We start from the raw sequence: 72,089 nt of genomic DNA, 5'->3' as shown, positions 1-72,089 counted from the left end.
AATGTGGGCCTTACAATTTACAAGTACTTACTCTTTTTGGCAAAAATATTGCAATGTGATTTGAGATTTAATGAAGTGTTTTCCCCTTTTTCAGTCCATTGCGGATCTGTGGGTTGATTTTCTTCTCAAGAAAACCGAAGAACGAGAAAAAAGGGAATCATCAACAGCAAATACTGCTGACGCTATTGAGGATTCACCAGATAAAGGTCCAAATACTGTTCCTGCTGCTCCACCAATATATATATATATATTTGCAAACTTCTTATATAGTTTGTATTTGATTTACTTTGTAATATTCAGAAATGCAACTTAGATACTAATTTGTTTACAATATGTAGACAACTTTGCAATTATTACAAAGAATTTTTAAGATGTCTCCTCTGAATTTGCCTTCAAAATGTTATGCCCTCATTATCTAAAGCAATCCTTTTGATATAGAAACCAGGTGCCTTCAAAATGTTATGCCCTCATTATCTAAAGCAATCCTTTTGATATAGAAACCAGGTGGAATCATTGCTCTTCTTGATGAAGCTTGCTATGAAAAAGTTATCTCTCTCTCTCTCTCTCTCTCTCTCTCTCTCTCTCTCTCTCTCTCTCTCTCTCTCATGTGAATTCATGTAACTCTTGTGTACTACACATAAATGCACTGCATTCTTGTTTTTTGTTTACAAATGCAAATAAAGTGTATATAGATTCACTTACAGGTGGACCAATATGCTGTTACAAATGCAAATAGAGTACATAATTAATTCCTCCCGTTATTCAATTTTTTTATAAGCCCAGGTATGAAATTGAGACAGTTCAAAACTGTCTCATTTTTTTAAAAAAATTCTACATAGATTTGTGGCGGTTTTAAACCGCCGCAATGCTTTTTTTAAATCTGCTAACAGAATAGCGGCAGTTTTGTAACCGTCGCAAAATCAATTATCTGATTTGCTGCGGTTGTGCTAGCGGTTTTTCAAAACCGCCGCAAAATCAAATCTCCACCCCTAATAGGCAACGCTTGTGGAACCGCTGCAATTTCGTTTCGCGGCGGTTAAAAACCACCGCAAATCGCTAAAAGAACCGCCGCTATTCGACGTGTCTCTTGTTATATATGATTCAATGTTATCATGGGCATTAGATGTTGCCCAAAAATTTGGCATAGTTGGTGTTTCTTACTTCACTCAAAATATGGCTGTGAATAGCATATATTATCATGTTAAGTTGAGAAAGATTAGGGTTCCTCTAGGCTCTAATTGAGAGTGAAATTTCAGTTCCTTCTATGCCTAAACTTCAACTTTGTGTCATGCCTTCTTTCTGCCTCACATGTGAATATGAAGATGCAGTTGTGCTTCACATTTTGTTGGTGGGTCAATTTTCCAACATTGACAAAGCTGATTGGGTTCTTTGCAACACAGTCTATGAGCTGGACAAACAGGTATGAAGTCTTAAATATACATACAAATATATATAGTATTAAGTACGTACTTAAATTTTAGGGGGTAAAGGATTAAAGAAAATTATTGGAAATTAACATTTTTTGTGTTTAATTTTTTCTTCACAGTAACAATGCAACTGAAATATTTATTCTTTTTTATTAACTTTTTTTTACTAATTATTAATCAAAAGAAAGTCGATTTCCTAGTAAAATCAAATTATTAAATGGCTATGCTTTCACTTATAAGAATATATACTAGGTGATGATATAATATCTCTTGATTTGTAATTATTTTTATATTTCTTATATTGATGTTCTTGGCTGTTACTTATAAAGGAAATCAGTATTACATTATGTAAAATTCAAGAATATTTAATGCCAGATAATAATTTAAAGAGTAAATATTTAAATTAATTTTTAAATTGAACACTTTGTTTTTTTAACTAGTTTTGAATATATTCACAAATAGGTCTTAAGGAATTTCGTTTCGTTTCTAAGAAATTTTATTACATATCAAGTATCTGAATTTTACAAAAATAAAATATATAAGTATTTCTGTCACATTTTTTAAAATTTTTTGTCCAATTGAAAACAATGAGTTTGACTAAAATAGTTCCAATTATTGTGGTTGGAACTCTACATTGGAAGCTTTAAGCTTAGGAGTTCCAATTATTGCAATGCCACAATGGTCAGATCAAGCCATAAAATGCAAAGTACATTGTTGATGTTTGGAACGTTGGAATTAGAGTTCCAATTGATGAGAAAAATATTGTGAGAAAACAAGTATTGAAGTGTTGCATAAAGGAAATGATGGAGAGTGAGAAACGGAAAGAGATAATGAAGAATGCCATAGAATGCAAGGCTTTGGTTACAAGAGCTGTTAGTGATGATATTGATGATGGAAATGGAAGTTCTCGTAAAAATATTATAGAATTTGTTAATGCTTTGTTTTTTGCCTCAAAAAGTTGTAAGCCCTAAATTAAAGTAGCATTTACTACTCTTCTTAATCATCAATAATACTACTTGTTACTTTCATATTTTGTGTTAATAATGTAATTGGTTTTAATATAATAATATTATTATTATGCATAAATTTGGAGAATCATCCAATAGTTTGCCAATATGAATCTTGAATATGTAATATTTATTTAAACTTTCAATGTGCAATTTTGTTTGGTTGATTTTAATTATCTTCAAACAAGATTGTATTATTGTATGCTAATGTCATTCTAAAACATTTTATAAGTAATATTTCTTTTCTCAGAAAAAGAAAAGTATTAAAGAAGAAAGTTACACGCCTAATAAATTGGAGGTAACTTGATCACAATTTGTTCCTCCCGGCCTTTATAACTGCATGATCTGGTTGTTCGCAATATTGTTTTTTTGTGTGTTAGTTGTTGTTCGTAATCTTATAATGAATAAATATTTAAATTGGCCCTAAAAAATTTTTAGATTAAATATTTTAATCTCTACACTATAAGAAATTATTAGAATAAAGATCAATTTTAGTCGTTGTTAAAATCTTAATCACTAAATAATTATAAATTTGTATTGTTTAAAAGTTCTCAAAAATTAATTTTATTGGACAAATTAGTCTTTCTATTATTTTGAAGAGGGGAATAATTCATCTTATAGAAATATTTTTAAAATTATTACAAGAAAATCGTCGTATTTACCGGTGAATTTACCAAAAAAATTTGACGTAATATATTTACTGTCAAATTTAGCACCAGAATAAATCCAAAGGTATAAATTTTACCAGTAGATTTTTTTTGCCGTCACTAATTACCGACAAATTTAGCGGTGGATATAAATTTTTATTTGGCAAAATTTTTGAATTTGTTGCTGTCAGATTAATCTCCCAATAAATTCGACTGTAAATTTAAAGTTTAAATTTAAAAAAAAAATTGAATGATAATATTTCTTTATTAGATGATAGCATTTTTTTTGCAATCTTAACACCTAAATAAGATCATTAAATTACACTTGTATTCTAATATAAAAAACAAAAGAAAAAAACTTTCATTTTATTTCTCTCAAACTAAACAAAGCTTCATTTCTCTCATTAGCTCATTCTCTATTAAATATTAGTATAAACTATATGTAAGAGGGTTAAAATAAAACATCATGTATTTTTTATTTAATTCTTTATCCTATATCTAATTTATTAACTTTGTGATATTATATTATTACTCATAGGCAATTGGTCTTCTACAAATGAGGGAGTTACTAATTAAGTAGTGTTTCAAAATCCAATGGTGACCACCTGCAAATGTGGAACAAATTGATGCTCAATGTTAATCACTATAGCAATAACAGTAACTTATGTCATTTAAAAAAAAGGTAACAAGCTCATATTTGTCGATTCATTTAATTTATTGATCTGAATTGGATGAATTTTCATTTTTTGAATTCCAAACTAAAATAACTTAAACCTTTCTCAAAATAGTATGAATAAAAATAAATGATCAATAATTTATTTAACTCCATCAGCAAAATAATATCAATTTAATTTTTTCACATAAATGACATAATTCAATAGCAATAAGAAATCATTCATATATCTTTTCATGTCCAAAACTTCAATTGTCAATTCAACTAAAAAAAATAACATATTCAATATTATTACATACATATGAACATATCACAACCCACCAATATCTTCATCTTCAACATATAGTTCAATATTTAATTCAACAATACTTAGACGACATTTAAAAACAAACCAAAAGAACTTAACAAAAAGCTAAATTAAAATAATCTAATAAGCAAATAGTTAATATTACAATGATGAGCTGCCCAAAAAATCACATCACACAAACAGCTTACTTAAAATAATTTTTTGCTAATGAATAAGAACACTAATGTGAAACCAACTTGAGTTGGTCGAGTGGTCAGCTCACTCGTCCGCTTAAGCAAGTGTCGGGGGTTCGAATCCCACCTTGTGCATGCAACAACCCATTGGCCAGCGGCAGACTTTTAAATGGAGCTCTGATCCGCGATGGATTAGTCCTTGGCCTGTCGGGTTGAGGGATACCGTGGGCAACCAAAAAAAGAACACTAATGTGAAATTTATTATGAGAGTTAGGTCAGTCCAAAAAGGAGTTAGGATTTTTTTATTTATAATGAAGTAAAACGACGATGAAATAGGAAGAAGAATGAGGGCAACTGATACGGAATTTTACAATCTCGCATAACTACCGGCAAGTGCATCGAGTCGTACCAAGTAATAAATTCACGATGAGTGAGTATCGATCCCACGAGGATTAAAGAATTAAACAAGCAATGGTTGATTGAATAATCTAGTCAGGCAATTCATATTGGGATGATGAGCAAAAATTATAAAGTGGAGCTTTAATAACTTGAATTAAAAAAAACAATAAAGTGATAGGAATGTAAATGACAGGAACGTAAATAACTTGGAATTTAAATTGCAAAAAAGTAAGTACTGAAAAAGTAAATTACAAAAAAAGTAAAATGCAAGAATGTAAAGAAAGCAATGTAAATGAGCATTAATTGAAAGTAATTAATAAAGAAAGGGAATAAAATAATAAGAAAAGATCATTGGGGTGCAGAGATATTGAATATTTTGGATCAAATAGCTTTCATCTCCTTTTCAATTATGCAGCCATTGATTTCTTGGCAAATCATAAGTGATTAAATTTCAATGTCTTGGTAATTCAATCTCTCTTAACTTGATCAATTATTACCAATGTCTTGATCTAATTGCTCATGAATAGAGATGAAAATTAGCCTCTGATTTAGAGCCACACAATTTCATGAATCAAGTTATAGGTTGATTACATGTCACATATCAATCCCAAATTCAAATTCATCAAATTGGGATAAAAATCTTCAAGCTCAATTCTATTATCCCTCTTTCAAGTTTTCATAGAATTCAAGTGAGATTCAAACTATCTTTCAATATATTTTGAATTTTTGTAATAAAAACGAAGATTCTTTCTAAAGAAGCAAATAAAAGATGAATTGAAGATAAAGAGTAAATCACAATTGATCCATTAAATTTAATAGTGCTCTTTTCTCCCAATGAAAAGGGAGTTAGCCACTCATGACTTTACAAAATATGAAAGATAAGAAGAGGAGAAGAGTGGAGGAAGAGATCCGAGAGTGAGATGTGTGGGAATAAAGTCCCTCTCTTTGCTCTCAGATTAATCCTTTACTATAACCTATCTAAATCACAAATTCAAATGAAATTGAATTTTTGGGTTTGATCCACTATTTTGATCCTTGGAGAATTGAGGAATGAATGAGAAAAAAATTGAAGTGTTGGAAGTCGGGCTAAGGATGAGCAATTAAGTAGCACGAAATCAAGTTGAATGGCCCTCTGTTTACTTGTCGTGGCACGCCAAGTAAGGGGCGTGGAACGCCTACAACATTGATTTAACTCATGGCCCAAATTGTGCTTCGGATTTGCTTCATGGTGTGGGGCGTCACAAAATTAGCGTGGGACGTGAAACGGGGATCATGCATACACATGACTTTGCAAAACTCACCACTTGTGCGTACGCATGAGAGCATGCGTACGCACGTTTTCGCTTATTTGGACAATTGTGCGTACGCATGAGGCATGCGTACGCACGATTGCCGTGGACACCAGCACTTCTACGTTGGACGGCAAAGCTTCTAGTATTGATTTTGGTCTTTTGACCAAAATGTGTCCTTGACTTTCAAAGTATGTCCTTTCTTCTAAAGTGTGTCTTTAACTTCCTCCTTTGTTCTTTTAATTTTTGTTTTATTTTCTGCACTTATCAAAGCACAAAACAACTCCAAAGAGCATTGATCAAGGCACCAAAAGTCTATCAATTAAAGCAATAAAAGTATCTACTTGAATTTAAGGAAAGAAATGTTAAGAACATAGATTAAAAATATGAAATTCCTAATAAAAACACTAAATAACTACTACTATTTAAAGAAATAACAACTAAAAACTACTAAAGATGCGCATACATCAGCAACCTAACTAGAGGAGGGAGGAGAGACGCAACTCCGACAACAGCAGTAGCAGCGGTGGCACCAACTAACAGTGGCGGAGACAGAGGGAGAAGTTCCATTTCAGGCAACGAAATAGGATCAAGGCGAGTCCGTAAAGTTTTTGGAGAAGAATGTAGGTAGCCGACGGTGGTGGAGAGTGGTTGGAGGGGCTGTCGGCGGTAGAGAGAAAAGAGAGAAAGAGAGAGGAGAAGGTTAGAGAGAGAGAGTGTGTGTTTTGAAAATAAGGGTAGAAGGTTCACATTTTGAATTTAGGGCAAGTTTACCGTCAGATTTACCGGTGGATAAATCCGACGGTAACGCATTGTGGGTCACTAAAATGCAGCGTTCCACTAATTGGGTTTATTGGCGGAAAAATCCGTTGGTAAATTCCACATTAAATTCCGCACCTATTTTTCTCGTTTTTCTTCCAATTATTATCGGCAAATTTGTCGTCGAAAACAGAAATCCACCAGTAATCATTTGACCTGGCGAATTTGACACCTGAACTATCAATAAAACCGACGCTAAATCTGATGATATTCAATGTTTTTCTTGTAGTGAATCTAATTGTCTTATAATAAAATTTAGGGTAAAGTATATTTTTTGTCCCTGAAGTTTGATAAAAGTTTCAAAAATATCCCTAAGTTTTATTTTGTTTCAATTTTGTCCCAAAAGTTTTCGATTTGCATCAAATATATCCCTTATAGCTAATTTTTCAAAAAATTTATGACCAATTCAACAACAATTTCATAAGAACAACCTTCAACACAAATAAATCAAGCATAATTTTCATACATTATTGTTAAATTGGTCTTAAATTTTTTGAAAATTTAGCCGTCGAGAGTATATTTGATGCAAATCGAAAACTTTTGGGACAAAATTGAAATAAAATAAAACTTAGGGGTATTTTTGAAACTTTTGTCAAACTTTAGGGACAAAAAATATACTTTACCCTAAAATTTATTAGAGACATATATCTAACACATATATTAAAAATTTAGTTAAAAATAATAAAAATATTTATTTTATCTCAAGAATAATTTTGAAAGACTTTTAATTTTAAATATAAATTTATTTAAAACTAAAATATCTTATCTAAAATTTTTTGTAAATCAATTTGAATATTTCCTTCGTTATATAGCACTATTACTATGTAAGCAAAATATACTTTTTCAGTTTTTTGGTTTCTCAATTTCTTAATTGATTTGTGACAATTCTTTATTCTACACAATTAGTAAAGTGGAGTTGTCTTTTAATAGAAATTAAATATTAGCATATATAAAATGTAAAAATGTAAATTAAAGCCTTTAATTTCTCCTTGAACTTTTATCCTTTTTATTTGTTTTTCCATTATTCCATTAATTATATACTATCCTAAATTTTATAACCATTACACACGGCTAAAATTTTTATATATGAATAATTTTAATGTAAAATACAAAAATATTTGATTATTTTAATGTTTTACATCGTTATAGTAGTAGCACAAAATATCACTAATATTTTACAATAAAAAAATTTTTTTAATCATAAAAAGTTGACGTTTTATTAAAAAATATTATTTTAATAAAAAAACACAAAACGTCACTGACATTTTATACATAATACCATAATAATATTTAACACAGTTTAATTCATAATAAAAAATTTCACCTCTAATAATACAATATTAAAAAAAAAAGTTCCATTACACACTTGCTTTCAGAAAGATATATTAAAAGCAATTATCTACAAAGAGAAACACTGAAAGGACATGATGGCTTGTGAGCTGTATCATATTATTGTCCTGTTTAAGGAGAAATTAGATTCGGAAAATCCCTCATGCTGTGTGGTCAAAATTCAAAACCCAAAAGCACGTGAACTGTATCACTGTCTTCATTGAAGACGTAAGCACTGACGCCCGGAATATTCTTAGTATATTTTGTTTTATTTTTTTCGTTCTTATCTCACTAGAATACAAGATTTTTTTTTTTATATTAGGTTGATAATAATTTTTTAAAATTATAGAATATTTACAATTAATTTCAAATACGATACCTTTTAATTTAAAATGTAGATCTTTAATCCTGCTATTTATAAAAAAAATACTTAAAATGCAAAAATTAAATCTTTTGATTTTTGGGATATTAGATATAAAAATTAAATTTTTTTATTTTTAAAATCAAACTCTAATTTCTATTTTAAAAAATTTAAAATATAAAAATTAAATTTTTTAATTTTAATTTTTTTATAATTTTAATATATATAAAAAATTATAATATTAAAATATATTACTCACTCCCAATTTCATAAAAAAAAATTAACCGGCTGCAGTAAACAATTAATAATTTTCTTGGCTCAGATTTTCAAAAGAAAATGGTCGCGGGTAGTCGTTTCTTGACAAAAATACAAACAGAATAAAAGAGATAAAAATGAGGATAATTTACATAAATAAATTGTTTGTCTCTCAAATTTATGTAATTGTATTGTTTCAAATATAAAGACATAAATACATTGTTTTATATATTTATAGAAACTATTACTGTCAGTAGCGGTTTACCGAAACACATAATTCGCTATAACCAGCAGCGAATTATATGTGAATCGGAAAACACAAAAACTGCTAGAAGCTGTCGCGGTTTTTGTTTGTTGATGCGCTTGGCCATAAACCGCTACTGGATGTGTATTGAGACACGTGCGTAAACCGCTGCTGCTTCCAGCGATTTACGCATATGTCCCAATACACATAAATCGTTACTGCTAGTAGCGGTTTATGACCAAACATAAATAAACAGAAACCGTGACAGCTTCTAGCGGTTTCTGTGTTTTCCCATTCACATGTAATCTGTTGTTGGCTATAACGGATTATGTGTTTTGGTAAACCGCTACTGACAGTAGCAATTTCTATAAATATATGAAATAATGTATTGCGTTTTCATATTTAAAACAATGTAATTATGTAAATTTGAGTAGGAAACAATTTATTTATGTAAATTATCCTAAAAATGAAAAGAATGTTTTTTTGGAAAAACAAAAATATATAATTTTTTATTCCAAAATCAGACGCCGCAACAAACAAAAAGACTCAGAGAATTTTAACATGTATTCTAGAGATACGCACTAACTACATCCAATTAAAAAAAGTAACAAATATAAAACAATCATATAATTAAGTTTTTAAAGGAATCATCTCTCGATAAATGTAAAAGAGAATCATGATTGAAGTGATCTATCATCAGCTGCCCCACAGTAACTTTAATATCAACAACTCTTGGATGTATGCGTAAAAAAAACTTTTTTTTATATGGAAGTAAAAGTTATAATATCTCTTAATATGATAATTTTTAATGTCTTTTAAAATGATAGAAAGTACACAAATAAGAGAATTCAATTTTTATATTTTAATTTTTTTAATTTTTTAATATAAATTAGATGATTTAATTTTTATACTTTTTATAAATTAGACAATCTAATTTTTGTATTTCTATAAATCGGACGGTCTGATTTTTGTAATATCTACAAATCGGACGATCTAATTTCTGTACTTTTAATAAATTGGATGATCTAATTTCTACTTCTCTAATTAAATAATTTCATATTTAAAAATAACAAACTAACAATCCACATTTTAAAAAAATACCATTGCCATTCTAATATCAAAAACAAATAATTTGTAAAAAAATGTTTGATCAAAATTTATTATTTTTATTATTTTTATTATTATTATTCAATTATTAACTCAATTTTTTTAATTTAATAATTTAATTATATGTTTTATCTTATATTATTAAACATTAATAATTAATTAATAACTAAAAATAATAAATGGCAACAAGTTATAACTCAAATGACATAGTCTTTTCATACTCACTTAGAGATCGTAAATTTAAGTCTCACTTCTAACTTTAAAAAAAATAAAAATAATAAATTTAAATAGACATCTATCATTTTTAAACCGACGAAGGTTTCAGGCCACAAAATTAACCACAATAGACATACAATGAATATTGTTGTGACAGGGACTATTACGTGGATGTCCATTTTTAAAAGAGAAAGAATTTAATAAAATTGAAAATGTTACTTTTCGTACACATATAAATAGGAGATTAAGCCTTAGACAAAAATTACACTATAATAATATATAAAATTTTTTCTCTTTTTATATCTCTATGTGAATTTTAAGTTGCAATATATATAATACTAGTAAATATATGAGTTACTTCTATTATTATAGTGAGATAATTATATTAGTGAATATCAATACTAGAGTCTTCTATTTATATTTTTTTATTTTATATTTATTATATCTTTTTTATTTATTTATTTATTTTACAACACGTTATCAACACGAGACTCTGATCAAAATTTAGGAAGACTCAGGTAATAAATTTTTCATTATGTCAAAACTCTCTTATCTTGAATACAATTCAGCAATGTTTCGAATTACCTCACAAATAAAATTATGTGGAGAAAAGATAACTAATAATGACATGTTAGAAAAAGTTTTCTCAACCTTTCATCCTTCGAATGTGCTCCTGTAGTAGTAGTAGTATCGAGAAAAAGAATTAAAAAAATATTTTGAGCTAATTTTTTGCCTTCTTGTTGCTGAACGCAACAATGGGTTGCTTTTAAAAAATCATGAAACGCACCTAGCTGACGCTGCCCCATTTTCTGAAACAAATACGGAAAATCATTACCCCATAAAAGGTAAATGACAAGATTTTGGTAACAAGAAAAATTATGTTCATAAGAAAGAATCTCACTAGAAGTGGGATAAAGAAAGAAACAATGGATAAAATAAATCAACAGAGGACAAATATTTTCGTTGTGGTGGAAAGTATCATTGGTCGTGTACCTGTCGTACCCCAAGGCACATAATTGATATTTATCAAGTATCTTTGAAAAAGGACGACAAAGGAAAGGAGACAAATTTCGTTTCAAATGATTTTGCTGAAAATTACACCACTCATTATGAAATATCTGATTTTTTTGAAAATTTTGAAAGAAATATTAGTCATTTAATCAATGATGGAATAATTTAATATGTGGGATTGTTAAGTACTCATGTAAATAAATAATGTAAAAAAATTATTAAATTTATTCCCTATGTATTTGAATTTCAAATATGATGTATATAAATAATATTTAATAAAATATTTATGTTTATGAATTTTAAAATTATTAAATATGCCAAGTTCTAAAATAATAATAATAAAATTTTTTAGTATATGATATTATGTACAGTACTTCTTAAAAGAACGATTTCAATCAAGAAAATAATTTTAATGTGCATATATTTTTACTCATTTTATTATTATTATTTGTCTTTGAAGAAAATAGTAAGGATATATAGTGAAAATGTTTGTCTTGCGAATACTACAAGTTCACGTACCATTCTTAAAAATAATATATATTTTACACATCTTGTACCAAAAGAATATGTTAAATATTAATATTGGCTCAAGCAATATGATAGAAGGCTCCAGAAGAGCTATAATTTTGTTTCTCGGAGGATCAAAATTCATAATAAATAAAGCACTATTGTCTATTAAGTCTCTAAGAAACTTGTTAAGTTTTAAAAATATTCGCCAAAATAGATATCATATTGAAACAATGAATGAGAAAAATCATGAGTACTTATATATCACGACTCATAATTCAAATAAAAATGTTATATTATAAAAGTTACCCTCACTTTCATCTGAATTATATTATACTAAAATTAGTGCAATTGAATCACATGCCATTGTAAACCATAAGTTTACTAGCATAAATGAATTTATAACTTGACATGATCGACTGGGTCATCCTGGAACAACAATGATGTAAAAAATTATTGAAAACTCTCATGGACATTCACTAAAGAATCAAAAGATTCTTAAATCTATTGAATTTTGTTGTGCTGTATGTTTTCAAGGAAAGATAATTTTAAGGCTATCACCAGTAAAGGTTGGATTTGAGTCACTTGAATTCTTATAAAGGATTCAAGGCGATATATGTGGACCTATTCATCCACCATGTGAATCTTTTAGATATTTTATGATCCTGATAGATGCATCTTCGAGATGGTCACATGTGTGCTTATTGTTTTCTCGCAACTTGGCATTTGCGAGATTACTTGCTCAAATTATCCGATTAAAAACACAATTTTCAGAAAATTCAATCAAAGCAATTCGTCTTGATAATGTTGGTGAATTTACTTCCCAAGCCTTTGATGCTTATTGTATAGCTAATGGAATAAGCGTTGAACATCCAGTAGCTCATGTTCACACACAAAATGAATTAGCATAATCACTTATTAAATGCCTCCAATTAATTGCTAGACCTTTACTTATGAGAACAAATCTCCCAACCTCGATTTGGAGGCATGCTATTTTATATGCCGCAGCACTTATGCGTTTGAGGCCAACAAGTTACTATCAGTTCTCTCCTATACAATTAGCTTTTGGCCAGTAGCCAAATATTTTTCATTTAAAAATATTCGGATGTGCGATATATGTTCCCATTGCACCAGCTTCTCGCACCAAAATAGAACCCAAAAAAAAAATTGGGGATATATGTTGGATATGATTCACTCTCTAGTGAGGTATCTTGAGATACAAACTGGAGATGTATTTAAAGTCCGATTTGCAGATTGATATTTTGATGAATCAAAATTTCCAACATTAGGGGGAGAGAATAAGCTTCCTAAAAAGGAATTTAATTAGAATGCATCATCCTTGATGCATTTAGATCCTCTATAAGAGCAATGTGAACTAGAAGTTCAAAAGATTGTACATTTGCAAAGAATAACAAATGCATTGCCTAATGCATTTTCTGATACAAAGAGAATAACCAAATCTTATATACCAGCTGAAAATGTCTCAATTCGAATTGATGTCCCAGTTAGACAAGTGGCCACTAAAACAAATTTATGTAGAAACGTGATACACCTATCGGTTCCAAGGATAAAAATTCTCGAAAAAGAAAAGAGTTAAATACTATTCCTGTTGAAAAAGATAAAGACATAGTAAAGACACTTGCAGTTGTCCAAAATTCTGATATAGTTTTGATGCCAAAAGATGTTCAGGTACCTGAAATTTGTGAAAATGACGAGACCTCAATAAATTATGTCTTTACAGGAGAAAAATGAGACCGAAATAAGACAATTGTCGATAAAATATTTGCATATAATATGACATTAAATATCATGCATGAAATTAAGGATATTGAGCCAAGAACAGTCAAAGAATGTGGACAAATGAATGATTGGCCAAAAGGGGAGGAAGTTATGAAGACTGAGTTAGACTCACTTGCAAAACGGAAGTTTTTGGACCTGTAGTCCGTACACCAAAAGATGTAAAACATGTTGGATACAGATGGGTATTTGTGAGAAAATGAAATGAGAAAAATGAAGTTGTACGTTATAAAGCTCGACTTGTGGCACAAGGTTTTTCACAAAGGCTCGGTATAAATTATGAAGAAACATATTCTCCTGTAGTGGATGCAATAATATTGTGTTATTTGGTCAGTTTATCTGCATACCATAAATAACATATGCGTTTAATGGATGTGGTAACAACCTATTCATACGGATCATTAGATCGTGATATCTATATGAAAGTCCCTAAATGACTAAAGATATCTAAATCATGCCATGAATATTCGCAGGGGTTATACTTAGTAAAATTGCAAAGATCTTTATATGATCTAAAACAATCTTGACAAATGTAGTATAATCGTCTTACTGAGTATTTGGCCAAAAACGGATTTAAGAATGATGATATCTGCCCATGTGTTTTCATAAAGAAATTTGCATCTAGATTCATTATAATTGTTGTGTACGTTAATGATCTAAATATCATTAGAACCCTCTAAAGAGATTCCAACAATTATACAAGCTCTAAAAGAAGAATTTAAAATGAAAGATCTTGAAAAGACTAAATTTTGTCTTAACCTACAGATCGAGCATACAAAAAATAAAATCTTTATTCATCAAATAACATACAGAGAAAAGATCTTGTAGAGATTTTATATGGATAAGTCACATCATTAAGTACCCCAATGATCGTAAGATCTTTGGATGTGAAAAAATATCAATTCCGTCTTAAAGAAGAAAATGAAGATATCCTTGGTTTTGAAGTACCATATCTTAATTTCATTGGAGTACTAATGTATTTTGCTAATAATACACGACCCGATATATCATTTGCTGTGAACTTACTAGCAAGGTATAATTCCTCTCTAACTAGAAGACATTGGAATGAAATCAAACAAATCTTTCGATATCTTTATGGAACAGTTGACATGTGCTTGTTTTATCTATATGGATCCAAGTCATAACTAATTGGCTATGCAGATGCATGATATTTGTCTGACCCACACAAAGGGAGATCTCAAACAGGATACCTGTTCACATATGGTGATACAGCTATATCATGGAGATCCACAAAACAGACGATAGTAGCAACATCTTTTAATTATGCTGAAATAGTAGCGATTCATGAAGCAAGTCGCAAGTATTTTTAGCTCAGGAGTTTGATCCAATATATTCTGTTATCATGTGGACTAATTGATCATAAGATAGCTCAAACTATCCTGCTTGAAGATAATACAACATGCATTGCTCAACTTAAGGATAGATACATCAAAGGTGATAGGACGAAACATATTTCTCCCAAATTCTTCTTTACTCATGATCTTCAAAATCAAGGAACAATTGATGTCCAACAGATCCGCTCAAGCGATAATCTAGCAGATTTATTTACAAAGTCACTTCCAAAATCTTCCTTTAAAAGATTGGTACATCAGATTGGGATGCGCCGATTTCGAAATATTAAATAATGGTGATAAGAATGGGAGGCTGTACTCTTTTTTTCTTGATAAGTTTTTTTCTCATCGGAATTTTCTTGACAAGGTTTATAATAAGGCAATCCCAATTGCAAAGAATTTTGTACTCTTTTCCCTTCACTAAATTTTTTTTTCATTGGATTTTTCTTTAATAAGGTTTTAACGAGGCATAATCCTAAATGGACATCTATAAAGAAGTGTTGTGATAAGGATCATTACGTGGATATCCATTCTCAAAAGAGAATTACTTTAATAAAGTTAAAAATATTACTTTCTGTACGCATATAAATAGAAGGCTATGTCTCAGACAAAAACTACACTAGAATAATATATCAAATTTTCTCACTCTCTGTGAATCTTAAGTTGCAATATATATAATATTAGTAAATATATGAATTACTTCTATTATTATAATGAGATAATTATATTAATAAATATAAAAATATTAGAGTCTTCTATTTATATTTTTTTATTTTATATTTATTATATCTTTTTTATTTATTTATTTTACAACAAATATTACCACTATTTTAATCGAAGATGAGCTACATTGCTAATAATATTAAATTACGAATAATGTTAGAAAAATAATAACATAAAATTATTTTATTTAATTTAATGTTTTTAATTTTATAACTCCGCCTATGTTACACTTGCGGTACATAGCCGGTCCCAAGCCCGGATAAAGGAGGAGGGTTGTGTTAGGTCTTCGGCAACCAACATAAAAATATAGCCGAACCCCCATGACATGAATCAAAGACATTATTGCGCTAAAGCTAGGTCGTTGCCTGGAAGCAACGCGCCGTATGGCTCGAGTACGGTGTCGAAGCAAGAGCCGCTGCATCGGTGCCCGGATGTAGTGTTAAATGAGCAAGGGTTCTCGCGTTTTCGTGAACGGACGAGGGTAAATAAGCTAGTTCACAAAGGAAAAGGTAAAGGTCGAAGCGACAGAAGGTTGAGATTTGGGACATGGAACATAGGCACTCTAACAGGAAAGTCCATGGAGGTGGTGGACACCATGACAAGGAGGAAGATTAACATTATGTGCCTACAAGAAACGAAATGGGTTGGTGCAAAGGCTAGGGAGTTGGATACTTCTGGTTTCAAACTTTGGTATACAGGAAAGGTGAAGAATAGGAATGGGGTTGGAATAATTGTGGATAAGCAGTGGAAGAAAGACGTAGTGGATGTCAAGAGGGTGGGAGATCGGATCATCTCTATCAAACTTGTGGTGGAGGGAGGTGCTTTCCATGTGATTAGCGCCTATGCACCACAAGTGGGTTCGGACGAACAACACAAGGTAAGGTTTTGGGAGGATCTAGAGAGTTTGGTTCAAGGCATACCTTTGGGAGATAAGATTTTCTTAGGAGGAGATTTAAATGGCCATGTTGGGAGAGAAGTGACTGGATATGGGAGTACTCACGGAGGCCATGGTTTCGGGGTGATCAATGCCGAGGGTAAAACTATTTTGGACTTTTCCTCAACTTTTGATCTTCTCATCGCAAATACATGTTTTAAAAAGAGAGACGAACATCTTATAACCTATAAGAGTGGCATGACAAGCTCTCAAATCGACTTCTTCTTGTTGAGGAGAGTCGACCGGAAATTTTGCATTAATTGTAAAATTATCCCGGGAGAGAGTTTGACAACACAACATAGGGTGCTCGTCATGGATTTTCGCGTTGAGCAAAAGTTGAGGAAAAGACATCATACGAAGAACCCAAGGACGAGGTGGTGGCGGATGAAAGGGGAGGAACAAAGAAGCTTCCTAAGACGGGTAGGAGAAGAGGCAAAGTGGGATGGGAATGGAAGTGCGGAAGAGATGTGGAGGGAGATGGCAGAAGTTATTAGAAGAACAGCAAAAGAAAGTTTTGGTGAATCTAAAGGAATAGGACCAAGAGACAAGGAGTCCTGGTGGTGGAATGCGAGTATACAAGAAAAGATAAAGATAAAAAGGGAATGCTTTAAAGAGTGGTCTTTATGCCGCAATGCAGATAACTGGGAAAAATATAAGGCGGCTAAGAAAGAGACAAAAGTGGCTGTAAGTGAAGCAAGAACAAGAGCATATGAGGGTCTCTACCAGTCTTTGGGCACGAAAGAAGGAGAAAAAGGTATATATAGAATCGCAAAGAGTCGGGAAAGAAGAACGAGAGATTTGGATCAGGTTAAGTGCATAAAGGATAAGGATGGAGAGGTGTTGGCTCAAGAGGAGAAGATTAATGAAAGGTGGAAGAGCTACTTCTACGAGTTATTTAATGAGGGACAGAAGACTCTTCCGAGCCTTGGTCGATTATGCACAAGGGAAGAAGATCAAAACTTTAACTACTATCGAAGGATTCGAGACTTCGAGGTAAAAGAGGCTCTAAAGCAGATGAAAAATGGCAGGGCAGTAGGACCTGATAATATCCCGATTGAGGTTTGGAAGGGTCTTGGAGGAAAAGGCATCAACTGGTTAACCAAGCTTTTTAATGAGATTTTAAGGTCAAAGAAGATGCCTGATGAGTGGAGAAAGAGCACCTTGGTACCTATCTACAAGAATAAGGGGGATATACAAAGTTGCGGAAACTATAGAGGGATTAAGCTTATGAGTCATACTATGAAGTTATGGGAAAGGGTGATAGAACGGAGGTTGAGAAAAGAGACACAAGTAACAGAGAACCAATTTGGATTTATGCCAGGCAGATCTACCACTGAAGCGATATACCTATTAAGAAGGATGATGGAGAGGTATCGTAGTAATAAAAGGGATCTACACATGGTGTTTATTGATTTGGAAAAAGCGTATGATAGGATACCAAGGGAGGTCTTATGGAAGGTTTTAGAAAAGAGGAGAGTAAGGATCGCATATATTCGGGTAATTAAAGACATGTATGATGGGGCCACAACTAGTGTGAAGACTCAAGGTGGTGTGACAGAGGAATTCCCTATTGGTATAGGATTACACCAGGGATCATCCTTAAGTCCATACCTTTTCACATTAGTCTTGGAAGTACTCACAGAGCACATCCAAGAGCCTGTGCCATGGTGCATGCTTTTTGCCGATGATATCGTCCTTATGGGAGAGTCAAGGGAAGACCTAAATAAGAAGTTGGAGTTATGGAGAGAAGCTCTAGAAGGGTATGGTCTGCGCATAAGCCGTAGCAAGACGGAATATATGGAATGTAAGTTCAGTCTGAGAAGGGAAAACTCCAATATAGAGGTGAAGATTGGAGAAAACATCCTGCGAAAAGTTAAAAGTTTTAAGTATCTTGGGTGCATCATACAGGATAATGGAGAGATTGAACAGGATGTAAATCATAGGATCCAAGCAGGTTGGTCAAAATGGCGGAGCGCATCTGGTTTTATATGCGACAAAAAAGTGCCTTTAAAACTTAAAGGTAAATTCTATCGCACCGCTATAAGACCGGCTATGCTGTATGGTACGGAGTGTTGGGCGGCTAAAGGGGAGCACGAACATAAGTTGAGTGTGGCAGAGATGAAGATGTTGAGATGGATGAGTGGTCATACGCGATTGGATAAAATAAGGAATGAAGATATAAGGGAGAAAGTTGGAGTAGCACCCATTGTGGAAAAGATGGTTGAATCGCGTCTCAGGTGGTTTGGACATGTGGGAAGAAGACCGATAGAACATCCAGTCAGGAGGGTGGATGAGATGGAAGATGGACAAAGGGCGAAAGGCAGAGGAAGACCTAAGAAGACCATCCATGAGGTGGTCAAACGAGATCTACATGTAAACGGTCTTTCTGTAGACATGATACATGACAGAGCACAATGGCGTCGTTTGATTCATGTAGCCGACCCCACTTAGTGGGATAAGGCTTTGTTGTTGTTGTTGTTGTTGTTAATGTTTTTAATTTTATATATATATATATATATATATATATATATATATATATATATAATCAATAATTTATTTTAATAATAATTAAAAAATATAAAATAAATATATTAAAAAATTATAAAAAGCAGGTTATGCCTTCTTTTAATTCCTCGTTCCCAAACATTTTGTAAATTAATTACGATATCACTGCTTGAATCATATTGTCATGCAAATATATAAACTAATAAAAGCAGAAACCGGACCAGCGTTATTATAAAGTGATGGAAATTAAAGAATATAATGGTGATCAAGGACTAATTTCTAATCCGGGGCATGTGGTCGTAATTTTTTTAGATATAGACCAAACTTTAATATAATACTCAATTATTAGATTTTAGAATATTTTTTAAAATTTTAAAGAGAAAACAATACATAATTTGTATATTATATATTTAAATATTAAAAATATAATACACCTCCAAAATTTTAAAAAATATTATAAAACTTAATAATTAACTATTACATTAAAATTTGGTCAATATTTAAAAATTTAGCCGCATGTTGTACCTTGCAAACTATTGACAAATTCTAAAATGTTTCGATGAGAACTTCCCCCAACACTAGCAGCTTCCAAAATCAATTTCTTCAACTGGGTTGCATTTTTCTTTATCTCTTTACCCTGTTCACCATCCACCATTTCCATGATGCACTTTTTCAATGCTTCTCTTCTCACAATTTTCTTCTTATCATCATCAAATGGAGCTCTAATTCCAACTTTCCAAACATCAACAATGTACTTTGCATTTGTGGCTTGATCTGACCACTGTGGCATCGCAATAGTTGGAACTCCTAAACTCAATGTTTCTAATGTAGAGTTCCAACCACAATGTGTTACAAAACATGCTATAGCTTCATGTTGTAGAACTTTTAGTTGAGAACACCATGTTACTATCAAACCCTTTTCCGATATTTTTTCAAAATCTTTTGGTAGTTTATTCTCTTCAGAAGCTCTAACCACCCACAAAAAATAATGATTACTATCTCTCAAAGCATAAGCAATTTCTCCCATTTGTTCCTCGTTAAGGGGAACCATACTTCCAAATGAAACATAAATAACTGACCCCTTTGGCTTGTTGTCTAGCCATTCTATGCAATCTTCACGCTTGAATTGTGCAACTTCATAATCTTGGTCATCTTTAATCCGGTTATCTAAGATCATAGATGGTATGTTTGGACCTACAGATCTAAATTTTGGCCAAATCTTTGTTGTCCATTCAGCAATCTGAAAACAAATATTATTGAACAAATATTAGATGCAAAACTAAAAGGGTCATTCTAGTATGTCTATGCTACACTGACTACAATAATTATGATATTTTAAAAAATATTACTAAAATAATTATTATAAAAAATATAACTTTAATTTTAACAATACTTATATAGCTAACTCAATTACCATAAATATAGACATATTAGAATCTATTAAACTAAAATTTATATTTTATAAGATATATTTATACATTAATAAAATTTTTTCAATTTTCATTTTTTTATATTATAAAATTATGTATACCATAATGTTTAACGTCTTTATTATAATAAAATACAATTTAGTTTTACTATCATAATGAAAATGCACTAAAAAAAGGGGTTCAGAGAGCGGCTGTTCTTAACTGCCGCTACAAGAAATGCAGTGGCGGTTGCGCAGCAAACTATGAAAATGCTGCCATATTGACGGCATTTGTCGTTGGTTTGGGCTTAATTGATTCAAAAATAATGGACTCGTCATTTTCTAATTATTTTATCAATCATATATATTGATGTGAATATAATAATCTTGATGAAAGTACATAGTTATATTTATAAGAGTAAAGTTCTGTTTTATTTTTTCACATATCATCTCTATGGTTTGAAATATATTCTATATATTTTTATCCCAAATATCTTATATTATTTCATCTTATTTTAGTTCTCGAGTGAAAATTAAAATTTTTCGTCCTATTTCAATAATGTTAATCATTTAAACATACTTAAAGGTATTCAGATCATACATTTCTTTTATCAATAAAAAATATTTGATAATAAAAAAGATCAATTTTGTCTATTATGAACGTATAACTAGAGTTGAAAGTGAGTCGAACTGAACTGAGCTAGACCAAATTAAAACTTGGCTCACTAAAATTAAGTTTGGCTCGCAGCTCACTTTATTAATAATCGAGCATATTTCTTAAGTTCAAACTCTTTGAGCTCATGAGCTAGCTCAAATAATAGAAACATAATCTATAATTCTATATCAACAAATTATAACTTATATATTTTAAAAAAATTTAAAAAAATTAATTTTATATATTGTCTATCTATTAATAAATTATAAATTTTTTATTTATGTCTTACATCAAAATTATATATAATCGAATTAGTTTACGAATTAATGAACCGAGATTATCAAAGCTCAAACTTGACTCATTTAATTTATGAGCTTAATTTTAAGTTCAATCTAGATTTATCAGCTCACGAATTCAACTTATCAAATTGTTAACAAGTCAAGATCAAACTGAATCATGAGCTAACTTAATTTCCTTCCCGCACTACATATAAGTGAATACTAAGATCCATGGATACATCCCTAACCTTTTAATTAGGCGTTCACAAAATATATATTGAAATAAACAAAAAATAAAGTTGGTACCTCTTTGTCCAGCTCATAGATTGAATTGCACAAAACCCAATCAGCATTTTGAATGTTGGAGAACTGATCCACAAGAAACTTAAACTGAGCGGGTTCTTCCTCATATGTGAAGAAGAAAGAAGGCAAGTCCCACTTTTGAAGTTTGGGCATAGAAGGAAGCAAAATCTCATCCACATCACTAATAGGAACCTTAATCTTACCCAATTGAACATGATAGTATATACTGTTCACACCCATATTTTGAGTAAGATAAGAAGCCCCAATTATACCATGTTTTTTTGCAACATCAAGAGCCCAAGGCATGAATGAATCATAGATTATGCAATCCACAGGGTACCCTAATTGAGCATGATTCTCAAGAAGCTCAATAAGGGTTTGTTGGCCCACTTGCAAAAACTTGGATATATAAATCCGGGGGGGTATACCTTCAAAACCATCGTCAAATCCATCAGAAATGGATTCAAGGGACATGGAAGGTGGCAAGTTTTGCAACTTCTTGATAAAGGAGCGGGCTGTGCATAGTGTTACTTTCACTCCTTCATGTACCAAAAGCTTTGAGAATTGAATCATAGGATTTATGTGACCTTGTGCTGGGAATGCTAGGACCAAACAATGTGGTCTATTAGCTATGGTTGTGTTCTCGGTAACTACTTTGTGATTAATCTCCATCTTCTTGTTCTTGTTCTGTGTGTGTGTGTTTTTTTTTTTTTCATTTATACATGGAAAAACGCTATTAATAAAGCATGGCATTAAGATAAGAATGCTCCCCAATAATTCATTTTTAGTGGTGGGGCGTGGGGGTGCTCCAAAGCCCAAGAAATTGCACACTTATTTATAATTATTTTATTTATTTTAATATTTATAATTATATATATAGTTATAATAAAAAAAATCAATAAAACTCTACGTTCAAATAAAATACTTAACTAAATTTAACAAAGTTATTATAATAATTTTTCAAATCACACGTTTCTTTTTTCTTTTCCTCTTCTTCCGTTTTCTTCTCCTTCTCTATTTCTTTCTCTTCCTCTTCCTCTTTTTTCTTCTTTTGTTTCTTTCTCCTTCTATTCCTCTTTTTTTTCTTTTTCTTTTAAATTCACGCATGCAAGTTTTTCTTCTTTCCTTCTTCTCCTCTTCTTTCCTTTTCTTTTTCTTCCAAATTCACGCACGTAGATTTTTCGTTATTGTCATCACCAATAACACCAATATTTCTTCTTCTTCCCAATAACACTAATATTTTACAAATATCTTTATTAGTTCTGATTTTCTCTGCTATCATCGTTAAATAATTTCAGTTTATTTCTTAATTTATTTTCAGTTTATTTATGTGTTAATTGTGGTTCACTTGATACTGTTGATAAGTATTGACCAAACTTTTTATTCTTTAAGTAATGTCGGTTAATTTCTTAGTTTAATTGAGGTTCATTCGAGAAAAAACAGAAAAGAAAACATATATGATAGCACATAAGAGAGTTGGTGGGCAGTAAACCAAAAATGAAAATTTCTGGAACTTTTTCGTCAATACACTATATCTCTCTTACTCTTCTAGTGTATCTATGTATGTATGAATAATGTGAGCCTAATGAGAAGTCTAATTTATAGAGGAAATTGAAGGTCAAATGAGAACCGAACAATTGAATTTTAATTTGTTCTGTTTGGTTTGGATTTGCATTTTTTTTTGTGTGTATTCGAACCAAACCAAACCGATTAAAAACGGATTGGTTTAGTTCAGGTAATTGGATACCGATGAAAAAATTCATAAAAAAAAATTATCTTAAAAATTTTGTAAGTACAATAAACATGTTAAAAGGCATATATATATATATATATATATATATATATATATATATTAAAATTTTATTTATTTATTTATTTATTATTTATTTATTTATTTAATATCTGGTCAGGTCTACGAGTTGGTTCGAGTTTCGTACTCAGGGGCGGAGCTAGGCTAACTATTTAGGGGGACGGTGTTATATTTTATATTACTATTTCTATTGATAAAATTAAAAAAAAATAAATATATAATCTCAATCAAAGTAAGACAATAATATATAAAAATTACTACTTACAGTTTTGTATCATGAAAAGGCTATTCGACGTTTTTTTTCTATTTTCAAAATCATCTATAATTGAATTTGTGTCGAAAATAGCTGCTAATTCTTTTTCTATATAGATGACCAAATTGTCTACAAGAAATTCATCAGCCATCTTACTTCGGAGTCTTGTCTTAACAATTTTCATTGCTAAAAAAGCTCTTTCTGTTGTTGCTGTAGACACTGGTAGAGTCAAAACAAGACGTATTAATCTATCAACCATGTGATAAGTTCTTGATTTTTTCGTTTCTTGCAACTTATTGCACAATTCAGAAAGTGTACCAATGCCTTTCAAATGATTTGGTATATCATGTTGATAATGTTGCAACTGAGATTTCAAAATATTTAGCTCATTAGAAGGAAAGTCAAGGGGATAAAACTTCTCTGCTAACTTGCTAATTTCTTCAATATTAAATGATTGGAAATTGTCCTTAGGATCCAAAGCACAACTCAAAGTTAAAAGCTCTATTGTTTGCTCATTAAATCTACTATTCAACTCTTGTATTTGAGAGTCAATTGTTGCCAAGAATACATCTATTCGATAATGATGCTCAACTGTCACACTTGGTTGACGAGATCGACCTCTTCCAAAAACATATTGTGCATTCATATTAGGGACTTCAATTTCATATTTTTCACAAAAATCTTTAACATTTGCAAGAAAATTGCACCATCCACCATCTCTTAATTGTTGAAGAAGTAACTTTGATGTAGAAATAATATGCATTGTATTAAGAATATCTTGAGATTGTTGTTGCAGTGCTTGGCAAAGAACATTAGTGATTCCCATAATCTCTTTCATCAAATGCAAAGTGAAAACAAATTCAAATGACAATAATATTTTACTAACACCATAAGCCTCACGTTTTTTGTGCATAAGTTGTCCCGTCTTCAATGATATTATTGAGAACAATATTGGTAACAGTAAACATTTTTACCAAACTGCAAATAGAATTAAAGTGAGAGCTCCATCGAGTATCCCCACTCTTTGTAAAGTGCTTATTTGATTCGCACCTTTGCCTGTTTCTAATTCATTTTGAGCAACCAAGTTTGCATTTTCAATTGCTTGAGCTTCTTGTAATTGATCATGTCTTTTTGAAGAAGCACTAACAATAATGACAATAGAGTTTAATTGAGTAAAAAATTCATGAATTTGAAGTATCTCTCTTGAAGCTGCCACCAATGCTAATTGTAACCTATGAGTAAAACAATGCACATAGTATGCTTGTGGAGAATCTTTAAGAAACAAAGCTTGCAAACCATTCCACTCACCCCGCATGTTGCTAGCACCATCATACCATTGACCCCTAATATTTTCAACTTGGAGATTATAATGAGAAAGGACAGAAATCAATTCTTTCTTTAAAGTTGTTGCACAAGTATTAGTGACATGCACAAGATCAAAAAATCTCTCTTTAACAAAACCATCTAGAGTAACTGGTGCACAAATTGTGAATCACACTTTTCACAACTCGTACCACTTACCAGCAAGTGCACTGGGTCGTCCAAGTAATACCTTACGTGAGTAAGGGTCGAATCCCACGGAGATTGTTGGTTTGAAGCAATCTATGGTTATCTTGTAAATCTTAGTCAGGAAGTCAATTATGTTTATCAGTTGAATTGCGAATAACCAAGAGAGCATAAATTAAAGGTTACTTGTTATGCAGTAATGGAGAATATGTTGGAGTTTTGGAGATGCTTTGTCTTCTGAATCTCTGCTTTTCTCTGTCTTCTGATTCACGCATGCACGTCCTCCCATGGCAAGCTGTATGTAGGGGGTCACCGTCGTCAATGGCTACATCCCATCCTCTCAGTGAAGAATATGCTCACATGCTCTGTCACAGCACGGCTAATCATCTGTCGGTTCTCGATCATACTGGAATAGGATTCTTTATCCTTTTGCGTCTGTCACTAACGCCTAGCACTCGTGAGTTTGAAGCTCGTCACAGTCATTCGATCATTGAATCCTACTCGGAATACCACAGACAAGGTTTAGACTTTCCGGATTCTCATGAATGCCGCCATCAGTTCTAGCTTATACCACGAAGATTCTAATTAAGAGATCTAAGAGATACTCATTCAATCTGATATAGAACGGAGGTGGTTGTCAGGCACACGTTCATGGGTTGAGGAAGGTGATGAGTGTCACGAATCATCACCTTTATCACAGTTAAGCGCGAATGAACATCTTAGGTAGGAACAAGCGTGTTTGAATGGAAAACAGAAATACTTGCATTAATTCATCGAGACACAGCAGAACTCCTCACCCCCAACAATGGGGTTTAGACTTTAAGCCGTCAAAGAGTACAAAGTTTTGATCTAAAATGTCATGAGATGCAAAATAAGTCTCTAAAAGTTGTTTAAATACTAAACTAGTAGCCTAGGTTTACAAAAAATGAGTAAACTATGATGGATGATGCAGAGATCCACTTCTGGGGCCCACTTGGTGTGTGCTGGGGTTGAGATTTAAGCAATTCACGTGCAGAGGCCATTTGTGGAGTTGAACGCCAGTTTTTGTGCCAGTTTGGGCGTTCAACTCCAGCTTTTGATCCTTTTCTGGCGCTGGACGCCAGAATTGGGCAGAGAACTGGCGTTGAACGCCAGTTTACGTCGTATATCCTTATGCAAAGTATGGACCATTATATATTGCTGGAAAGCCCAGGATGTCTACTTTCCAACGCAATTGGAAGCATGCCATTTCGAGTTATGTAGCTCCAGAAAATCCACTTTGAGTGCAGGGAGGTCAGAATCCAACAGCATCAATAGTCCTTTTTCAGCCTGAATCAGATTTTTGCTCAGCTCCCTCAATTTCAACCAGAAAAATACCTGAAATTATAGAAAAACACACAACTCATAGTAAAGTCCAGAAATATGAATTTTTCCTAAAAACTAACGAAAATAAACTAAAAACTAACTAAAACATACTAAAAACTATATGAAATTAACCCCAAAAAGCGTATAAAATATTCGCTCATCACAACACCAAACTTAAACTGTTGCTTGTCCTCAAGCAACTAGACAAATAAAATAGAAGACTAATAGGTTGAGAAGCAATAATATCTCAGAGTTTTTGAGTGAAGCTCAGATTCCAATTAGATGAGCGGGGCTAGTAGCTTTTTGCTTCCGAACAGTTTTGGCATCTCACTTTATCCATTGAAGCTCAGAGTGATTGGCATCTATAAGAACTTAGAATTCAGATAGTGTTATTGATTCTCCTATTTTAGTATGATGATTCTTGAACACAGCTATTTCATGAGTCTTGGCTGTGGCCCTAAGCACTTTGTTTTCCAGTATTACCACTGGATACATAAATGCCACAGACACATAATTGGGTGAACCCTTTGGATTGTGACTCAGCTTTGCTAAAGTCCCCAATTAGAGGTGTCCAGGGTTCTTAAGCACACTCTTCTTTTTGCTTTGGACCTTGACTTTAACCGCTCAGTCTCAAGTTCTCACTTGACACCTACACGCCACAAGCACATGGTTAGGGACAGCTTGGTTTAGCCGCTTAGACCAGGATTTTATTCCTTTAGGCCCTCCTATCCACTGATGCTCAAAGCCTTGGGATCCTTTTTATTTGCCCTTGCCTTTTGGTTTTAAGGGTTATTGGCTTTTTGCTCTTGCCTCTTGGTTTTAAGAGCTTTTGGCTTTTTCTGCTTGCTTTTTCTTTTTCTTTCTATTTTTTTTTCGCCTATTTTATTATATATATATATATTCTGCAAGCTTTGTTCTTTGCTGCTTTTTCTTGCTTCAAGAATCATTTTTATGATTTTTCAGATTATCAATAACATGTCTCATGTTCATCATTCTTTCAAGAGCCAACATATTTAACAGTCTTAAACAACAAATTCAAAAGACATATGCACTGTTCAAACATTCATTCAGAAGACAGAAAGCATTGCCACCACATGTTACTAATTAGAATTTTTCTTATTAAAAACTCGAAATTTTATTGCCTCTTATTCAAAAGATCTACTATTTTATTCATGTTTGCTGATGATGAGAAAAATAGACTATAACTTAATTGGGGATAAAATCAAAATAGACACTAATTACTACTAATGATCATGTAATGAAGACACAAACATAGATAAGCACTTAACATAGAGAAAACGAAAAACAGAGAAAGTAAGAACAAGGAACGAGTTCACCTTAGTGATGATGGCATTTACTTCTTGAGGAACCAATGATATTCTTGAGCTCTTTTATGTCTCTTCCTTGCTTTTGTGGCTTGATTCCTAGTGATTTTTGGTATTTCTATCCTCAGTTGCATCCCTTGAGGTATCTCAGGGATCTCTTGATTTGCAGCCACATGTTCTACCACTGAGCTATAGATCCTTCACATAACTGTTTTACCACACCAAACTTAGAATGTTGCTCGCCCTCGAGTAAAAGAAGAAGGAATAGATGAAGAAGAAGATGTGGAAAAAAAAACTAGGATTATGAGGAGGGAAGGTGGGGATCCTGTGGGGTCCACAGATCTTGAGGTGTCAAGGCATTTACATCCCTGCACCAATTTAGGCATGTAAAATGCCCTTGCACACAACTCTGGGCGTTCAGCGCCAGGTTGGTGCCCATTTTGGGCGTTCAACGCCCATTTACTAGCCATTTCTGGCGTTGAACGCCAGAACCATGCTTGTTCTGGGCGTTCAGCGCCAGGATGTTGCCCATTTTGGGCGTTCAGCGCCAGAACCATGCTCTGTTCTGGCGTTGAACGCCAGACAGGTGCTTCCTCCAGGGTGTGATTTTTCTTCTGCTGTTTTTGATTCTGTTTTCAATTTTTAATATTTATTTTATGACTCCACATGATCATGAACCTAATAAAACATGAAAAACCATGAAAATAAATAAAAATTGGGTTGCCTCCCAACAAGCGCTTCTTTAATGTCCTTAGCTGGACCTTGCTGAGCTTTTAATCTAGCTTCAACCTTGAGCACTCTTGCTCAACATTGTCTTCAAGATAGTGCTTGATTCTCTGTCCATTAACAATGAACTTCTTGTCAGAGTCAATATCTTTAAGCTCTACATAACCATATGGTGATACGCTTGTAATCACGTATGGTCCCCTCCACCAGAATTTCAATTTCCCGGGGAATAGCCTGAGTCTAGAGTTGAACAGCAGAACCTTCTGTCCTGGTTCAAAGATTCTGGATGACAGCTTTCTGTCATGCCACTTTTTTTATTTCTCTTTATAAAGCTTGGCATTTTCGAAAGCTGTGAATCTGAACTCCTCTAGCTCATTTAGCTGGAGCAATCTTTTTTCTCCTGCTAATTTGGCATCAAAGTTTAGGAATCTGGTTGCCCAGTAGGCCTTATGTTCCAGTTCCACGGGCAGGTGACATGCCTTACCATACACCAGTTGGTATGGAGAGGTCCCTATAGGGGTCTTGAATGCTGTTCTGTAAGCCCACAGAGCATCATCCAAGCTCCGTGCCCAATCCTTTCTACGGGTATTTACTGTCCGTTCTAGGATTCTCTTTAATTCTCTGTTAGAGACTTCAGCTTGCCCATTAGTTTGTGGATGATATGGAGTAGCCACCTTGTGGCGAATTCCATACCGAACCATGGCAGAGTAAAGCTGTTTATTGCAGAAGTGAGTGCCCCCATCACTGATTAGTACTCTAGGGACACCAAATCTGCTAAAGATATGTTTCTGGAGGAACTTCAGCACTGTCTTAGTATCATTGGTGGGTGTGCCAATGGCCTCAACCCATTTTGATACATAATCAACTGCCACCAGAATATAAGTGTTTGAGTATGATGGTGGGAAAGGTCCCATGAAGTCAATTCCCCATACGTCAAACAACTCAATCTCCAAGATTCCTTGTTGAGGCATGGCGTAACCATGAGGTAGATTGCCAGCTCTTTGGCAACTGTCACAGTTACGTACAAACTCTCGGAAATCTTTATAGAGTGTGGACCAATAGAAGCCACATTGGAGGACCTTGGTGGCTGTTCGCTCACCTCCGAAATGGCCTCCATATTGTGATCCATGGCAATGCCATAGGATCCTCTGTGCTTCTTCTCTAGGCACACACCTACGGATTATTCCGTCTGCACATCTCTTAAAGAGATAGGGTTCATCCCACAAGTAGTACTTTGCATCAGTGATTAATTTCTTCTTTTGTATCTTGTTATACTCTTTGGGTATGAACCTTGCAGCTTTATAGTTTGCAATATCGGCAAACCATGGTGTTTCCTGAATGACAAATAAATGCTCATCCGGAAAAGTCTCAGAGATCTCAAGAGAAGGGAGGGGCGTCCCTTCTACTGGCTCTATCCGGGACAGATGATCAGCCACTTGGTTCTCTGTCCCTTTTCTGTCTCTTATTTCTATATCAAACTCTTGCAGAAGCAACACCCATCTGATGAGCCTGGGTTTTGAATCCTGCTTTGTGAGTAGATATTTAAGAGCAGCATGATCAGTATACACAATCACTTTTGATCCTACTAAGTATGATCTGAACTTGTCAATGGCGTAAACCACTGCAAGTAATTCTTTTTCTGTGGTTGTGTAATTTTTATGAGCATCATTTAAAACGTGACTAGCATAATAAATGACATGCAGAAGCTTGTCATGCCTCTGTCCCAATACTGCACCAATGGCGTGATCACTGGCATCACACATTAGCTCAAATGGTAACGTCCAGTCTGGTGCAGAAATGACTGGTGCTGTGACCAGCTTAGCTTTCAGCGTTTCAAACGCCTGCAGGCACTCTGTGTCAAACACAAATGGCGTGTCAGCAGCTAGCAGATTGCTCAGAGGTTTTGAGATTTTTGAAAAATCCTTTATAAACCTCCTATAGAATCCTGCATGCCCCAGAAAGCTTCTGATTGCCTTAACATTGGCAGGTGGTGGTAATTTTTCAATTACCTCTATTTTTGCTTGATCTACCTCTATTCCCTTGTTTGAGATTTTATGTCCAAGGACAATCCCCTCAGTCACCATGAAGTGACATTTTTCCCAGTTTAAAACTAGGTTAGTCTCTTGGCATCTTTTCAGAACAAGTTTCAGGTGATCAAGACAGGAGCTGAATGAGTCTCCATATACTGAGAAGTCATCCATGAAGACTTCCAGAAATTTTTCCACCATATCAGAGAAAATAGAGAGCATGCATCTCTGGAAGGTTGCAGGCGCATTACATAGCCCAAATGGCATCCTTCTATAAGCAAACACTCCAGATGGACATGTGAATGCTGTTTTCTCTTGATCCTGGGGATCTACTGCAATCTGGTTATAGCCTGAGTAGCCATCTAAAAAGCAGTAATAATCATGACCTGCTAGTCTTTCTAGCATCTGGTCTATGAATGGTAAAGGAAAATGATCCTTTCTGGTGGCTGTATTGAGCCTTCTGTAGTCAATACACATGTGCCACCCTGTAACTGTTCTTGTAGAACCAGTTCATTTTTTTCATTATGAATCACTATCATGCCTCCCTTTTTTGGGACGACTTGGATAGGGCTCACCCAAGGGCTATCAGAAATAGGATAAATAATCCCAGCCTCTAGTAATTTGGTGACCTCTTTCTGCACCACTTCTTTCATGGCTGGATTTAGCCGCCTCTGTGGTTGAACCACTGGTTTGGCATTATCCTCCAATAAGATTTTGTGCATGCATCTAGCTGGGCTTATGCCCTTAAGGTCACCTATGGACCACCCAAGAGCTGTTTTGTGTGTCCTTAGCACTTGAATAAGTGCCTCCTCTTCCTGTGAATTTAAAGCAGAGCTTATGATCACTGGAAAAGTGTCACCTTCTCCCAAAAACGCATATTTCAAGGATGGTGGTAATGGCTTGAGCTCGGGTTTAGGAGGTTTTTCCTCTTCCAGAAGAAATTTCAAAGGCTCTTTCATGTCCTCTGAATCCTCTAAATCAGGCTGAACATCTTTAAAGATGTTTTCCAACTCTGATTCAAGACTCTCAGCCATGTTGATCTCTTCTACCAAAGAGTCAATAAGATCAACTTTCATGCAGTCTTTTGATGTGTCTGGATGCTGCATGGCTTTGACAGCGTTCAACTTGAATTCATCATCATTGACTCTCAGGGTTATTTCCCCCTGTTGGACGTCAATGAGGGATCGTCCAGTTTCTAGGAAGGGTCTTCCTAGAATGAGAGTAGCACTCTTGTGCTCCTCCATTTCCAGCACAACAAAGTCAGTGGGAAAGGCGAATGGCCCAACTCTGACAATCATGTCTTCAATCACGCCTGATGGATATTTAGTGGAACCATCAGCAAGTTGGAGACATATCCGGGTTGGTTTAACTTCTTCAGTTAAGCTGTCTTGGTGCAATTACCTTCTAATATGCATGGTATCAGAAAACTCCCAGGGTCTTTAAGCTTTTCAGGAAAGCTCTTTAGAATGACTGCACTGCATTCTTCAGTGAGGAGAACTCTTTCTGTTTCTCTCCAATCCTTTTTATGACTCAAGATCTCTTTCATGAACTTGGCATAAGAAGGTATTTGCTCAAGTGCTTCTACAAATGGAATCTTTATTTCAAGAGTCCTGAGATAATCTGCAAAGCGAGCAAATTGCTTATCCTGCTCCTCTTTCTGGAGTTTTTGAGGATAAGGTATCTTGGCTTTATATTCTTCAACCTTAGTTGCTGTAGGTTTATTGCCTACAGAAGTGGTTGGAGAAGCCTTTTTAGAGGGGTTGTTATCAGCATTTGTGTGTGTCTGATCCCTCACTGGCAATTGAGTGCCAGAGTTAGAAGCTGGAGTGAAACTGGACGCCAGCTCCTTGTCTGCTCCTGGCATTTGAACGCCAGAATTGTGCCCATTTTGGGCGTTCAGCGCCAGATCTTGCCCAGTTTGGGCGTTCAACGCCAGATCCTTGCCCATTTCTGGCGTTGAACGCCAGTTTTGCCTTGTTTCTGGCATTGAACGCCAGTTTTGGGCATGGTCTGGGCGTTCAGCGCCAGCCTTCCACCAATTTTCTGGCGTTTTAGTGCCAGAATTATTTTTTCCTGGGCTCTTATTGTCCTCAGGTGAATTTTGGGTGGTTTGCTCATTCCTTAGCTTTTTGCTGCCTTGAGGTGGGGTATTTAATGTTTTCCCACTTCTTAATTGAACTGCTTGGCATTCTTCTGTTATTTGTCTTGACAGCTGCTGCTTTGTTTGCTTAAACTGTTCTTCCATATGTATATTAGCCATCCTTGTCTCTTGTAGTCTATCTTTGAATTCGGCTAATTGCTTTGTTAGGAAGTCCAATTGCTGATTGAATTCAGCAGCTTGTTTCACAGGACTGAGTTCAGCAGTTGCTGTTTTAACCTCTTCTTTCATGGAAGGGTCACTGCTTAGGTACAGATGCTGATTCCTGGCAACTGTATCAATGAGCTCTTGAGCCCCTTCAATTGTCTTTCTCATGTGGATAGATCCACCAGCTAAGTAATCTAGAGACGTCTGAGCTCCTTCTGCAAGCCCATAGTAGAAGATGTCTAACTGAACCCACTCTGAAAACATTTCAGAGGGGCATTTTCTTAGCATCTCTCTGTATCTCTCCCAGGCATCATAAAGAGATTCATTATCTCCTTGTTTAAAGCCTTGGATATCCAGCCTTAGCTGTGTCATCCGTTTTGGGAAAAAGTATTGATTCAGGAATTTTTCTGTCAGCTGTTTCCATGTCCTTATGCTGGCCTTAGGTTGGTTATTTAACCACCTCTTAGCTTGATCTTTTACAGTAAATGGAAACAGTAATAGTCTGTAGACATCCTGATCTATTTCTTTATCATGTACTGTGTCAGCAATTTGTAAAAATTGTGCCAGAAACTCTGTAGGTTCTTCCTGTGGAAGACCGGAATACTGACAACTTTGCTGCACCATGATAATGAGCTGAGGATTCAACTCAAAGCTACTGACTCCAATGGAGGGTATGCAGATACTACTCCCATATGAAGCAGTAGAGGGGTTAGAATATGACCCCAGAGTCCTCCTGGACTGTTCATTTCCGCTTAGGTCCATGATGGAGAAAGGGAGATGATGTAAAATAGAGAAAATATTTTTATTTATTTATTTATTAATTTATTTCGAAAATAAAATAAAAATAAATAAAAGTGGGTGAAGATTTTCGAAAAATTGAGGAGAGAGAAAGTGGTTAGGAAGTTTAAAAAAAATCTGAATTTTAAAAATTGATTTTCGAAAAAGATGCTTTAAAATAGAGAGAAAAGATATTTTTAAATTTTAAGAAGAGAGAGAAAAACAATAAAATAGCACAAGATTTAAAATTTTTAGATCTAATGCTCCTTGTTTTCGAAAATTTTTGGGGGAAAAACACCAAGGAACACCAAACTTAAAAATTTTAAGATCAAGACACAAGGAAAACTCAAGAACACTTTGAAGACTCACAAGAACACAAGAACACAAAGGAAGAACACCAAAATAAATTTTTGAAAAAAAAAATTTTTTTTGAAAAATCAACAAGAAAACACCAAACTTAAAGTTTGGTACAGGATTTAATAGAAAAAAATATTTTTGAAAAAGATTTTAAAAATATGATAGCCAATTAACCATGAACATAAACACCACGTTCTAACTAATTGAGCTATAAATTTAAAGTGTTTTAACAAGGGATAAATAATAAAAGACTCTAAACCAAAAAAGAAAATTTTTTCCTAATCTAAGCAACAAAATAAACCGTTAGTTATCCAAACACGAACAATCCCCAGCAACGGCGCCAAAAACTTGGTGCACAAATTGTGAATCACACTTTTCACAACTCGTACCACTTACCAGCAAGTGCACTGGGTCGTCCAAGTAATACCTTACGTGAGTAAGGGTCGAATCCCACGGAGATTGTTGGTTTGAAGCAATCTATGGTTATCTTGTAAATCTTAGTCAGGAAGTCAGTTATGTTTATCATTTGAATTGCGAATAACCAAGAGAGCATAAATTAAAGGTTACTTGTTATGCAGTAATGGAGAATATGTTGGAGTTTTGGAGATGCTTTGTCTTCTGAATCTCTGCTTTCCTCTATCTTCTGATTCACGCATGAACGTCCTCCCATGGAAAGCTGTATGTAGGGGGTCATCATCGTCAATGGCTACATCCCATCCTCTCAGTGAAGAATATGCTCACATGCTCTGTCACAGCACGGCTAATCATCTGTCGGTTCTCGATCATACTGGAATAGGATTCTTTATCCTTTTGCGTCTGTCACTAACGCCCAGCACTCGCGAGTTTGAAGCTCGTCACAGTCATTCGATCATTGAATCCTACTCGGAATACCACAGACAAGGTTTAGACTTTCTGGATTCTCATGAATGCCGCCATCAGTTCTAGCTTATACCACGAAGATTCTAATTAAGAGATCTAAGAGATACTCATTCAATCTGATATAGAACAGAGGTGGTTGTCAGGCACACGTTCATGGGTTGAAGAAGGTGATGAGTGTCACGAATCATCACCTTCATCACAGTTAAGCGCGAATGAACATCTTAGGTAGGAACAAGCGTGTTTGAATGGAAAACAGAAATACTTGCATTAATTCATCGAGACACAGCAGAGCTCCTCACCCCCCAACAATGGGATTTAGAGACTCATGCCGTCAAAGAGTACAAAGTTTTGATCTAAAATGTCATGAGATGCAAAATAAGTCTCTAAAAGTTGTTTAAATACTAAACTAGTAGCCTAGGTTTACAAAAAATGAGTAAACTATGATGGATGATGCAGAGATCCACTTCTGGGGCCCACTTGGTGTGTGCTGGGGCTGAGATTTAAGCAATTCACGTGCAGAGGCCATTTGTGGAGTTGAACGCCAGTTTTTGTGCCAGTTTGGGCGTTCAACTCCAGCTTTTGATCCTTTTCTGGCGCTGGACGCCAGAATTTGGCAGAGAACTGGCGTTGAAAGCCAGTTTACGTCATCTATCCTTGTGCAAAGCATGAACTATTATATATTGCTGGAAAGCCCTAGATGTCTACTTTCCAACGCAATTGGAAGCATGCCATTTCGAGTTCTGTAGCTCCAGAAAATCCACTTTGAGTGCAGGGAGGTCAGAATTCAACAGCATCAGTAGTCCTTTTTCAGCCTGAATCAGATTTTTGCTCAGCTCCCTCAATTTCAGCCAGAAAAATACCTGAAATTACAAAAAAATATACAACTCATAGTAAAGTCCAGAAATATGAATTTTTCCTAAAAACTAACGAAAATAAACTAAAAACTAACTAAAATATACTAAAAACTATATGAAATTAACCCCAAAAAGCGTATAAAATATCCGCTCATCAGTAACAAATCTCAAAACAATGGCCATTTACTCCTTTTTAGATTCATCTCTAGCTTCATCAACAATAATACAAAATTTGTCATCTCCAATCTCTTTTCTAATTGAATTTCTCACCTTAGTAGCAAGAATATGTAGAATTTCTTTTTGGACATCATTTGAAGTATACTTAGCATTTTTTGGAGCATTTTCCAAAACATTCTTTTCCACTCTTTCATTGTAAGATCCCAAAAATTTTAACATTTCCAAAAAGTTACCTCTGTTGCTTGAACTTTGGCTTTCATCATGTCCTCTGTATGCACAACCTTGAAATGTCAACCATCTAATGCAATCTATAGATGCTCCTAGTCGAATTCGATTCTTTTCAATCTCTTCTGATGTTTGCTTATGAAGAAGTCTGTCAATATGTTGTGATTGTTTCATCAAATCTCACATGATTTCAGCGCCTTATGATGGAATGAGTTAGGACCTTTGCCAATGTGATTCAAAAGAGCACATTTTTTCCATTATTTACTTTCTTCCAATTCCTGAAACCATTCTCAATAAAAGCATTTGAACCCGTATTGATTGAAGGTTCCTTAGCAAAAAGAAAGCACGGAAAACAATATATAGCATCATCTTCTATAGAATATTCTAACCAAGATGGGAACAATTTAAACCATGAAGCTTGAAAGCGACGATGACTTTTATCACCAGAAAATGGATAATTATCAAGAATTGGTTGATTTGGCCCAACTTTAATATAAGCTCGACGGATTTCATCTCTTTTATTTGGAGGAAACTTTCAAATCATTGGTCGCATTCCAAGATCTCTTTCCAAACGAAAAACATCCAGTTGATTTGGAAGAAGTCATGGACGCTTTGAGCTATTCAATGAAGAACCTGAAGTAATGAAATTTGATGACCCCTCAAGTATTGGAGTAGTAATAGTAGAAGCATCTTCATTCTCTTGATCTTTTCTTTTAAAAAATGTATCAATGGTTTTGAACTTACTCATAATTCAAATGGCCAAATAAGTTCCTCTAAAAATATATTTAGCAAAAAGTGTAAATTACAGTCTAAATCTTTATAAAATATAAAAATTATATTTCAATTTAAAATAAAATATTAAAATTCAGAACAATAATACTAACATCCTAGTATAAATAATATAAAATTGTAATTAAATAGATAACTAATAAAAAAAATTAAATATACAAACTAACATATAATAACATAAACTTAATTAACAAATAATAATAAATTAACTAATTAAGTAAATAACTAAATATATAAAAAATAAATAACTAAATATATAAAAAAGAATAAAAATAGAACCTTTTTTGAGAAAGAGGAGTGAAAAATCACTTGTTAAACTATTATCTTTTTTTTTTTTAATCTGCAAAAAACAAAAAAAAAAGAGTCAAAGAGATAAAATTGTAAAAGATAAGAAGATTAAAGAGATAAAGAAGAAGAAGAATAGAAAAAATTGTTACCTAAAATTTTGGAAAGCCAAAGCGAGAAGGGAAAAAGAGAGAGACTGGTTGTTTGCTGGGAAATAAAAAAAGAGGATGGGGAAAACTGATTGTACGTTGGGAAATAAAAAAAGGGATAGGGGTTGAAAAATAGAAAAAGGGATAAGAAATGGGCTATTAGGCTGGGTTTTTTTTAGGAATTAAAGGGGGAGGGTTGGAAAAGATAGAACAAAAAGAGAGGGGGCTGGAAAATAAAGAAAGGGGGGACTAGACTAATTTTTTTTTTAAATAAAAACTAAAATTTTGGGGGGCCATTGCCCCCCTTTACTTATATGTACCTGCGCCCCTGTTCGTACTCCCAGAACCGTTACCCCAACCAATTACTAGATATAGTCATTGGTTTGCTTCGAGTTGGCCCAATTATCCATTGGTTCCATAACCAATTTAATTTGTTCTGACGGGTAATCGGGTACCCGCAACCCGTGCTCACTCCTACACGTATGGCAAGTGCTTCATAATATTAGTGATTAATGATATATAATAATTATCAGTAGTATCAGATGAATTTCAATTGACACACAAATGAACCAAAATTAATTCACAAATAAACTGAAATAAACTAAAAAATAAACCGAAATTATTTAATGATGACACCAGAAAAAATCAGAAACACTAAAGATGTTAGCAAAATGTTGGTGATGACAATAACGAAAGAACCTACATGCGCAAATTTTGCTAATGAAAGGGAAGAAGAAGAAGGGAAGAAGAAGAACCTGCATGCGCTAATTTGAAAGAAGAAGAAGAGGAAGGAGGAGGAGGAGAAAACAGAGAAGGAGAAGACGAAGACGAAAAAAGATATGTTTTGCGTTATTAAAATACGCGTGTGATATACGTTGATGTGATGATGGTAATTTTTGTTGAGTTTAGACCAACTTGGTTGGACTTGATTGTCAAAAATACTTGAATGTGTAGCTGAACTATAAAAAAATATTATAAAAATTTTGTTATAATAAAAGATTAATATAAATATAAATGAAGCGATAACTTATTCATGTATTTTATGATGAATATCATTAACTATTTGCACAAATATTTTCGGATTTTTTTTATCCAAATTGTTGAATTTGAAAAAACAAAAAAATAATTTAATGATGACCAACATTATAATTATGGGTTAAAAGCCAAAAAATGTAGTTCATATATATGTTTATTATGCAGAAAATAAAATGTTTAAAAACAGGCTCAAAATTTCTTTTACAGTACTAATTCTCTTCTCAAACCTATAACTAATATAATATGACCAACTTTCTAACCAAGTATTCTCTTTTCTCTTCTATCCATAACCTACATGACTAACCCTAAATTAAAAAATAAAGAGAAATTTTACAAATAAAAAGGGACGCTCAGAATGGGTTCAAACTTTGAGAAAAAGTGAATTACTGAGTCTTGACATTGAAAAGAAAAGAGAGAGAAAAATCAAGATTTCGAGCTAAAAAGTAAAATCAAATCTGATTTGATTTAGAGGCAAATCAAAGAAGAAAGCTACCATCTTTATGCAATATCTCTAATTTGTTGAAGCTGTCATCTTTCTGCTACCCATTCTTGGCTAAGAAGAAAAGGAAAATGAAGGTTTCTCTTCTCTGCTGTAAATCAAAGATCAAAAATAAAATTTGGAGCCAAACAATGGATCAATGGTTCAAATCTTTGAAGTCAAAAGAAAAAGAAAGAAAGAAAAGTTGCTAAGTAAAGATTCATGCCAACTCTAATCATTGTTGCTGTCCTATTTCTCCTCTACGTCTCTGCTCTGATTTTAGAGAAGAAGAACAAAGTCAAAGATGTTCAACCAAACTCAAGTTTTAGAAGCTTTACTCTTCTTTAAAAAAGTAAATGGCCATAATTTGAAGCAAGGAGAGAGAGCACACTATTTGGGTCTTCATAGCTCTTAAGCTATACCTTCTTCTCCTTTATGGTTTTATATTGAATTTTCTATTCTTCAGTTTTATCTCTCTTTATTTCTTATCAATGAAAAAAGACATTATGTGAGGTATCAGTAAAAGTCATTGAGAGAAAAGGCAAAAAGAGTAATCTTAGAGAAAAGCCATAAAATTATGCCAAACTCTTTTGTATGTATTTCTGTTTTAATTTGTATTCATGATCCTGAAAAGATTCTCTTACTAAGTTGGGTGAACATTTAGTGGTTGAAAGTTTAGAAAGTGAACCTAGCCAAATCAAGCTTGGATAGAAGTTTGATTTGTCCCTGATAGGATTGGTAGAATCCTTGGGAATTGGTGTTTGTGATCTTTGAGAAAGATGGTGAAAATTCCACCACAATTGTGGTAGAGGCTGAATGTAGGCCACATTACATAAGGTGGTTGAATCAGTGTATATGACTGTGTCATTTTCTTTTCTCTGTGCTGTTTCTGTTTTCATTTGATATGAGACAAAATGAAAATGTCTCCTACATATTCCATCTCATAAAAGTCACAGCAACTCAGAATATTCAAAAGTAACTGGTTTGTTCTGTTACTGATCAATCATTGAGACAAAACAAAATTGTCTCCTGCATAATCAACATTGCAGACTCAAAAGCAACTCTAATTTAAATTTGTTTTAAAGTTAAAATATACAAATTTAAAAAAAATCATAGATTTAACCTTCTTTCTTTAGAACATTAAGAACCTTCACAAATAAAATAAAAATACTCTATTATCATAATTAACTTTTATTATAAATTATTAGGGTATAAAATTTTAAGATTTTCACATGATATCCTACCACTTATAACAATTTAGAGCTAATATGGAATGCTCAACTAATCCGTGACACCATACTAAGATCTAGTAGGAATTATTTTGAAACTACAAAATTCTTTGTCCTATCACGATTTAGCATAAAATTTAATATCCAAGAAGATGCCTTGTGAAATTTGCTTGAATAAAATGATGTAATTCTTAATCCATGCTGACTTACCATTAGTATAAACGACTTGCAAAAGCACCCACTTGAATATTAAGTCACATGCTAATTATGGTAAGAAGAGAATTACTGTGACTGTATTTTAGGATGACTCCAACTAAATCTTTTCATGATGTCACAATTTGTTTGTTTTTTTTTTTTTTTTTGTAACAAGGAAGGGGGTCGAAGAACCCAAAGAGATAAAAAAAACTAACTAAATCCCTTTATAAGGGGAATACCAAACATATCTCTAACAATAAAGAAAGTAGTATCTTAGGGAATAACGTCAAAAAGGTGAAGGCCAAAGTGAAGATTTTAACCTTTTTTATTAGGTTATCAGCATCGAAGTTTGCCTCTTTAAGAGAGTGTGACCAAGTAATAATGTTCTACACTTGACTAGCTAGTATAGCAATGTCATCAAGGAGAAGAGTAAAGGAGTGAGAAGAGTTATGTCCCTTCTTGATAAAATTGAAGGCTGAAGCAGAATCATATTCGGCCTCTAAATAAGCGATATTATTAACAATTACAATCTAAAGACCACGAATAATGTCTTAGAGCTCAACGTACATAATCGAACAGCTTCCAAAGTTGCAAGTAAATCCTTTTATAAAATGACTCAAGTGATTCCTGAGAATACCACCACAGACTGCGGTGTTCGATTAATAAAAAAAAGATCCATCCACATTCAGTTTAGTAACATTCTCTAATGGTGGTTTTCAAGTAATGAGAATCTCTTCAAAGTTTCTTAGCATATCTTGAAGCAAAGTAGCTCTCGTTATTTTGTTAATCTCTTCAAAGCGAGCTTTGATCTATTCTCATCTAGGCCGAATAGGGGTGTTGTCTCCCTCAAAGATGAATCTATTCTGGAAGTACTAAATGAAAAAGATCGAGACGCCAAAGAGGCAAGACCACTCACCCTTTGAAGTCAGATTCTGGAAAAGCCAATCATGCAGATTAAGATGGAAGAAATTATTTAGTCCCGGAAAAGCCAGATACATATAGCAAAGGGACAATCACGAAGAACATGAAGAGTAGTTTTGTCATAGGCAAAACATCTTCGGGCAGGTTGCATCAAGATTCATGTGTCTTCTTTTCCTTTCAAAATTTGTGAGGATAGCGTTATGTGATATAAGCTAAAGAAAGGTCCGAATGCGTTCAGGACCCTTCCATTGCCATATCAACTTGTGAACTCTGCTGCTGCTGCCTTCTTCACCATTTATCTTTTGGTAAGCCATTCTGAGCTTGAAGGAACCATGAGATGAGGGATTTCAAGCAATGTGATAATCCTTTTTCCACGGGAAAGGAGGGGATATAGCCAAAATTCTTTGGATCAGCTTGTCCGGCAGTCAAGTAGTGAGTTTGTTGTGATCCCAACTTCCTGAAATAGTTAAAAAATTATTTAGATTATCTTCCAAATTAATTGACATACTCACCTGGTTAGCATACATCAAAAGAGAACCCATGTTATGCACCCAATTTTCCTTCCAAAATTTAGTTTTGGAACCATTCCCTATGCGCCATATATGATTTTGCTGAACATTAACCCAAGACTTGCGGACACTCTTCCAAAGGTTAGACTCATTCTTTCTTCTTTCAACAACCGGAATAATGTCAGACCCACAACCATATTTAGCCCTAAGATTTTTTTTTCCAAAGAGAATCCCTCCTATCAATGGGATTCCATCCGACTTTTGTCATAAAGGCATAATTTATTTTATTGATATGGCGAATGTCAAGCCCTCCTAACTTCTTAGAGGTACAAACTTTGTTCGAGTTGAGAAGGTGAATTTTTCTTGAATAGTCTGTGTCTCCCCAAAGGAAAATCATGTATTTATGATCAATCAAATTACAAGTAGATGACAGAAGTAAAGCTAATTGCATGGTATAATAAGGAATAGAGGAAAGAACATATTTCACCAAAGTACATCGCCCCGCAAAGAAAAGGGAAGCTGCTTTCCAAGAGTTCAGTCTAGAATTTATCTTATTAATGATGTTACCATAGGTATGTCTCGAGACTTGGAGTGGAGCAGGGAAACACCCAAATACTTCCCTAGGTCATCTGTTCTTGAAAAATGTAAGGTGTTGCTAATTTTGGTTCTGACATTGTGACTTACATTCTTTGAGAAGAAAATTCGGGTCTTATCTTGACTGACTTTCTGATCGGAGCTAACACAAAAGGCATCCGTACATTTTTTAATAATATCAGCTTGCTCTAAGTTAACTTTTGCGAAAAGAATAAGGTCATCATCGAAGCATAAATGGGAGAGATCAGGGGCACTCCTTTTAAGATGGATAGGTTTCCAAAAACCATGGTGGACCGCAACATTGATGAATGCGATAGACACTCAATGCATGAAATAAAGATGTACGGAGAGATAGAATCTCCTTGACGAACGCCTCTAGAAGGGGAGAATTTATCAAGCTCTTCTCCATTCCAAATGACTCTCATTTTAGCAAAGGTGATGCAGCAGTGGATCAAATAAATGATGTGAGGAGGAATCCCTACGTCTAAGAGAGTGTCGTAAATGAAACTCTACTTGAATCTGTCATAGGCTTTTTCCAGATCGATCTTGATGGCCATCCAGCCTTTAGGTCCCTTTTTATTCCTCATAGAGTGAATAATCTCCTGAGTTATGATAATTTGTTTGTGCTATGTCTTCCAAGAACAAAGCTACATTGAGTAGGAGCAATGAGCATTTCCATGACTTTTCAAAACTGATTAGCAATGATTTTAATAACCACTTTGTAGATTGCATAAGCTGATGGGGCGCATCTGCTGTAGATTAGTGACCTGTTCAATTTTGGGAATAAGAGTTATCAAGGTTTCATTAAGTTCCTCAATCTTCTCAATATTATCAAAAATTTTGAGCACCAACAAGCACTACTCGATCCCATTGACTTTTATAGAAAATCAATTGTAATTCGTATCTGCTTAGGACTTTGAAGCTCCCCATACAAAAGACCGCATCCTTGGTTTCAAACTCCGAAATATTCTTACCAATAAAATTGAGATCCTCTGCACTAAGGGATGGAAAAAATTATTGAGAACATAAGGAACATCAGAGAGAAAATCATTATATAATTCAACCAAAAAAAATTAAAAATCATATTCTCATAGATATTACTATCATGTATAAGATTACCATTAGAATCAAGGAGAGATATCACCTTATTTTTTCTTCTTTTAGTCATAGTTGAACCATGATAGAATTCTGATAAGACTACCACGATTTAATTACATGATATACTACTAAATTTTTTATACAAGTTATAATACCAACTTTTAGTAGGAATCGATGATTGTGCATTTTTTTGCTACTAAATCACTATCATGTGTAGAATATTGTATGAAAATCTTGACCCTACCTACTATGTAACAGTTTATATAATAGAAAAAATGACAAATTTTATAATATAAAAAAGAATAAACTACCATTTTTATCGATGAAAGTTGAAGATGCTAACATATCTATCCATAGAAGATGAAAATTACCATTTGTATTCATAAAAGATTAACTTTTGCAAGAAAAATTATCCAAATCCTAAAAAATTAAATAAAATTTTTGAATTATTCTCTAATCTCACCACTACACTAGCACCTACCCTCCATTTACCACCACTGCCTTCTTTTTCATAGTCACCATCACCACCACTAACACCTCAGATTTTTTTTTTAAATTCAATAATATCAAATTCTTCAAAGTCAACAACATCCACAAAAAGATTCATATTTTTTTGAAAAAAATTGAAAACATTCATCAAATTTAGGGACAAAGAGACGAGCGAGACACAGAGAGAAGCAGAGGCAGTAAGGTCCATGCTTCACCATTACTATCACCGGAGAAGGTTGTCTCCTTGAGAGACGCTGTTTGCTACATCCGATGACCCTTCTTGTTCTCTTTCACAACAAAGGCAGAGTCATGGCAGAAAACATGGAGAAGGTGGTTGCAGCAGCAGCGATGTAGGGAGGGGAACAACTCAGCAATGACCTCCTTTAGTTAGGACAGAAATCACTGCGGGAGTCATTGCCATTTTCTCGCGATCTTTAGCTCGCAGAGTCATGGTAGAGCATGGAGAAGGTAGTTGCAACAGCAGTGACGTAGGGTGGAGAGCAGCTCGGTGGTGTCCTCATTCAGTCATGATGAAAACTACTGCAGGAGCACCTCTGTCATTACTATCTCCTCGCGATCTTCATATATATATATATATATATATCTCCTCGGTTTTAACAATTCTGCCTCAATTCCTCGTCAACTCGCGACGGCGACAGTGGTGATAGTGGCTTTTTGCGCCTTTGCCTCTTCTTTCCCTCTTCTCTTTCGATTTTTTTTCTTCCTCCGAGTGAATGATTGGAAAATAAATTGGGGTAAAAGATTTTAGCTTTGAGTGGGTTGTGACACAGGGAGAGAACTATAGATAAAGAATTGAAGAGGATGAGACTCACCAAAGATAGTTTAAAATTTTTATTTAATTATTTAGGATTTGGGTAATTTTGTTTGTAAAAACTAATCTTTCACAGGTACAAATGGTAATTTTCATCTTCTATGAATAGATATGTCAGCGTTTTTAAATTTCATAGATAGAAATAGTAGTTTACTCTATAAAAAATAAGTTAAAAATTCAATATTTTTCACTAGCAAGCATTTCTTAATCTGACTATTAGGCATATAAAATGGATGAAAAATGCGATAAACACCGTCCACAAACTTCAAAAAATATCATTTTTTAAAAAAAAATTGATAATAAGTCATTTAAAATTTTTAAAAAATAATAGATGATTAACATTTTTTTGTCTTATATTTAAACCAATATTAATTAATTTTTTTTCAACTAAAGATATTGGTATATATCATTATCTATTACCAAAATATTTTATTTTAATGTAATTTTGTATGGATGTGCTAATATCTCACGTGTTCGTCTGGTATTAAAAGCTAGCTGTCTCGAAAGGCATTTCAATGAATGGTTGGAGCCATTCAGGCAGGGGTAACATCAAAAATAATGATGAGGGCCCCAAAATTCATATTGAGAAGAGTTTGTGTTTAGTAGAATTTGTTGTCGCCTTGTCGGTCAATTCTTCTAATTTATCTTTTGTTTTAAGGTTTAAATTTTTTAAAATGATTTATTTTTATATTTTTTAAATTAAATATTAATTTTTAATATGTTTTGATGAGTTAGACAGTATTTTTTAAATACTATAGCAATTATTTTTATTGTTCTTGATCAATATCTATAATCATAAGTCTAATTTTTTTAGTTTAATAATTTAATAATATTTTTTAAATTATATTTTTAAATATTATTAACTAATTATTAAAAAAATAATAAATTTTACTGATTATTTAATATTTGTCATTTATATTTTTAGCAATTAGGAGGTGACAACATGTAAAAGGTGGGATTCAAATTTTCAATAGCATTGGTATTTATTTATTTATTTTTGGTCGATAAATTGAACAATCCTTAATCCTAAATTACACACTCACCCATACACACGTATAATATTTTTTTTTTATCAAATTTGCACTACATGAAATTTGAACCAAAAATCTTCTGATAAAAAAAAGAAACATATGCCATTTGAGCTAAAGGTCAATAGTCATTGGAATTTATTTAAACATTCTTGCAGTGTCTCTTTTTTTGGGGATCATGACAAACATAAGCATTTAGCAAACTGAAAGGCCCATTATGACACACAAATGGGCTACTTGTAGAGGTAATTGTGTCAACCGCCTCCGATTCAGGAAAAATAAAGCTGTTGTCTTGTTCATGACCAAAAACAGAGTCGTTGTCTTGACAGAAAATAAAACACGCAAGATTTTGGTATACTTCGTGTATGTCTTATAACAAATACATCCGAGTTCAAGATATTAGGAATTTTTTTTCTATAGTAAAATAAAAAAATTATCTTAAATTTTGGAATATATATTTTTTTTAGAATTTTAGCTAAGTTTGCCGCATTCAGGCAAACTTTATTATTTTTATAAGGTTCGTAGTATTTTATGACAAATTTTACTAGCTATCTCCATAAATATTAGACTAGATAAGAAGAAAAATTAAAAAATTGACAATAATATCTATTATCATAATGTCTAAAAATATATAAGAGTATATAAGAATATATAGTAATAAGCTGTATTTAACAATGATATAGTAAAAAGTATGAAAACAGTTGAAGAATATATATTTTTTCCAAATTAAAATCACACAAGTAGATGGGTGAGGAGCATAGAAATTTGAAAAAGTTCACCAACGCATGCGGCAAACTTATACAAAAAGAAAAGTTGGATTTTAAAATATAAAGTTGGATTAATTTTTTTAAAAAAATATTTTTAAAAAAATTTTACAATAGAAAAAATTCCCAAGATATTAGTATATGATAGTCTAGAGAATATCCTTCTCATATTTTAGAGCATATCAAACCTAATTCAGTGTATTCTACTTAACAAAATTTTTCCATCTTCATTCCTACTCGCTGCCACTCATGTTTCTACTATTGTTTTGGTTATAATTAAACCAAAATGTCTCGCGCACTTGTCGTGTCAATTCATTATTACTATAACAAAATTTTAAGAGATTAGAATGGTTTTGTCGTATTTAATTTTGCTCAATCAATATTTATATATATTTTTTAATTGAAGTATATTGTTTAATAAGTTTTCTTTTTTACATACAATAAGTCAACAAAAAATCGAAAAAAAAACTTACTATAAATATCACATACATGTTAATGACACTTTTATAGATATATTAGGTGATATTTTAAAAATTATTTATTTATTTTCAAGAATATATATATATATATATATATATATATATATATATATATAGAGAGAGAGAGAGAGATGAATTATACGGTACAAATTTAAGTTTATAGAGATACTCATAACATAATTTTTTTTGCAACACGTGTACAATTTTATGTTATGCCGGGGAAGCAGCTCGACAAGTTACGATGGTCTATAAAATTGGCGGTTTGGATAGGCACAAGGAAAGGAAACTTATTCATGTTGCACCCTTCTCTAGGCTCAAGAATTTGAATATGAGAAAGACGGTGGTGATTTGGCCAGAAATAGGAGAATAATGTGTATTATTACTCCTTGGTGAACGTCTGAGATGTATGGTCAACACGCAGGGGGCGTGTTACCTGCTACACGCAGGGGACGTGAAGAAACGTGGCACCATCTCATTGATTGGAGCTGGAATCACACGGGGGGCGTGATGACTCAGCACGGGGTGCGCGAGATGATGTGGCAGAGCATGACTGGCGGACTCGGGTATTACGTGGGGGGCGTGATGAGTCAGCACGGGGGGCGTGCTGACACGTGACAAAACGTGATTGGCTGAGGCAGGCAGCACGTGGGGGGCGTGATGAATGCTCCCCTCTATATAAGGCAGAGCTCGACACCATTTACATTCTGAGTAAGAGTGTGTGAGTGTTCTTTGAGTGTGTTGGTAGTGTAATGCAGGGTACCGTAAACTTGGTGGTGTATCGCAACGGTGAGATAATACGTAATACTCATGAGGGAGTGAAGTTTGTCTGCCAGAATCTGTTTTCATTTGTGGTTCTATGCACCATGATGTTAATGGAGCTTCAGAACGGTCTCTGTCAAAGCATGGAGAACGGTACGTCTATGAGAGTGAGCAGAATTTTGTACCGAAATCCAGTTGTAGTTTTTGGTGGTCTAATACAGTTTGATACCATGCCAATCACTGACGAAGGGAGTATGCAGAATATGTTTCAAATTCACCGACAGACTCAGATGCGACAGCCACAGATTGAGCTGTATGTTGAGTTTGAAATCGTAGAAGCAGAAGGGATTCAAAATGTTTTAGATATAGAGGATGATAGAGCTGCAGTGTACGAGGGAATGAATAGTGATAGCGAAGAGGACTTCGAAGCCACTTATGAAGCCGGCGACGAAGACGAGGATGGTGATGTGGGAGTTGAGACAGTAGCGGAGAATATAGTGGTTCATCCTTCGAGTAGTCAACCGATGAACGTGCCACCTTTTATGCGTGAGTTGGATCTCGACGCCATGCATGCACCATAATTTCCGGAATATGCAAACATAGGTACGTGATGACTGAATAATACGCTTTTGTTAATTGATACTTTGGATTGATTAATGAACGATGATTTCTGCTTTCTGTAGGCATTGTTGATCCTGAGGATGGAGAGTTCTGGATTGGAATGGAATACAGCTCTAGAAATTCGGTCGTGGCAGCAATTAGAAGTTACACTATCAGGTGGATTTCGCTCCGTCCATAGGTCATACGGGTGACCTGGAGTTGAGTCATCCACACCCGGAGCGGCCGAACCACCTGCCTCTGCCGGAGCAGATGCACCGGGGTTGTACTCATCAACAACTGTGTATGCCCGTTGAAGGAAACCACTATCACATGACGCAGTCGCTGACGTGTGGTCGGAAGCATGACCCCGCAAACCATGGCCCGCACCTACTGATGCCCCATGTGGAGCAGCTGACCCTGACGGTGAATGCATAGCGCTAAAATCTGACCAACCACCCAAACTAGCGTTGGCCCAATTCTGTGGTTGCTGGTCTCCGTGACCACCAACGGAAAAGTCAAACCAATCATGACCGGCTGGAATCGTAAGTATAGGCTGATGAGAGTGCTGAGCGTGGTGGCTGTGATGAGAGTGCTGATGGTGGTGGCTGCCCTGAGAATGCTGGCTGTGCTGATCGTGGTGGCTGCCCTGAGAGTGATAGCTACCATGACTGTGCTCCGGTTGCTGTGGTACATAATATGGAAACGGCTCAAACACTGCATGCTGAGGTGGCTGTGGCTGCTGAGGAACGTACTCCTGTGGTGCAAGTGGCTGTGGTGCAGGTGGTTGTGGATGCTGAGAAACGTACTCCGACAATCTCAGCATATGCCCGAATGAGCCCACGTACCAATCCCGATACTCCATCGTCGGGATAAAGTCCTAGGTCGGAAGGGGGGTGCAGATCCCACAACCGAGTGTTTCGCCTATTGCCCCACTACCCTATCCATGCACCATGCAAAATTGTCCAGTCATGAAGCTGCACTCCGCGAAGAGTCATGCAATGCAGGTCCAGTGGAATCTCCCTTGCTTGTCGCGGGGGAGGTTGTGCATACCCAAACTGACGCATCACTTGGTCCACAGGGTGCCATTCGAAGCACTCAAACGACAACAACGGAGCAACGGTGTCACACACATCAAGATGTCCGTGTAACTCGTCGGGTATGATCAATTCGTCGTACGACTGCCACTCAAACTGCCACACATAATCCGTATGTTAGAACCGTAACATTAATATTTGGAAATAGGAATCACAAGAACCATAAATGTTTACCTCCTGCATGTAATCTATATCATGCCTAAATCTCGTTACAGTCTTCGATAGCCACGCTGTGGTGCGCTCCGTGTGACTCCACCTGAAACATGATTCATTGAAAAGATTTACATAAGTGACCCTAAATCAAACATGCATCGAGAATATAACGCAAGTCTAAAATAAGATTTATTACCTCTTTACAACTGGTATCTCAGCCGGTGGAAGGGTGTGTCTCGGTACGGGCGCAATACACGGCATTCGCTTCCATGCCCAAACAAACAACAGATTAAGAGGTCCATCCATCTCCTTTGTATCAAATCGTGATGCACGGCATAATGCTCTATAAAGATGTGCGAGACATGCTGACCCCAAACTATAAGTATGGATCCGCTCGAAATCGCGAAACAACAGTAGATACTTTGCGTGGGAGTATGCGGTCGACTTATCGGCGAATAGGGTTGACCCTAACAAACAAAAGATCTGACATTTGACGTATCTCCTAATAGAATCCTCAGAGTCTAACGGCTCCGCGTCTCTGACACGTCGAACTCAAGCCAGCTTTATATACGATTTTGAAGAATTACTGAGTTCTGGTTCACGACCGAATATCGCGAAACTCTGGCTTCGCACGAAGTCGGCACTACTATCTGTCCATCCACTCACAGGCTCTCTGTCAATGGGTAGGCCAAATATATGAGCAACATCTTCCAATGTCACTGTAACCTCACCTACCGGCAATACGAAGGTGTGAGTTTCTGGCCTCCACCTTTCAACCAGAGCAGCTAATAACGGGTGAAATCCTCGTATCACCCCAATTTTTGAGACGTGGTAGAATCCCGTGGCGCGTAGGTAATTTTCCACCATCGGATTCCACGTCTGTGGCGGATCCAGTTTACGCACCAACAAATTCCTGTTAGGCTGCATCAAAAAAAATTTGTTAGTTTAAATAATTTATAGGGCATTTTACTCAAATAAAATATTTGAAAGGATTCTTTACTCAAATACAACATTTGCCATTCGTTTACATGATGGTTCTGTTTTATTATTATTATTATGTAAACCATGGTAGGTAACCACGGTTTTCAATTTAAACATAAACCGTGGGAGGTAGGAACGGTTTACTTGTAGGAAACGTTGAGCATAAACCGCAGTTGCTTACCAGGGAATATGCATGAAAAAGTTTGGTAGAAACCGTGGGTGGTCACCACGGTTTATGAGGAAACATTGTGAGTATAAAACCTGTTGGCTACCACGATTTATGCTTTGAGTAATATAAAATTATGTGACAAACGAATAATATTAAATTAATTAATTTTTTTACAATATAATTTAAAAAATTAATAAATGTCAATCAAGTACTCTATATAATTAAATATCAAATTCAATACTCTACATAATTAATAGTTTAGATAGTTTAGGAAATTAATATATTAATGTTTTTAAACAAACTTTCTTGCATCTTTTATATATATATATATATATATATATATATGCCAATCAAATAAATTGGCCAATATTCAAAACAAATAATATTGTAGTAGACAAAATTAATAATTTAATTTAGTTTCAAAGTAAATATTTATGTACTCAAATATCAAATATAATACTCCACAGCAACACGTCTCCGACGTGTTGAGGGGAACTGCGGTCTCACTCAGACACCACGCCTCCAGTGTGTTGTCCCTGATACTATCCTCCTACAAAACACCTGCTTCACCCATTTTCGGCCAATACACTAACAATATTTTCATAAAAAAAAATAATTTCCACCTTCTCTATGTTAAGTTGGTCCTTGACTCTTTAGATTAGGTTTTTTTTTCTTACATGGTACCGCAAGAAAAATAAAAAAAGAATTTTAATATTGTTGAGAAGTTTATTTGAAATTGAATTACTTTTAAGTTTAATTGTGAGGTTTAAATTTTTTTTAGACAATATCTAATTTTTGTTGGTGTCAAAATACCATCATTCAAATTTTTCGTAAGGGAATAGAATTTGATACCTGTAAAGAATTTTGATACTTAAAATTTTTCTTCTAATACGTGTATTTTGTCTTTATGTTAGGAAAATAGCTTGGCAAGTTAAGGTGATTTAGAAAGTTTACGGCTTCTACAATACAGAAATATGATATTTTTAATATAATTTTTTTAAAAAAATATAATTTTTAAAAATATAATTTTTAACTTTAAAACGAATGCTCACGTATGCAATGATTCTCCCTAAGAATTTAATAAATTAATTAAACAACTTATATTTTATTAGTTTACACATGCACATACTCACTTTGATACTTCAATATTTCCCAAATCCCAATTTCCCATCAAACCCTCACCTACCCTGAAGAAGCTCATCAAAGAAAAATGGCTGAGAAAACTATAGCCAGAAAACCACCCCATTGTTTGGTCTTATCATATCCATTTCAAGGTCACATAAACCCCATGCTTCAATTCTCCAAGCTCTTGGTACATGAAGGAGTCAAAGTAACCTTAGCCACCACACGTTTCTTCATCAAGAACTTGCACAATAACTTGCCTCCTTCTATATCACTTGAATCGATCTCTGATGGGTGTGACAATGATGGTATTCAAGAAGCTGGAAGCTACAATGCCTATATACAACGTTTTTGGCAAGTTGGTCCACAAAGTCTCGTTGATCTTCTAGAGAAGCTTGCTAAATTAGGAAACCCTGTAGATTGTATAATCTATAATTCATTTCTATCATGGGCACTAGATGTTGCCAAAAGATTTGGCATAGTTGGTGCTTCTTACTTCACTCATAATATGGCTGTGAATAGCATATTCTATCATGTTCAATTGGGAAAGATTAAGGTTCCTGTAATTGAGGATGAGGTTTCACTTCCTTCTATGCCTAAACTTCAACTTGGGGACTTGCCTTCTTTCTTCTTGACATATGAAGAAGATGGACCTGTGCTTGAGATGCTAACGGGTCAATTCTCCAACTTGGACAAAGCTGATTGGGTTTTTTGCAATGCAATCTATGAGCTGGATAAGGAGGTAAGAACTAAGAAGTTATGTGTATATATCTCATATATTCGATCCATCTGAATATTTATACAAGTATTTAGTTTCGCATACTAAAATGTTTGACTAATACATGTCGTAAGATTCACTATTTTCATTAATTTGATCCCTTATTAGATCTACTTGCATTATAATGTTCTTTAGGGTATTCATAGATAGCATCGTATTCGAAGATCTGCGGTAAATATCTGCATCTGATATGAAAATTGCAGATTTTATCCGATCTGTAAACTTATCGGATCAGATAGGATCCGATTACACCTTTTAAGGATCGGATTGTAGATATCTGCTCTACATCCGCGTATTCAATTCACGGATCCGCACAATGATAATTAAAAAATAAATAAATAAATAAATATCTATATGTTTGGTATTATATTTACTTATTTGTATGTTTTAGTTTGTAGTTATTATTCATATATTATATTATTTTATTTTTGTTATTTAGAAAAAATTTGATTAAAAACATTTTAAGAATAAATAAATTTAAAAGTGTGAAAAAATATTTTTATAGAATTTTTTACGTAAAAATATGATTAAAAAGAGAATGTTCAATTATGTGGATACCGATATCAAAAAATGCGGATATCATATCCGATCCAATTTGATGGAAATTGTGCGGATCAGATCGAATTTTCGGCCATATCCGATCCGCGTACACCCCTAATAGTCCTTCAAATTGAGCTTCGGACACCATAGTAATTCATGAATCTTTTTCCGACATTGACTCAGCAAACATAGTGATGATGATGTGACACTCTTTTACTATGCTGGACTGGTGTGAAACGCCATTGTTTTTGTTTAGTATCCAAAGAAGGCCGAAATGACGTGTAGAAACTGTTTTAGATGCCACAAAAGTCAAAATGACGTTGTTTCGGCCTTCATTTAGTGTCAAACAGAAACATGGTCGTTTTACACCAGATCAGCGTGGTAAGAGAGTACCACATTATCATCGTGTTTGCTGATTCAGTGCTTGAAAAAGTTCTAACTAGAGACCACTATAACGTCCGAAGCTCAATTTAAAGGACTACTATAATGCAATTGGACTTTGAGAAACCAAATTGATGAAAACCGTAAATTTAAAAAACCCACTATGAACATTTAGTCTAAAATGTTTTTACATAGGCATCATCTATCTAGGATCTTGTTTAACCGTTTCAGCATAGCATATAGTGAAAAATTTAGAAAAGTAAAATTACTACTTGATTAATAAAATGTTGTTTAATTTGATATTTCATTATTGATGATAAGAAATTGATTAACTGTGTTGGTAATGATAAAAGAGATAGTGAGAAAGTAAGAGAGAGAGAGAGAACTAGTGCATTTTATAAATTATACTTATACTGATATCACAAATTATATATATATATATATTTTTTTTTTAAAAAAATATAACCGTCGATATAAGTATAATCTATAAAATGAAGTTATTTTTTATTATTAGCAAGATAATTAATTAATTTAAGTAAAAAGGTTGATATTTTCTTATTTGCTAGTTTTTTCCTATAAATTTTCAATTTTGGCATGTGTTTGGTTTTAGGTTGTTGATTGGACAACAAAGATTTGGCCAAAGTATAGAACCATAGGACCAAATATCCCATCTAAGTTCTTGGATAAGAGAGTCAAAGAAGATGAAGAATATGATGTTACACAATTCAAAAGTGAAGATTATTGTATAGAATGGCTAGCAGATAAACCAAAAGGGTCAGTTATTTATGTGTCATTTGGGAGCATGGTTCCTTTTGATGAGGAACAATTGAGAGAAATAGCTTATGGTTTGAGAAATAGTGATAGGTACTTCTTGTGGGTGGTTAGAGCTTCTGAAGAGACTAAATTACCAAAAGACTTTGTAAAGAAATCAGAAAAGGGTCTGATAGTAACATGGTGCTCCCAATTGAAGGTTCTAGCACATGAGGCTATAGCATGTTTTGTGACACATTGTGGTTGGAATTCTGTATTGGAAGCTTTGAGCTTAGGAGTTCCAACCATTGCAATTCCAAAATGGGCAGATCAAAGTACAAATGCAAAGTATATTGAAGATGTTTGGAAAGTGGGAATTAGAGTTCCAATTGATGAGAAGCGGATTGTGAGAAGAGAAGATTTGAACAATTGTATAAAGGAACTGATGGAAAGTGAGAAAGGGGAAGAGATAAAGAGAAATGCCATTGAGTGGAGAACTTTGATGACAAGAGCTGCTAGTGAGGGTGGAAGCTCCCATAAAAATGTTATTGAATTTGTAAATAGCTTATTTTCTCTGTAAGTCTCATATGCCTTTGTTTGTTCCTTTCTTTGTTTTTGATTAAAAAAAAAATAAAAAAAAACTTAGATTACATCAGATTTGACTTAATTCGCTTTCGCCAGGCCATCTTGTATGTTGTAAGAAAAATACTTGCATGTTTTTCTATGTTTTTGGATCAAATAGGTTGTTGCTTTGGTATAAATTTGTTATTTTTCGTGGACTTTTTCCATTCTTGACATATAAAAACTACACAAAAAATAGATTTAAGATAGATTAGTTTTCTTTCCATGTAGTCCTTTTAGGCCCTTCCGTGAGGCCTTCCCCCTTTCCCGTCACCCTTCAATTCATCTTGTTCTCCCTTTCTTTTAACCCAACACCTCCATCTCTAGTGACATAACCATTAGACTACTTGATCTAGGAGTCAGGTGCATTAGACTAAGGTTTTGCATGTTATGTACAAAACGGGATTCAAACCTCAATCTTACTTAAGCAGCGAGTAAGCTAAGCACTGGACTAAACTAAATTGGTTACTAATAGAGATTTGATATGTGTGTTAAAAGGCAGAAATCTCATATTGGGTTGTTGGCTTTTTTTTTTTTTTTTCTTGGGATATTGTGTGAAACTGTGAATAGAACTTCTTTTGGAATTTTTCGAAATCTTACAAGTTGTAGGGTCTTTGTCATGGGCTAGTTCGATATTAAAGTTCTATGTACATGAACCATACAGTAGCAATGTAATATTGAACGGAAAATAGACACACACTGCTATATATACAGTAGGAACAGGGCCTTGAGAGTGACTATAAATTTAAAGATTAGCAATGTGATATGTATTTTTTTTTTTTTTCAAATGTTATATAATTAATTATTTTATTGCTTAACATTGCAGGTTTAGCTTATAATTTGAGTTGAAATAATATATTTTTGTATTCTTAATTTTCAATTTCTAATCAATAAATTTTTTTATTAAAAAAAATAACACATCTCACGTAAGGGTGGTAATGGATAAGGTAGGATAGGGTTTAGATCAAACCCTAACTCTATCCGCGAGTTGAGATTTTTATATAAACCAAATTCTATCCTATTTGTGGATTGAGAATATTCCAACTCTAATCCTATATATTCTTAACTCGTAGGTATTCGATCTTATCTGCAAGTTATCAAAAAGATGCAATATTATTATATAACTTGATTTAAAATAGAACTGATTTTTATGTTAAAAAAAACGTATTAAATTATCAATTAATTATCTTCTCTTAGTAGCTAAAGATCTTTTATATTTAGTGAGAAATTCTTGATTCAACATCCACTTAAAACATATTTTTATATAAATATATAATATATACATACATAGAGTACGGGTTGGTCGGATAGATTCTACACTATTCACTGCGGATCGAATTGATAATCTTACCCGATTGGATTGGATCGAACTGGATACCTACTAGGGGTGTTCAAATCCAAACCGATCCAAATTAAACCACTCATCCAATCCAATCCAATCCAAACCGAAAACCGATTAAAACCGCACTAATTCGGATTTGATTGGATCTTTTTTTTTGCAAACCGCTGGATCGGATCGGATTTCGGATCTACTTTTCACAACCGATCCAATCCAATCTAAACTGCACAATGTGTTATAATATTATTATTTTATTATTATGTTTACAATTATACTTATAACATATTCAATTTGTTATACATTTTTATATTTTTCATGTATTATTATTATTTAATAGATGTTTTATGTTCAAAATGTGATTTATTTATTTATTTTAACTAACCTATCATTTTATTTCTATTGTTATGTTATCGTTGGTTTTTTAAGATATTGTTAAGACTTGCTATGTCATTGTTGATTATTTGAAATTTGATGTTGTGACTTGTTATATATATTTAATTTTTTTAATTTACAAAACCGCAAATCCAATCCAATCCAAACCGCACCGCAAGTAAACATAGTGTTCGGATCAGATGAGTTTTTGACTCAAAACCGATCCAAACTGCATCGCAAACACCTCTAATACCTACTAGTAGAATGCATGTCACCTCTAATCTCACGTGTATCCTGGTCCGAAGAAAAAAAAAAAAAATCACGTGTGTAGAACATTGCCTAGGCCTACCTTAGTACCATATAATAACAAGGTAACAAGTAGTATGACAAAACTAACAACTAAACAAGCCTTCAATGAAACTAATTAAAAACTCAGTTCAGTATTGTCCCGTAATCCCATCGGGTGGTTAGTTAGACCTGCGTTCCTACCTCTTGCTTCTATCTTTGGGACAATTTTAATTTAATCCAAAAATTAGTTTAGGAAGTCACGGATGTTTTTTATTTATAAATTAGGATTTTTATCCGAAATAATATTATAAAAATATAAATTTTTTAAAATCATATCAACTTTATCTTGACCTTATAGATTATGTCACGAAAAATTTATAAAATCAAATTATTTTTACAAAAAAATTGTAGAGGACAAAAACTTTCGTCGACTAAGAAGACCATGTCTCCGTAGATAAAAAAATAAATAATAAGATTTTTTACTTATTATTTTTATGTGAAGAATTTTTTTTATTAATAATTAATTTTAACATTTGTTATCTAAAATTTGAAATAATTTAACATGTATATTTTTATATTTGATTAAGTATGAAGTCTATTTTACAAATAAAATAATTAATTTTTATACTTATTATTTAAAAATAATATTTTTTCTTTCTCTAAATATAAAAATATAATTAGATATCATATTAGTATAAAAATATTTATATTATTAGTTATAAAATTAACTCAAAATTAATTTTTTTAAACAACTAAATCTTGATTCTAACTTTTAATCACAATATTTAGTATTTTCTCCAAATTATATGCAATAAATATTTAAAAGAAAATAAATAAAAATATAAATTAAAAAGATAATCGGTAAAAAATAATAATAATAATAATAATAATAATAATAATAATAATAATAATAATAATAATAAAATCGCGTCTCAAGTGGTTTGGACATGTGAGAAGAAGACCGATAGAACATCCAGTCAGGAGGGTGGATGAGTTGGAAGATGGACAAAGGGCGAAAGGCAGAGGAAGACCTAAGAAGACCATCCATGAGGTGGTCAAACGAGATCTACATATAAACGGTCTCTCTGTAGACATGATACATGACAGAGCACAATGGCGTCGTTTGATTCATGTAGCCGACCCCACTTAGTGGGACAAGGCTTTGTTGTTGTTGTTGTTGTTGTTTTTGTATTATTATTATTATTATTATTATTATTATTATTATTATTATTTGAATTATATTATTTTGTTAATTTTATTTTGTGTAGAATAGAAAGGTAGAGAAAAATAGAGAACGAGAAAAAAGAGAGAGAAAGATAAGAAAGAAGAATGAGAGAAGAAGTTTGTTATTTTTAGAAGAAAAAATTTATTTTAATTGTAATAAAAAATATCTGGTGACACATTTTAATTTTTTAAATTACTAATACAAAATATAAATTATACATTATATATAGAGGGAGAAGGTAGAGAGAGATAGAAAAAAGGAGAGTGGTAGATAAGAGAATGTAGGAAAAAATTTATTAATTTTGGAAGAAAATATTTCTTCTCAATTTTAATAAGAAAGTGTCATGTGACATATTTGGATTATTAAATTAGTTTATAATATATAATATAGCTATATTTCAATTTTAATATTTTAATTGTAATTTTAATGTAATTAGAGAATGTTATGTTACACATTTAATTGTTAAATTTATAATTAGTCATTGATAATGATATATAAGAGGGATATAGTAGGTGAAAGAACGAGAGAGACAGAAAGAGAGAGAGGAAGAAGGGAAGAACTCTTTTAATTTTGTAGTGAAAGATTTGATTTTAATTGTAATAAAAAAGTGATATATGACATATTTTGGTTGTAAAATTGGTAATATAATATAATAGATTTTTATGAGTCATATTTTTTAAGGCATATGAAATTGAGTTTAATTTTGATAGGATGATAGTGTAAAATATTTTATACAGTCGAATAATTATATTTATTTTTTTGAATAATTATTCACGTGATTAATGTAAAAAGAAATTATTTTTACTAATGTGATATTATATGATCGAATGCAAGTGTAAAACTATTTTAAATTGACGGTGCATCAAAATTAAATTATATAAATTTTATAAATTTTTTATTTTGATATATAGTGTAAAACGGTTTTATATGATCATCTAATTTTATCTATTTATTTAAATAAATATTAAAAATAATTATTTTTACTAATGTTACATTACATATTTAAATATATGTATAAAATTAATTTTATACTGTCGTATAAAACTAAATTTAGTTTATAAATAATATGTTTACTGATAAATAACAACGAAGTAGGACGTAATATTTTGATAAAATTCATAAACATTTAATTAGAAAAATAATTAAACATATAAAGGATGAAATGTTTAATAATACAATTTTTTAAAATTTATTAACTTATTTAAAAGGATTAATGGTTAAATTAATTCCTGAAAATGCATTATTCTTTAAATTAATTTTTAAAAAATTTTATTTTTAAAAATTATAAATTAATCATATTTATCCTTTTATCATTTTATTAATAATTTTTATCGACAATTTATTATGTAGAATATTAACTAATATCGTATATGACATTTAACATATCTAATTTGACATTGATCAAATATATTTATAAAAATTTATCAGTTTAGTCCTAAGATTATATTGAAATTAGAATTTATATAATTAAAAAATAGATTTTCATAAACATATGTATGATATGTTAAGTGTTATTAATATTGTCCATTAATATTCTATATCATTAATGGTTGACAATAAATATAATTAATTTATAATTTTTAAAAATTAATTTAATTGATAAAATTTTTTATAAACAAATTTAAAAAAATTCATTTTTTATAAATTAATTTGATTATTAATTTTTATTTAAAATTTTAATATTAAAATTTTAATTAACTTTGATATCAGATTATATCATAGCAAAAATTTACATATAATTATTTTATATAAAATTAATAATTAAAAATTATTAAATAATAATTAAAAATTATTAAATAATAATTTAGTCAAATTATTTAAAGATTATTAACCATCAATCTTGAATATTCACATTATTTCATATTTCATATATATAGAAAAAAAAGGTTCTCTTTGATGAACTTCACATTTCATTCCCCAATGAAACTGTAACTGCCAACACCGTTGGCTGATTAGGTAAACCAACATAAAGCATAAGTGAAAAGTCAAAGTCAAAGTAAAAGGAGTATATATAGATTTGTTAAGAAGAAAAGAAGAAGAAACTTGAGAACACAATGGACTTGAACAATTCTCCTTCTTCCAATAACACCAACACCTACATCACAATCCCCGTTAATGGAACAATCCCTGTTTTCACCACCGCCCCTTTCGACAACAACAACATCACTCCTCCCTCCACCGCCGCCGACCGCAAACCCATCGCATTATGGCCCGGTATGTACCATTCTCCGGTCACCACCGCACTCTGGGAAGCAAGGACCAAGATCTTCGAGAGACTTCTCGACCCACCAAGGGACGCGCCACCGCAGGGCGCGTTGCTCACTAAGAAACCGTCGCAGAGCAGGACCAGCATCATCTACAATTTCTCCTCCGATTTCGTCCTCAGAGAGCAGTATAGGGACCCTTGGAATGAGGTCAGGATTGGAAAGTTGTTAGAGGATCTTGATGCCTTAGCTGGAACCATTTCTGTCAAGGTATGAATTCTGAATTATGATCACATTTCAATAAGAAAGTTTTGATTTTTGAGGGTTTTTTAGGGATTTGTTATGTGGGTGTTGCTTCAATTGGAACATACTTTTACTAGGAATTTCAAGTATTAGAGAGAATTCAGAACCAGAAATTCGGGTAAATTGGAGAAGCAATGTAATTTTGGGTTGTAATGTGGTTGTAAGGTGAAGTTTAGAGGGTAAGTGGTGAGGGGCTGAAAATCAAACTAAGTTCTACTTTGATGATAGCCATTTTCGCTAGCTAGAAAGATTGAAACTTTGCCACAATTTAATTTTCAGAATGCATTGACATAATCTCATAAGTTTTGCTTATTCCATGAATAAGTACGTTATACCACTTCATTTTGTCTAGTGACTACCGTGATTTCTTAGAACTTTTTGTTACGATTACTCAGCAATTCTTTTAGTGTTTTCGGAATGATAATCTGGGTTGTCCTTGTAATAAGATTATTTGATCAATTGAGGATGGATACGATGATGTTCTTGGACTTGGAATTTTGGTTGTACTTTGATTATTTTCATTTTTGTGGTTAGTGATTTGTTGTGTAGTAGGTCAAATGTTGTTTGATTCTTAAATTCAATAAATTTAACAATGGGAAAAGTACTGAATATTTTTCGGTTTTCTTGCAATGAGCTTGGTGTGGTACACTAGCACTCTTCTGTTATTTTAATTAAATTGTATTCACTGCCAGTTTTAATGAGTTCTATTTGTTTGTGGAATAGCACTGTTCTGATGAAGCTAGCACAACAAGGCCACTTATAGTTGTCACTGCATCTGTTGACAAGATTGTGTTAAAGAGGCCAATTAGTGTTGACAATGATCTTAAAATAGTTGGTTCTGTTATATGGGTTGGGAGGTCCTCAATAGAGATTCAACTAGAGGTTACTCAATGCAAAGAAGGTACATCTTTAATTGTAGGGATCACAGATTAATCCTTGACAATTTGAGTAATTGAAGGTGTCCAAATTAAACTTAGCTTCTCAATCTCCTATTGCTTCTCATGACAGCCTTCATGATTTGCACAAACCTTAAAAAACAAATGTGATTCTCTTGCAAACAACAATAATTTCTGGTGGTGTTCTACAAATCTTTGTAGTGGAGAGTAATCACATTTTCATTTTTTTTTATTTTCACTTTTTCCCTATATTCTCATTGTTTTCTTTTTCATATTAAGGGTGTGTTTGTTTTGCCTTTTTTCCACAAAATAACTTTGTTACTAAATAAACCAGTTTTCACATATAGGATAAAATTTAAAAAGAAATCAGTTTCCAACCTTTTTGTAGAAGCTGAAAATTGTAATTTCTCAAAAGAAAAAATAGTTTTCAGCTTTTTCAATTATATAGAAGGTTTTTGTTGGTAAAATAACTTATTTTAGAAGTTGAAACAAACACACCCTAAATCACAATCAACTTATGCACCATCAAAATATGTGTAGATGGCAGTGCCTCAGACTCAGTAGCACTGACAGCCAACTTCATATTTGTTGCTCGAGACTCAATAACCGGGAAGGCTGCTCCGGTGAATCGTCTCTCGCCTGAAACAGAACACGAAAAACTTCTTTATGAGCAAGCTGAAGCAAGAAATAATCTGAAGAAGAGGAAAAGAGGAGGGGAGAAAAGGGACTTTGAGAATGGGGAAGCAAATAGACTTCAGGCCTTGTTGGCTGAGGGAAGAATTTTCTGTGACATGCCAGCCTTAGCCGATCGAGACAGCATTCTTCTGAGGGATACCAGCCTTGAGAATGCTTTAATATGCCAGCCACAGCAAAGGAACATCCATGGTCGAATATTCGGAGGTTTCTTGATGCATCGTGCATTTGAGTTGGCTTTCTCAACGGCGTATGCCTTTGCTGGATTAGTTCCTTGCTTTCTCGAAGTTGACCATGTTGATTTCCTCAGACCAGTGAGTATCCCCCCCCCCCCCCCCTCTTTTCCCTTCCGGAAAAAAACCCTCTAAAAGATATCATATGCTTGATATAATAAATTGGTCTATATCATGTGTCTTAAAGAAAAGAAAATGTTGCACAGGTTGACGTAGGGGATTTCTTGCGTCTCAAGTCGTGTGTTCTCTACACCGAAGTTCATGATCCGGATCAGCCGCTTATCAATGTCGAAGTTGTAGCTCATGTCACAAGACCAGAGCTGCGATCTAGTGAGGTTAGTTTCATCACTAGCCGCACATAGTACAATCAATAATCATTGCTCAGTTGCTCTTTCATTCTTGCCACTTCCAAGTTCCAAGTTATCAGATTGTTAAAACCTTCTGTGTGCGTCATTGTGTAAATGCAGGTATCAAACACTTTCCATTTCACTTTCACAGTACGCCCTGAAGCAAAGGCAATGAAAAACGGATTTAAACTTAGAAATGTGGTGCCAGCGACAGAGGAAGAAGCTCGCCGAATATTAGAGCGCATAGATGCTGACAACTTGAATGAGTACTTCAGAACATAAGAAGAGAAACAGCAAGTAGCTGGTAGAGGGCAATGCATGCATATACTAAGAAATATATTCCCCTAAATGTAACCTGCTGAAGTTCAATTATTAGCTCTTATATATAATAATCATGCCCTTCAATCCTTGAGGGTGGTACTTTGCCTTGAGGTTCCAGCATCATTGGGCTTGGTAGAGAACAATTGGTGCTTAGATGAAGTTGAATCTGAAGGTATCTAACTTACACATTATGCATTTCCCAGGTTTGGTGTCTTCACAGGCATCATGCATGGTGGCAGTAATATGAAAGCTTGTGAAGAAGCGTTTGAATTTATGAGTTGTGCTAGCAGCAAATAGTAAATTAAGTAAATATTACTATCTGTATTTTAGTGTGTTGTAATTCAGATGAACTTTCCGGCAGTGTATAGTTATTAAAAGATAAAATCCTACGGTAATTTCAGTTGCAAAATGTTATAACTTACCTAAAAGCTCTATACATGCTTACAAGAACCTTATCATACATATCCTATCCATATAGGGATTTTCACCCCAATAAAGGAAAACCCTCAAATCTTGTGCAGTGATCTTTTTACAATTTTAACTAGAAAAAAATGCAACATTTTGGGCAAGAACATGCAAAGCCCAAGAACTCACATTAACTAAGATGATGGAGTATCATCATCTGAAGATTCACTATTCTGTCTCCTTCCATGCAATCCAGGAAGGGGTTGTGAAAGCATTGGGTTAACTGGTTGTGGAAGCATTGGGTTAACTGGTACAGGGAATCTATGTGCTGAACTAACCATGGTTCTCTCATTTATCATACCAACTTCTCTGCATACACGGTCAAGAACTGCAAGAAAGTCTCTTACAACCATGAAGATTCTGAATGGATGAGCTTCTTCCTTTGCCAAGTCACCATGAAAATACTCTGTGATTTCCTTCACAAGGGTCATAGCAACACTTTCTTGGGCTTGAATCTTCAGAATTTCTTCCTCAGCCATTCTAATGAACTTGTTCATTGATTCTGTAAACTTCTCATTTGACCCAGCTTTTTCGTTCAATTGTACAACCTCTGCAATGTTTGCAATCCCTTTGGAGAGCTTGGCCGCATCATTACTGAGAACCTCAGAATCCATGGTAGCAGCCTTCTTGACACTTGCTAGCTCTGAACTCAGACTAGATACTACTTGCAGGCCAAGCCTCCGGAACGCAACATCTTCGGCCAAGGAAGAGTTTGGGGTTTGGTTAGTACTGGAGAGCCGAGCACCTTCAGTTCTTATGATCTCTTGGACAACAAAGTGCAGTAGCGTCGTTTTTCCATCTGCACCTTTGACATCGGCCAGCTTGAGAAGTGTGTCAAGTTTAAAGGCCTGCGCATCACCACGGTCTGTCCCCACATTCATGCGGTTCCCAGTTTTAAGCACAGCCTCTAGAAGCTTCAAGAACATTCTACTACTTCGCAACTCTTCACAGGCAGCCTACAGAAGCAGCACAATAAAAAAAACTTCCTATGAGTTTCAATCAAATATTTAATTTCAAATTCTGGAACAGAATTTCAAAAACAAAATCTCATTGAACATCTATAATTTACCTTGACACCATCAAGAATTTCGCCAAAAGTAGAGATGAATAAAATGAGAAAATAACACAATACCTCTAGACCTTGAAAGGATTTCTTAAGATACTCGACTTCAGAGTCAAAATTGACTATGTAAAGCATTGCTTCCACCCTTTTAAACGCAAAAGGTACATCAAGCAATGCCTTCAAGAATTTCTCAGCTGGGCCAAGCTTGGTTGGTGAGTCATCATTGTATTCCTTCAATTTACGCTCTTCTTCCTTAATCGGAGCCATTTTTAACAAGCTTTCAAGTAGTTCTGCTCCAAGTGTATCAGCACTACCTGTAGAAAGGTAAATTGACTTAATTATAAGGCACAAGGATACGATTCAACTATTAAGTTTAAAAGAAGTGTCAAGCTCTAACTTTTTCATCCGATTTCAGTTTAACTAAATACATGCTAACATCTTCCTCAAATTGGGAAGTTGGAATAAAACTTTAAGACTCACTTGAAGGAAAATGTTCATATAACATAAGTTGATATGGAAATTGGATATAACTAGAGTTAAGATCTTCTGTTTTCCCTAAACTAAGTTGATATCTTAGACAATACTGTACAAATCTCTGACTTCAGTAAGTATATGAAAGAAGGAATATGTCCAAAGAAATTATGGTAAAACATAGCAGAAGGTCAACTGAACAAAGTTGTATACTAGCATCAAGTTGTATAATACTTAATAATGACAAATATTTATCATTTCACATATTTATTTATAATCATACATCGGACGAATAAATTTCCTAGCTCTCATAAATGGTGTGTAACTTCATTCCATTGCAAAAGAAAAGGACATCAACAGGAATGATAAAATACCTTCTAAAAGTGCTTCACACACTTCTTCTATAGTGACATTAAGTGCTCTCAGCAAGATTGCAATGTTTTGGGACTTTTTAGGATCAAGTACTTTCTCCTCCTGGCTTGAATGGGGAAGAACTGTGCATGAAGTAGAATCCATTGGTTTCGAGTTTGGCATGTTTGCTACAAACAATGTTTCAATCATTTCCTCATTCAATCTGCAACAAAACCAATTCAATTGACATAATTCAATAAGCTGATTGCACCTAATCGATAGGAATTGTTCACAATCAAGTGCCATTCATAAGCCACAAAAAAATGCTAAGAGATATCAACAAGTTTTATAAACATGACAGAACCAAAGATCTCACTTGAAAGAGCTCGACTTCAACTGATCCCACACCATTTCACGATCAGAACTTGACCTTACTTTGTCCCAGTGCAAGGGCTTCAACTTTGGCTTCGCAGCCTCTTCAGCTTCAGCCGAACCCTGAGAACTTGGGGTCAGATCAACAGGGGAAACCAATGTTGTGTTCTGCAACACAAAAGGCCTGGAAGGAGGTTTCAACTCTGGTGGCCTCGATACAGATTGACCAACAGGTGTTGTGGGAGATGGCACCTCCCACTGCTTCCGCTGCCGCTGCTGCAGTGTAGCTGCAGGTGGAGGAGGAGGTGGCGGAGGAGGCGGAGCAAGTGGTGTTGTGATACCGGGTATCGCCCATTGTTTCCTCTGAGGAGGCACAGGTGGTGGATGAGTAACCGGAACAGCTACAATTTGATCCAAAACACTACCAATAGATCCTGATCGACCAAATGGATTTTTTGTTGTTGTTGACAATGCAGGTATCTCCCAATGCTTCCTCTGTGAAGCACCATTAGCAATTGATGCTGATTCAGTTGAATTGAAACTGCTACTGAAATTAAACCCTCTTTCTGTCTCTGGTGATGAAAGTAGAGATGGTGACAATGGCACTGAAGACAAACCCGGTTGCCTAAACTGGTCTGAGACACTGGACATTCTCGGAGACTGATCAAAACCGTTATGACTCCTTGCCTTCTCCGGAGAAGAAGGCAGAGAGAAAGCCGAAGACAATGGTGATGATGCCATAAACTTTGCACTTCCATTGGAAGAAACATTAGATAGCCTTGGAGGTGATGTCAATGGTAATGCAGATGCAATTGCAGTTGCAGTTTCAACTTCATTCGTCTCCGAGATCCTCTCTTGTGATGATGATGATTTAGATTTTCTGCTTGCATTGGAAGAACTAGAAATCCTAGACGAGGCCAATGATGCAACTTCACTAGTCTTCAAAACCCTGTCTAACGATGCTGATCGTGACAAAGATTTTCTACTTCCATTGGAACCATTAGAAACCCTTGCTGATGCTGATGATGAGGAAGACTTTCTACTTCCATTGGAGACATTAGAATTCCTTGGTGATGCAGCTTCGTATGTTTCCGAAACCTTCTTTTGTGGTGATGAAGAAGATGAGTCCAAATTTGCAATTAGGGTTTTCTCCTCCGGAGCTCTATTAGGTGGCAATGAAAGTGGCGAAAGTAAAGGAGATTCAGTAACAGCATTACCATGAGTATCTTCTTCTTCTTCTTCAACAAAACCTCTCTCTGGTGTTGCACATGCTGAAGAACAAAGCGAAGAAGAATAAGAACATGAAGAATTAATGTGTTGGTTGTGCATTGGTGATAATGTAGGTGACAAAACCGATGTCACGATTTGTTGCTGTGGCTGTGGTGGCGGCGACGACGACGGCGAAAGATGTGCCGGCGGGGAGATGCTGATTGAGTGACACCGCTCCGGCGACCCAGAATTCGAGGAAGAAACCGAACACGAGCTCAATTCCTCGAAACTATCCCCGGCGATTGCCGACAACGCTCGCCGGGAACCCGATCCGGTGCCACCGGAGCTCTCTTGCCCTCCTAACGACGAACCTCTCGGCGAGTAAAACACCTCCGATTCCTCTTCCTCCTCATTCTCCGCCTCTTCTTGCGCTGCCGTCACCACCGGCGGCGCCGAAATCTGCCTTACTAGCGGCGGAAGTGGCCGGAGCTCCGGCGACTCCAATTTCCGACTCACGGAGCCTCTATTATCTCTGACATCTCCGCCGCCGCTACCGCCTCCTTCGATCCGGCGCGAATTGACGACGGTGCCGAGGTAGAGAAACTCGGACCCAGCGGCAGTAGGAGACTGCCGGTGCTTCGCGGCGGTTTCCCGCCGGCGACCACCGTCGGGACTGACATCCTTGTTCTCTCCGGGGCCACGGTTCCGGCGACGGCGTCGAAGATAGAAAAATGCAGAGACGGCGACGGCGACGACCGCGCATGCGACGGCGGAGAGAGCAACGGGGAGAAGCTTGGAATTGGAGTGAGTAGGAGTTGGAGAATGTGGAAGAATGAGTGAGGAAATGTTAGCTGGGAAGGAAGCAAAGCCTGCGAATGATTGTGGCGGTGGAGGTGGCTGTGAAGGGTAGTTTGGGAAAAACGGTGAATCATTTGGTGTAGTTGTGGTTGTGGTGGTGGTGGTGGTAGTGGTAGAGGTGGAGGCGGTGGCTGTTGCAGTGGAGGAAGGGTGCTTTGGGTTTTGCTTTTGAATTGCAGTGGTGTTAGAAGAAGGTGATGGCTTTGGTGGCTCAGTGGGTGGGTGTGCTTCCAATGGTACAAAGGGTTCATGCAAGATTCTTCTGCTTCTGTTGTTAGAACTAGCATTGCAGAAGAAGAAGAAGAAGAAGAAGAAGAAGAACATCAACACCAAAAGATTCTGCATTTTGTGTTGTTTTAAGGTTCTAACACTTGTTCTTGTATTTGAGTGAGTGTGGGAGTGAGAGGAAGAAGAGGGAATAGGATAGTAAATGAGTGAATGTGAAAAGGTTGAAAATGTTGTTAATGATGGGAGGTGTTGAAGGAAAAAAAAGGTTAGTGAATATAGATGAGGGTTGGGTGTTTGTATCCAGCTAAGATTCTGCTGCTCCTTTGTGGTTTTACTATTTGCAGCTGGAGGGCCCCCTTCCTCTTCTAAACACAAACTCACTCCTCATTGGTGATGCTATGCTTCATACTTACATGCTTCATAGCTAAAAATTAATTCTTAAATTTGTTAGTTGTGAAAATCCATGTTAAATATAGAAAAAAATATATATAATAATTAGTTTAATAATTAATTATTTGTTAAAAAAAAATCATATTTTTTCTTTATTTTTTTTCACAAGTTTCAATTTATCAATCTTTGTTCTTTCAAAAGGAGACAGGTTTTTATGGATATTAGTTGTACTTATAAAGAAATATTTTTATAAAAATTCCAAAATCGAGTGACACAAAATAATAAACATAATATTATATAATTCATTATAATCTAACTTAAAACAGATATATCTATAATCTGTTCATTAAAAAGGGCAATATAAAATTAGAAAACATAATAAAAATTCTTTTATATCTTTTTAAGGCTAAAAATAATTTCAAACATGTAAGATTTTTCATATATTTTCTATCCCACTTCTAAAATTTTATATGCTTAATATATTTTCATACATTCTATTAAAATTAAAATTTAATAAAAATAAAAAATTGTATTGTAATTATATTTAATTTATATTTAATTTTAAATTATTATTTTTATTAATTTTTTAAAAATAATTAAGCGGAATAACGTTAACCCGCAAACTCATAATCTGTCATAAAATAAAACAAATTAATAATTTGAGTCCATTTTATGTAGGGAATAGAACGGGACGAACTGCTTACTTTGCTATGCCTAGTTGTAGGCATGCAAGCATCCTCCTTCACAAACAAATACTAAAAGGGTTCCTTTCGGTTGTCCTTTTCTTAATCTTTCTTAAAATTAAATATCTTTCCAAACATTCTTGTTTATTTTTGGCTTCTTTCATAAGAGCAAATCCAAATAGAGTGATGAGCAGCGTTCACAAAGATTTGTAGGCACGTTTGGCGTAAAATGCTATCCCTACAATATATAGACAAATTCATTTGAAAATTAATTACGCCATCCATAGACAAAGAACCTTAAATTATGGGTATCTAGTATCTACACACACTTGTACTGTCGGATTTAAGACATGTATAAATAAATCATTATTTCCCCATGCGCTTCTTTTTAATAAATAAATTAAATCTAGCTACTGCAAAGTTTATAGATATAAATTAATTTGGATATATTACCTATATATAGGGTCATTTATCATTTATGTAACTTTTAGTACAGTTATTCAAACTAATGTTAATATAACTAAATTAAATAAGTAATTATAAATTTAATAATAATTAAAATTTATAACTGTATAAGATCACAAATTCCCAATGATATCATATTTCTTTGCTTTATATTTATATTTATATATACTTACAATAATAATTAGTTAATAACATTGTGGCAGTATTAGCAACAGTTGTGCTCTAACTAAAACAAGGAAAAACACTTCCAAAAATATGTCAAAATTATTACTCATTATCATATCTCTTAGTGAAATGCAGGGTGATCTTAGGAAATTAGAAAAATAAAAAGTATAACCCCAAAATGAAAATCGATAGTGTGTCATAGTCCAATTTTTTTGAAAAACACAGTTTAGCCTCACCAATAATTTATCATGGCTTTATAAAAAGACTACATGGGACAATGAGAGCACCTTTTAAGTTTGACAAATGACAAACTAAAAAAGCATAAATTAATTAATTATTCTATAAACGCCTTAAAGTCCGGGGAAAGTTGTTTACCACCGAAAAATTAACCCATAATAAAGACAAAGTAGAATTCAGCGAAAGCAACTTTGATGTAATTTTTGCTTTTTTTTTTTTTATAAAATGGCATTTCTAATTTCCTTTTTTTTGTTATTAAACATTAAACATCGTTTGTACTTTGTAGTTTGTATAATCCCATAAATGAAAAGACCTTGTTTGGACATTTTTTTTTTCCTCTCCCACTTTTTGCCACATAAATAGCAAAATGGATGGGTAATTTCGTAATTTCGTAGGTATGTATGTCAGAGTACGTTTCAACAGTGATTACACATTTACACTACATAAATATATGGATATCTACGTCAGCGGAATCTGTGTGCCCAAGTCATCCATGAACACCACCTTTTTCTTCGAGATAGAAATTCAGATTTAGAATTTTAGATAGATAGGTTTAGTATTTTTTTTTTCCGGTATACAGATCGGTTTAGTATTCAATTTGACTATTTGGTAGGAATATCAACATATCAAAATTAGGGTATGGTTCTGGATATTTGTCAAGTACTTAACCCATTTTTCATAACATTTACATTTAACATTAACAATGATAAACAATGTCAACAAATTATAGCTTAAATAACATATTCTTTCATACTCACTTAAAAATTGTAAATTTGAGTCTCACTCTTAACTTAAAAAATAAATAAATAAATAATAAACAATAAAATCATATATAGTTGCAATACTTTTAATATAATTCCGTACCAACTCTATTAATCATTCTTTTCTTTTCTTTTTTTGAAATAAAAGGTACTAATTTATATTAGAGTAACGTATCATTTTTTTTCTCCAAAATAAATTCTAAAGTTAAGTTTCTAATATTTTAAAATCGTCTCAATATTATCTTGCCGTTAGTGATCTATTAATTAACAAAATTAACGGTGTGACAAAATTGAGACGGTTTTAAAACGTTAGAGATTTAAATAAGACGAAAATATTGAAGATAAAAATAATACATTACAAATTCAAGATTTTTACTCATCATAAAATACTTGTAGAATGATTAGTAATAAATTTCTGAAAAAAATGAATATGATATATATATATATATATATATGTATATATATATATATATATAAAGTATAAATTATACCTTTTTGAAATAAAATTTAATTTTATCATTTAATAAATAAATTTCTAAAAAAATGAATATATATATATATATATATATATATATATATATATATATATAAAGTATAAATTATACCTTTTTGAAATAAAATTTAATTTTATCATTCACTAAAATCAATTTATTTATAGTACATAGTTATTCAATTGTTTTTTATTCACATTTAAGTAAATTACTCTTAATCATATTAATTATTTTCATTCAAGTAAATTTATCTTTTTTTAATTTCACTCTTAAAAATGTTTGTTCATTATAAAATGTTTATAGAATGAGTAGTACATAAACTTACAGAAAAGAAAAAAAGAACAAGGTATATATACAATAAAATATAAATTATATCTTTTTGATTAAGAGAAAAATTAAAAATAAATTGAATAGTTATCTATCACTAAAAAAATTAAAATTATTAAAGGAAAAAAATTAAAATTTATTTAAAAGTTAAAAATAAAATTTAATAAAATTAAACATTAAAGATATTCTGCATATTAGGGAGTAAAAGGTATAATTTAT

The 72,089-nt window shown here is 33.6% G+C and overlaps 5 protein-coding genes across 5 annotated transcripts; 2 read left to right on the top strand and 3 right to left on the bottom strand.

Moving 5' to 3' along the window:
* Positions 1-19,514: 19,514 nt before the first annotated feature.
* On the bottom strand, positions 19,515-22,523 carry LOC107635204 (mogroside I-E synthase). Its single transcript, XM_016338599.3, has 2 exons — positions 21,730-22,523; positions 19,515-20,322 (listed from the first exon to the last, which is right to left on the bottom strand). The coding sequence occupies exons 1-2, from the start codon at positions 22,477-22,479 to the stop codon at positions 19,591-19,593; spliced, it is 1,482 nt and encodes a 493-aa protein (XP_016194085.2). The 5' UTR covers positions 22,480-22,523; the 3' UTR covers positions 19,515-19,590.
* A 26,933-nt stretch (positions 22,524-49,456) lies between these two features.
* Positions 49,457-50,791, bottom strand: LOC148569438 (serine/threonine-protein phosphatase 7 long form homolog). The gene is made up of 5 exons (XM_088485042.1): positions 50,780-50,791; positions 50,359-50,692; positions 49,968-50,238; positions 49,793-49,874; positions 49,457-49,714 (listed from the first exon to the last, which is right to left on the bottom strand). Exons 1-5 carry the CDS (start codon positions 50,789-50,791, stop codon positions 49,457-49,459), a joined length of 957 nt encoding a protein of 318 aa, XP_088341168.1.
* A 1,254-nt stretch (positions 50,792-52,045) lies between these two features.
* Positions 52,046-55,272, top strand: LOC107635203 (UDP-glycosyltransferase 74G1). Its single transcript, XM_016338598.3, has 2 exons — positions 52,046-52,785; positions 54,353-55,272. Exons 1-2 carry the CDS (start codon positions 52,132-52,134, stop codon positions 55,070-55,072), a joined length of 1,374 nt encoding a protein of 457 aa, XP_016194084.1. The 5' UTR covers positions 52,046-52,131; the 3' UTR covers positions 55,073-55,272.
* A 5,055-nt stretch (positions 55,273-60,327) lies between these two features.
* LOC107635201 (Thioesterase/thiol ester dehydrase-isomerase superfamily protein) lies at positions 60,328-63,743 on the top strand. The gene is made up of 5 exons (XM_088483485.1): positions 60,328-60,811; positions 61,568-61,745; positions 62,281-62,747; positions 62,873-63,001; positions 63,134-63,743. Exons 1-5 carry the CDS (start codon positions 60,392-60,394, stop codon positions 63,293-63,295), a joined length of 1,356 nt encoding a protein of 451 aa, XP_088339611.1. The 5' UTR covers positions 60,328-60,391; the 3' UTR covers positions 63,296-63,743.
* Positions 63,675-68,731, bottom strand: LOC107635200 (uncharacterized). Its single transcript, XM_016338595.3, has 4 exons — positions 66,061-68,731; positions 65,708-65,907; positions 64,932-65,176; positions 63,675-64,755 (listed from the first exon to the last, which is right to left on the bottom strand). Exons 1-4 carry the CDS (start codon positions 68,466-68,468, stop codon positions 63,934-63,936), a joined length of 3,675 nt encoding a protein of 1,224 aa, XP_016194081.2. The 5' UTR covers positions 68,469-68,731; the 3' UTR covers positions 63,675-63,933.
* Positions 68,732-72,089: the final 3,358 nt, after the last annotated feature.

This window comes from Arachis ipaensis, chromosome B4, assembly GCF_059453495.1.
Source record: "Arachis ipaensis isolate K30076 ecotype BB chromosome B4, ASM5945349v1, whole genome shotgun sequence".
Taxonomy (NCBI): Eukaryota; Viridiplantae; Streptophyta; class Magnoliopsida; order Fabales; family Fabaceae; genus Arachis; species Arachis ipaensis.
Note: the sequence above shows the minus strand (reverse complement) of the source record. Positions and strands in the feature narration are given on the sequence as shown.

Excerpts from the sequence above, each read along its gene's own strand:
- LOC107635203 (XM_016338598.3), top strand. The coding sequence starts at position 52,132 with ATGGCTGAGAAAACTATAGCCAGAAAACCACCCCATTGTTTGGTCTTA. Across the intron at positions 52,786-54,352 it reads TCTATGAGCTGGATAAGGAG|GTTGTTGATTGGACAACAAA; the intron begins GTAAGAACTAAG and ends GTTTGGTTTTAG.
- LOC107635204 (XM_016338599.3), bottom strand. The coding sequence starts at position 22,479 with ATGCCATGCTTTATTAATAGCGTTTTTCCATGTATAAATGAAAAAAAA. Across the intron at positions 20,323-21,729 it reads TCTATGAGCTGGACAAAGAG|ATTGCTGAATGGACAACAAA; the intron begins GTACCAACTTTA and ends ATTTGTTTTCAG.
- LOC107635201 (XM_088483485.1), top strand. The coding sequence starts at position 60,392 with ATGGACTTGAACAATTCTCCTTCTTCCAATAACACCAACACCTACATC. Across the intron at positions 61,746-62,280 it reads GGTTACTCAATGCAAAGAAG|ATGGCAGTGCCTCAGACTCA; the intron begins GTACATCTTTAA and ends AAATATGTGTAG. Across the intron at positions 63,002-63,133 it reads CAGAGCTGCGATCTAGTGAG|GTATCAAACACTTTCCATTT; the intron begins GTTAGTTTCATC and ends GTGTAAATGCAG.
- LOC148569438 (XM_088485042.1), bottom strand. Across the intron at positions 49,875-49,967 it reads GAGATACCAGTTGTAAAGAG|GTGGAGTCACACGGAGCGCA; the intron begins GTAATAAATCTT and ends ATCATGTTTCAG. Across the intron at positions 49,715-49,792 it reads ATATAGATTACATGCAGGAG|TTTGAGTGGCAGTCGTACGA; the intron begins GTAAACATTTAT and ends TATGTGTGGCAG.
- LOC107635200 (XM_016338595.3), bottom strand. The coding sequence starts at position 68,468 with ATGCAGAATCTTTTGGTGTTGATGTTCTTCTTCTTCTTCTTCTTCTTC. Across the intron at positions 65,908-66,060 it reads TTGAAGTCGAGCTCTTTCAA|ATTGAATGAGGAAATGATTG; the intron begins GTGAGATCTTTG and ends GTTTTGTTGCAG. Across the intron at positions 64,756-64,931 it reads AATCCTTTCAAGGTCTAGAG|GCTGCCTGTGAAGAGTTGCG; the intron begins GTATTGTGTTAT and ends CTGCTTCTGTAG.